The sequence below is a fragment of the Xenopus tropicalis genome, chromosome 4 (genome assembly GCF_000004195.4).
Source record: "Xenopus tropicalis strain Nigerian chromosome 4, UCB_Xtro_10.0, whole genome shotgun sequence".
NCBI lineage: Eukaryota > Metazoa > Chordata > Amphibia > Anura > Pipidae > Xenopus > Xenopus tropicalis.
In genome coordinates, this window is record NC_030680.2 from 32913333 (window position 1) to 32967338 (window position 54006).

Here is a 54006-nt window from a genome sequence, read left to right on the forward strand (position 1 = left end):
TTAACATATATTTCCCAGACTGTGTAGCTGAAAGAACTGACCAGCAGGTGGCGCTGTTGTTACATAAGGTATTATATTACCAGTTTATAAACTGGAACCAAAAACATTCTGTTAATAGTAAAGGTGCTTGTAATTTTACATCCGCACATTTATTACGCTGCCATTCATGCTAGTGGCAGACTTTACTTCACCACACAAAATGTATTTGTATATTTTTGTAACGCCGTTCTTTCTGTATTAAACAGAATACAGAGACTTTTATAGCTCAGCTGAACTCAGCAATTCATGAGAAATTCGCTTTTACTTGGGAGAAGACAATGACAGGCGCCATACCATGCCCTATAAACCCGTTACGGGCCAGAGAGACGGGACCAAAGTCCCGGATAGAGAATTGACCCGTGTGACTCCACCGGCGGGCACGGCTCCATCCTCTCATGCACGCCTCCCAGCAGCGGACGCGCGTCCCCGCCACGCCCAGTAGTGCGCGCCCCCGGTCCCAAGCTCAGTCTCTCGGCCAGCTGTGAGGAGCTCGTCCCGGCTCCGTTATCCCATCCCGTGTAGGTAGGAAACAAGGGTTGCCCCAGCAGTAGCCGCCATGTTCAGCTGGTCGAATAAGGATACTCGGAGGAAGAAAGAACCGGAGCTTTTCCAGACGGTGTCCGAGGGTCTCCGGAAGCTTTACACACACAAGTTGCTGCCTCTGGAGGAGACTTACCGCTTTCATGACTTCCACTCCCCTGCCCTGGAAGATGCCGACTTCCATAACAACCCCATGGTGCTGCTGGTGGGGCAGTACAGTACGGGCAAGACCACCTTCATCCGCCACCTCATAGAGCAGGACTTCCCCGGCATGAGGATCGGGCCCGAACCCACCACCGACTCATTCATCGCCGTCATGCACGGGCCCGTGGAGGGGGTCATGCCCGGGAACGCGCTTGTGGTTGACCCCAAGAAACCCTTCAGGAAGCTGAGCGCCTTCGGCAATGCCTTCCTTAATAGGTAACCCGTGTGTAGGCTTCAGCTTGGGGGGCACTGTAGGGTAAGCAGCCCACAGGTCGCAGCGATTGTCCCTTGGAAGCATGCGACAAAGCATTAGTGAGAGCCAGTCTTGCACCTCCCTGAGCTCAATGGGCACAGTCTGGCTCAATAACATTAGGCCAATGGGCACAGTCTGGCTCAATAACATTAGGCCAATGGGCACAGTCTGGCTCCCTAACATTAGGCCAATGGGCACAGTCTGGCTCAATAACATTAGGCCAATGGGCACAGTCTGGCTCAATAACATTAGGCCAATGGGCACAGTCTGGCTCAATAACATTAGGCCAATGGGCACAGTCTGGCTCAATAACATTAGGCCAATGGGCACAGTCTGGCTCAATAACATTAAGCCAATGGGCACAGTCTGGCTCAATAACATTAGGCCAATGGGCACAGTCTGGCTCAATAACATTATGCCAATGGGCACAGTCTGGCTCCCTAACATTAGGCCAATGGGCACAGTCTGGCTCAATAACATTATGCCAATGGGCACAGTCTGGCTCCCTAACATTAGGCCAATGGGCACAGTCTGGCTCCCTAACATTAGGCCAATGGGCACAGTCTGGCTCCCTAACATTAGGCCAATGGGCACAGTCTGGCTCCCTAACATTATGCCAATGGGCACAGTCTGGCTCCCTAACATTAGGCCAATGGGCACAGTCTGGCTCCCTAACATTAGGCCAATGGGCACAGTCTGGCTCCCTAACATTAGGCCAATGGGCACAGTCTGGCTCAATAACATTAGGCCAATGGGCACAATCTGGCTCCCTAACATTATGCCAATGGGCACAGTCTGGCTCCCTAACATTAGGCCAATGGGCACAGTCTGGCTCCCTAACATTAGGCCAATGGGCACAGTCTGGCTCAATAACATTAGGCCAATGGGCACAGTCTGGCTCAATAACATTAGGCCAATGGGCACAGTCTGGCTCACTAACATTAGGCCAATGGGCACAGTCTGGCTCCCTAACATTAGGCCAATGGGCACAGTCTGGCTCCCTAACATTAGGCCAATGGGCACAGTCTGGCTCCCTAACATTAGGCCAATGGGCACAGTCTGGCTCCCTAACATTAGGCCAATGGGCACAGTCTGGCTCCCTAACATTAGGCCAATGGGCACAGTCTGGCTCCCTAACATTAGGCCAATGGGCACAGTCTGGCTCCCTAACATTAGGCCAATGGGCACAGTCTGGCTCCCTAACATTAGGCCAATGGCACAGTCTGGCTCCCTAACATTAGGCCAATGGCACCTCTGCTGCCCTGTGGGGGGAAAAAGTGGCTGTCAAAACGCCCCTGTCCGCTCTGTATTACTCCGCTTGCATTGAGGTTTTCCCATTCACTGCTCAGCCAGGGCACTTACCATTATATATAACAGTGATCCCCAACTAGTGGCTTATGAGCAACATGTTGCTCCCCAACTCTTTTGATGTTGCTCCCAGTGTCCCCAAAGCAGGTGCTAACTTTTGAATTTCTGGTTAGGAGGCAAGCTTTGATTGCATAAAAACCCAGTGCAGTTGCCAAAGAGAGCCTTCTGTGGTCTCCCAGTCAACATAGGGGCTACCAAATAGCCAATTATAGTTCTTATTGGTACACCCAGAAACTTTTTCCATGCTTGTGTTGCTCTCCAAAACTTTTTCCATTTGAATGTGGCTCACCGGTATAAAAGGTTGGGGATCCCTGATATATAACATAATGAGCAGTGACAGGGGCGTGCCAGGGGCGTTTTGCTAGCTTCTAGTTTCTGCTGGATAACCTACTGGAAGGTAAAGTTCCCCTTAATAGCCACAATATATGGCTGCAGCATGTCATAGGTTTGTGTTGGTTCCATTGCTGTAGAACAGGGATCCCCAACCTTTTATACCCATGAGCCTCATTCAAATGGAAAAATTGTTGGAGAGCAACACAAGCTTGGAAAAAGTTCCTGGGGGTGCAAATAAGAGCTATAATTGGCTACTTAATAGCCCCTATGTGTACTGGCAAGCCTATTGGAGGCTCTGTTTGGCTTTACATTGAGTTTTATGCAACCAAAACTTGCCTCCAAGCCAGAAATTAAAAAATAAGCACCTCTTTTGAGGCCACTGGGAGCAACATGTTGCTCACAAACCACTGGTTGGGGATCACTGCTGTAGAACTACACCCAGGGGTGCTGGGAGATTGAAGTGTATCATGCAGGCAGCTCTGGGTGTGTAAACCCCCCTCCCCACCCTCAGCAGCTGAGTACTGTCCTGGGGGCTAAACTTCCCCAGCTGTTGTGCCGCTCTGGTCAGAGCTGGTCACTGTAATCTAAGAACAGCAAGAGGCTACAGGATGATCATAACATGCTAAAAGTTTTAGCTATATTGCAAATATATTAAAATGTTGTATTGAATCCTAAAATGTAGTAGAAAATGTGTGGAATATAAAAATAAGCTAAAATATATATTTAAGCATGGCAGCCAGGGATTTACAACGCTTTTGATTGCTCAGCAATGATATTGGACATGGGTGGGTGGAGTAACAGACCACTCACGTGAGTTTTAGGATTGGGGCTTTTCAAAGCTGGAGTCATTAATTGACTATAGTTCCCATTGTGAGTTATAAACTACTGCGAGACTTAAAGGAACAGTAACACCAAAAAATTCAAGTGTATAAAAGAAATTCCAATATAGTGTACTGCTGCTCTGCACTGGTACAACTGGTGTGTTTGCCTCAGAAACACTATTGTGGTTTATATAAAGAATGCAGCTGTGTAGCCATGGGGGCAGCCATTCAAAGGAGAAAAGGCACAGGCACATAGCAGATAACAGATAAAACACTATTGTATTCTACAGAGCTTATCTGTTATCTTCTATGTAACCTGTGCCTTTTCTCCTTTTTTCCAGCTTCAATGGCTGCCCCCACGGCTACACAGCAGCTTATTTATATAAACTATAGTAGAGTTACTGTAGCAAACACACAACTTTTGCCAGTGCAAGGCAACAGTACATTATATTTAATTTACTTTAAAACTCTTTAATTTTTTGGTGTTACTGTTCCTTTAAGTGGGTTTTGCTCTTTTAGATGAATTAAGGGTGAGGCCATCAATGCAAAACATAGATAAAACCTGTGTATGTTTAGCATTGGCATTCACTTCTGAGGGTACAAAACCATAAAGCAGATTTATACAGAGGAACCCACCGTGTATGCATGAAAATATACCTGTGTGTTTGTGCTGTTACTCTGCAACTGTTCCAAAGCAATTATTTATGCTTTGTGTGCGGAAGTAATTCTGTCTGGCAGTTTTAAGCCAAACTGATCCAACATCTGTCCCAAAACAAGGCAGCATAGCGTCGGCCTATGTGTGCTGCCATCCATAAAAATGCCTCCCTGAATTCCCTAAGAGAAATGGTTATTTTGTGAGTTGCAGATTGATGGCCTTTCCTGGTCAGTTTGTTGTTCTATACGTGTAGCCAAAGATCATCCCAACGTTCTGTATCCCCATGATTGTGATTCAATAGGAAATGCCTGCTCTTTTGGCGACCTCTCAATGTATGGCAATCTTAAAGGACACCCATGTACCCCACTGGGCCGCCTGCACTAGTGGGGGAAACAATATTTGGGTGATAGGTGCCCTTAAAGACCCAGTAATGTCAAAAAGTGGAAAGATATACTTTAAACAAATACAAACTTTAAACATAACCAGCTCCTACAAATTAACTATTTCTTCTTGTACTATATCAGGGGTGGCGTCGACCGCGATCCACCAGTCGATCCCCCGTGGATTTCTGGTGGACCGCGTCTAAGCCTTGGGATGTGGAAGTGCAGCACGTTTATTGGGTATGTGTACGTACGTGGGGAGGAGTCAAAAGTAGATTGTCTGGGCACCCCTGTACTATATTATACAAGAGATTGGCCCCTGTTTATCTGGATAATAACTTAAACCATTGTATTCTATACAGCTTATCTCTTATCTGTTGTGGCTTTTGCCTTATTCAGCTTGAATGGCTGCCCCCATGGCTACAGCTCTGCTTATTTATACAAACTAGTAGTGTTTTCAAAGCAAACACAGTGATTTCCAGTGCAGGCCTTAAAGAAGTGATCCTCATTCAGTGTCTCATAAGCAACTTGTTGCTCACCAACCCCTTGGATGTTGCTCTCAGTGCCCCCAAACCAGGTAGTTATTTTTGAATTCCTGACTTGGTGGCAAGTTTTGGTTGAATAAAAACAAGATTTGCTACCAAATAAAGCCCCCTGTAAGCTGATAGTGTGCACAGAGGCTGCCTAATAGCCAATCTTAGCCCTTATTTGGCACCTCCATGAACTTTTATGATGCTTGTGTTGCTCTCTAAGTCTTTTTACATTTGACTGTGCCTCACGAGTAAGAAAGGTTGGGGACCCCTGCCTTAAATGAAAAGAAATGCCAAAAAATGAAAGTGGTTTAAAGTAATTAAAATATAATGTACTGTTGCCCTGCACTAGTACAAATGGTGTTTTCTACAGAAACACTACTATAGTTTATATAAAAAAAGCTGATGTGTAGCCATGGGGGCAGCAGGGTTTCTGAAGCAAACACACCAGTTTTAAATTTATAATCCAGTATATTATAATTCCTTTTATACAATTTTTTTGTTGTTACTGTTCCTTTAAGTGTAATGTCCCATGGAAAGATTAGTTGCCCAAGACTTCTACCGCAGGCGACTAAACTCTCCAAAGTGCCTTTCCACCTGCAACAAAGCGAATCGCAGGTGAAAAAGACCTACGCGTTGCTTTGGTTTTCTGAAGTGGATGAAGTTACCAGCTGGAGGAAACTTTGCAAAACCTAAGCGATGCGTAGGCCTTTCTGCCAGCATTTGTTGACGTTGGAAAGGCATTTTGGAGAGTATTAGATTAATCTTTCCCTGGGACACACTAAGCGAGTAGTGCCCCGCAATAAATCTCCTCTACCGTGGGCTACTTATCTCATGCATATGTGGTGTGGCTACTTTTTAAATAGCCCAAAGTTCCCTTGAGAGGCAACTTTAGTTCCTTTTTTCCCCCCACCAAGTAGGTTAATGGGGCTACAGCAGATGACAATAGAAATGGTCTTAAGGCTCTTTGTGTAAAAGATGCAGTTATACTCAATGAACACGGACTGCTCTCTAAAACATCTTTAAGAGGTTAAGTTGCCTTTATTTGTAACAAAATGGAAGTAAAGGCATTTAAATCTCTTAAAGGAACAGTAACACCAAAAAATGAAAGTGTACTGCACTGGTAAAAGTTGTGTATTTACTTCAGAAAGTCTACTATAATTTATATAAATAAGCTGCTATGTAGCCATGGAGGCAGCCATTCAAAGGGGAAAAGGCACAGGCACAGAGCAGATAACAGATAAAACACTATTGTATTCTACAGAACTTATCTGTTATCTGCTATGTAACCTGTGCCTTTTCTCCTTTTTTCCAGCTTGAATGGCTGCCCCCATGGCTACGCAGCAGCTTATTATATAAACTATAGTAGTGTTACTGTAGCAAAAACACCAGTTTTACCAGTGCAAGGCAACAGTGCATTATATTTTTATTACTTTAAAGCTCTTTCATTTTTTGGTGTTACTGTTCCTTTAAATACTTCAGAGTGCTGTCCAAGTTAAAGGAGCTTTTGCTGCCTGTGAAGATGTGCAGTCTGCAGTTCCCTGAAGTGCTACATCATTTCTAGAAAGCCATGCTATTTTTGTATACTAATACTTTTGCTTTCATATTATTAGCAGCATTTGTTTTGAGTCGTGAAAAGATGCCTTTTTCTTGTACAAAGGGTCAGGCATTAGTAAGGCGTGGCACAAATCTCTGGCCTCAAACATTTACAGATGCAACAGACCAAGCACCACCAAGCTACAGAAACTCAAAGCAGAATTGTCTTGCAGATATGAAAGCAATAAAACTGGATAATGTGCATATTTAGATTACAGCTGACCTCAGATCACATACACTGTAGTAAAAATACCAAATTGCTTTTATTTTCACTTTTTAGGACCATCAGACTCAGAATATGCATATCAATTTTGGTTAGTTGAAAATAGTGGGCATGAGTCTGAAAGTGGTGGTGGAGGGTGGGGTGTTGGTAAATGGAACAAACTGAAAATGTCTGGTTTTGTGCATTACACAGGTCCTGGAACTACTTAGTGAGTAAATATCCTTCTGTTATTCAGCATTGTGTCCCTTTGAATACTTTATATCCTTTGCGATCATGGTTTTTGGTTTCTTTTAGTCTATGGTAAACCCAAAAATTAGATATGCTGTAACTTGAAGTTGCCCCTCTTTCCTTGGACTTCATTCCCCAGAATGCGCTACTAAACAAGGACGAGGGAGGGGTTCAATGATTCTGCCAGATGGGGGGGGGGGGTAGAGAAATGGGCCATGCAAGACTGTCATGGTTTGTATGTATGTATGTATATCTTTATTTATAAAGTGCTACTTATGTACGCAGCGCTGTACAGTAGAATACATTAATACAAACAGGGGGTTAATAAGATAATAGATAAATACAAAGTATAACAATAAATACAAATAAATACAAGATACAGTTACAGTTGCAATAAGTTAAGAGTCAAAGACACAAGAGGATGGAGGTCCCTGCCCTGTAGAGCTTACAATCTATATCTATATGGTTTCCTTTCAATCTGAGGAATCTTGTATAACTGGTTTAAAGATTTTTAAATAGGTACAGGTATGTGATCCCTTATCCAGAAATTTTTTTCCAGAATGATGGGAAGGCCGTCTTCCATAGACTCAATTTTAATTAAATAATTCAATCTTTAAAAAATTTCCTTTTTCTCTGTTACAATAACCCAGTGCCTCGCTCTTGATACCAACTAAGATATGATCAATCCTTTTTGGAAGTAAAATGGGTTTAATTAATTTTTACATTTATTTATTTTTTTCTTTAATAGACTTAAGGTATGTAGATCCTAATCCTTTATATGAAGAAACCAAGGTCCCTCCCAAGCATTCTGGATACCAGGTTTCTTACCTGTATTCATTTTTGGCAGTTTGTGCACCTTCCAGGTCAAATGCTTTGTATTCATCAGAAGTGACATGAAAGTCTTGGGCATAGCGAAGGTGCCAAGTTTTTTTAATTTAAATTTAAAAGCAGGTTTTTGATTTATTTTTGTATCTGTTACAGATTTTGTGAAGGATTCAGTATTGGTCTAAATCCAAAATATGTGAATTTGCCTAATGCCTAAATGAGAGAAAGTTTATGATTCTGCACAATGCTTTGTTTTTTTGTTCTTTTCTGTGAACTGTGTTTTTATAAGGTGTGAATTTTGCAGTCAGCAAAAAGCTTCTACAATGCTGGCAGTGGTCTTTTGTGCATGTTTTTTTTTATTCATCTTTCTTTTTTCCTTCCTTTCTTTCTTTCTGGGAAATGGCCTCTGTTACACAAGACGTGTACTTCCTCCTGCCTGTGAATGAGGGATTGTTATTTGGATCAAGTGTCTCACAGGAGCTCTCCTCTGTTTGCCTTCTGAATGCTCAAGGTTATCCTGGAACATTTCAATGGGTTTCTCTGGGTAGAGAGCAGTTGAATGTGGCACTGCTGTAACCCAGGGATCCTTTATTAGGTCAATGGCCTATGGGGAGATTAGTCACCCGTAATAGCCGAGATTAACCTCTGGTAACTAATCTCCCCGAATTACCTTTCCACTTGCAATAAAATGATTAGTCGGTGGGAAAGCACAAGCATTGCTTCATGTTCCGAAGTTGCGCAAAGTTTCTTGCAAGAGGAAACTTCACACAACTTTCTTTTTTTACTTGCATTTTCTATAGTAGTAATATAGTAGTAAACTCTTAAAAACTAATTTCTGATTGGTTGCTGTTGGAACCTGCACTTGTGCAGTTTAGCACCTAGAATTGTAAATCAGCCCAGCATCTGTTTTTGTCCTGCTGAGGGAAAGTGCAGTAACTGCGATTTCTATACACCATATTTTTCACAGGCATGGCAAGGTTGCCATCAAGGGCGAAACTACTAGGGGTGCAGTTGCACGTGGGGAAACACCGCCTTGGGACACCTGCACATATGGCGGTCTGTCTTTCTCTGCCAGTTCTTCTATTGGATCATATCCTATACATTTATGTTGGAAATGATGACAGGCAGACAGACCACATTGACCATCACTATTTTCAGCTTGGTCACAGCTTTTCCCGTGTGTTGTGCTAATACTATTGTTCTTTATTGGTCGTATTGGCTCTGAATGGTGTCCTGCTGTGTCATTCAATAGACTCCAGTTTCAGGGTGTTGGGCAAGAGTTGATAAATTTCTCCCATGTTTGTTTAGTTACAGTTTTGTGTTATCTGTTTAAAATGTGCATTAAGGGCAGTGGCACATGGGGAGATTTGTTGCATGTATAAAAAATTTGCAACTGTAGGCCACAAACCTCCCCAAAAATCTCTCGCCGTTTGCTAACTTTGTAGCCGCAAGTAGATTACATTACCTGCAAGGATTTGGCTTAATTATGTTGAAATGCCTACTTTCGCATTTTCCTGTGATTAAGCCAAATCACTGCTAGTAATATAATCTACTTGTGGCGATAGCAATGTTCGTGAATGGCAAGACATTTTCAGGCAAATTTCTTTACAAATCTTCCTGTTTGTCATTGCCCTTAAGCAGTTTTTGGCGTGTTTCTCTGTATGAAAATGAGTAAAATGGTGCTTGGAAGACCATCAAAGGTTTGGTATTTGTCATTTACAGTGGCCAACTGCATGAGTCAAGCACCATTGTACTTAACTTTAAATTCATTTTCATGTCAAAGCTTGTTACCGCTGGTATTCAGGGGAATACTTTCTATTTAATGTATAGTGGCATGTTTATTTCTAGAGTGCATGGATAGTGTCTAATGACTGTTGTGGTACTGCTTATTTCATTTTCTGTTATTTGCGCTGAGTAATTGGCGCTTCTGGGCTCTGTCAGTACAGGGAGGGGCAGTGTGTGAGCCGCATATCCCTCACCCCTGAAATGTTTTTTTATTCCACCCTGGAGAAGTATGTGTGAATCACTGCTGAGGATTTTGGATATCCCTGTGGGAATGTGGATGTGCTTGTGTAATGCTGTATATCGGTAGTGGCGTTTGCCATAGCTGTCAGATCTTCCCATAACCGAATGCCTCCTTATTCTGCAGAACCTTAGGGGCTGTGGCATTGACTTTTATCTCCATATTCTGAATTTTGTATAGACAACATTTTAAAAGCTGCTTGGGCAATTGGATGCAGACAGGTGATAAGTACTGCCGTAGTGCAGCTGTCTGCATTTCTGTGGCAGCTGAACAAAGTGCAGTACTCAAGTGCTTTATAAATCCTCTTCCCCCAAGGATGAACAGCTGAACTCACTTAAACAAAGGATTACTGACAGTTGGGCTGCATAATGTCAGAGTATTTCAATTTATTTGTGTAAAAAAATCTCTCATTCTGATTTTCTCTGGAAGAATCATGACCCTTTTCCTGCCTTTTTTTTAATTTGGAAACATGAAACTAGCAATGTCAGGTAGGGAATACCTGGGTATACCGCCTGACAGCACCAGCATCTCCTGTAGGCTGTATGCAGCCATATTCTCTATGAAATTACTGTTCATGTGTTGTATTCCATAGCCATTAAAGGGGTGGTTCAAACTCTTTGTAGTTTTCAAATGTCACTGACCCTGGCAGCCAAAAAACTATTGCTCTGCGAGGCTACAGTTTTATTGTTGTTGTTACTTTTTATAACTTTTTTCTATTCAGACCCTCTTCTATTCATATATCAGTCTTTCATTCAAACCAGATATCTATCAGACAGGTTTAAAATCCCATCAGGATAAGGACAGCATTGATTTGTTGATGTGGTCTTTACCATGATGGCCTGCATTACTTTTGATGAGCCAAACTATCAGATCAGTCCATCAAGTAATTTCATGTGATTCCTGTGTAAGGTGTTTATCTCAGGAGTGCTGTGTCACTTGCACAAACATTTAAACTTTAAGTCAAGCCAAAAGCCCACATGAGCCATTATCATTCACGTAGATGCTGGAATTTGTAATTGTATTAAAGGGCTGGGTGTTTTATACCCCTGCTATAGATATGTATTTGGGCTGCTGGGAACCTTGATGGTACCATCAGTGTTCCTTAACACACCCATTTTTTTTTTCATTGCTGTCAGGTTCATGTGCGCTCAGTTACCCAACCCTGTCCTGGAGAGCATCAGCATCATAGATACACCAGGAATCCTGTCTGGAGAGAAGCAGAGGATCAGCAGAGGTAAAGTTTCTTCCCATTGTAAATTGATTTTTCTTTTTAATGTTGAGTAAACATAAGTGATCTTGGCCACTGCCCACTTGGGACTGGCTCTTACACTGTCCAAGTTTTTAACAATATGTTCTAGAGCAAGGGTCCCCAAACCTTTTTACCAGTGAAAAAGTTGGAAAGCAACACAAGGATTAAAAAAAAGTTCCTAGGGTGTGCCCAGTAAGGACTGTGATTGGTTATTTGGTGGCCACATGTGGACCAGCGCACTAGAGGAGGCTCTGTTTGGCAGTACACATGGTTTTAATGCCCTTGGAATTTCAATTGAGGCCACTGGGAGCTACATCAAAGGGGTTGGTGAGCAATATGTTGCCCCTAAGCCACTGGTTTGGCATCACTGTTCTAGAATTTATAGATAAAGAATGTGGGGCACTTTATCTAAATAGCAGCCCCATCCAGTTTCCACAGTGCAACCAAAGTCAGAGAACACACAAAACAATCAATAGATGTCTATACACGGGTTACACCAAAACTGGGGTACTGTTTGATAAGCACCGCACCACCCCAAGTGCATGTGTCCCACCTGAGAGGAAGAAAGAACATGCCAGTGCTCAGCGATTAGTTCCCTGGAGTAGCAGGTACTGACTAGAATCACTGAGGGGGTCTAGCAACTTGGCACCCCTGGTAATTTTATCTTTTTTTCTCCTTTAAATTAAAAAAAAAAATCTAATTTTTGACATTGCTGACCCTGTAAACAAATATTTTTGAGTCATCACGTGCCTTTTAAGTGTGTTGTCAGTAAATACAATCAGCATTTTCAACTATTTCTGTATCTCCTCCACTGAAAAACATCTAGTTCCTGTAACACAATGCTGATTTTTTATAACTTCACAGTTCCTCTCTTATTCCCAGTATTAGATTGTAGTAACACTGTTAAGAACGATGCAGGGTGATCAGTGGACTAGGGTCAAATTCTTTTGTAACGGGGTGTTACATATGAAAAAACCACAAAGTGGCATTTTTAGGCTAAAGCTCCCTTGTTTTGATAATGTATAACCCTGTGATCCTACAGGTCCTCTCTTCTTGCCAAATATAGAAAGAAATGCAAGTGAGAGCTAGCCTGCTAAAGGATTAAGCCAGACGTAGTGCTTTATTCCTAGAGAATAGAGCATTCATAAACTGAAATTGACACTTTCATTTTTCACTTTCACTTTTATGTTTGTTGGTGTCATTTGTTGTTAATACATTTTGTAATTATTAATCCACGAAATGGAGCTTAGGACTTTAATCAAGTATGTGGCAACTGTATATTGCCGTTGAGATTTTATTGCTTACTTTAGACATACAAGGCAACCTTGGCTCTCTACCCAGCAAACTATGACCATCTACTGCTTGGCTTTTCTACTTCAGTTTGTGAAGGTTATCGGTTTCCCTCACACTTCTGTGTAGCAGTCCACTTGACCCACAAAACTAATTCTCTCCTTCCCAAAAAGTAATGAATTATGTAAAGCTGCCAGCTAAGATCCTCTTAAGCAAGTTGGTGGCTTATTGGCTGGCCTCCCAATGGCCTGCTTTATTAATATCTGGACAAAAATCAGCCATGTATTTATCACATAGGTTGGAAGGGCCACAAAAGTGTGCCTCTATAGGCATGCAATATGTGGGCCAGCAATTGGATCAGCCCGATTTTGGCTAGCATGTTGTTGTCCAGGGTGCCAAAACAGGCATATCTCAAGGTGTACGGGAAGCTTACCACAAAAAATAGTGAGCAATAGCGCATAACTTAGCCAGAAAGCGAGTTTCATTACTGATTTCCTTGCATTGTCCCATGTGTTTTACACAAGCCTTTACTTGTTTGTCATTTGGTTACTGTGATGTTCATTGACACATGCCTTTGGGACTGGGAGTGAGACTATTAATTATATATCAGTATTATAGATTTGTCATATCAAATGACTGGAAGAGATGTAATTCTGGAGGTGGATCAACCAGGTAAAGGTAAAAAAATGTGTGATCATTAGGGGCGAGTGGGAAGGATAAAACCCGCTATTTAGCTGGATACCCAGGCAGGGTACCCGCGGACTGCCTGCCTGGTTTGTTAATGGGGAACTTTCTACCCAAAACTTGACCACTTTGCAGGTATTCCATAGGTACCCAACCCCTGCAGGCCTCTAGTATGAAGTAAACCATCTGTAAATGTTTTGAGGCTCGAAGAGGGTGTGGAACTGTCCTAGGAAAATTATATAAAAAAAAAAAAAAGATTAACTGAAAACCCAAGGGCACAACAACCCTGTGACAGCACAACAAATACTCATTGTGCTGTGGGCTGCTGTATTTGCTTTGTGGGCATGCCTGAGTGCTTATACAAGGCAGGTAACCAGCAGTGGCTGCACATAGTGCAAAAGCAACATTTTCTGTAATAATTTGCCTGCTAAAATAAATGACACCAAAAGTAAGTGGAAACCATGGATAGTGGCAGTTGTGACTGAATTGTTTATTTGCTTTCTATGACATTATCTCAATGCCCCTAGAGACTGTCCACTCCTTTAGTCTCCCTCTTATGTATTCTCCCTACTGTCTTAGGCTTTTCTATTCTGTGTTTTGGTTGTATTGGTTTATTTATATGCAGCCACCCTTTGCTATCTGATGTGGTTTTGTTTAATCCTAGGAAGAAATTGTCTCTAGAGTATTCTGAGAGATCTTTCCAACTCTGTTCTATTTATGCTTAGTACATTAAGTAAACACATAAAATGTCTCCCTTCTCCTGCTCTCTCTTCATTTTTTCCATGGCATGCTGCTACACTTTTTTGGACAAAATATTCATTTTGGCTTTGGATCGTAGTTAGACACAGAATAACATTTGCTCTGCTTTGGAGGGGGTTCACCAGGCCCGGCGGTGGTCGGGCAGGAAGCCAAGATACAAAGACAGCTAATGAATCACTGGGGATTTCTTCCCAAGATGGAATCCCTGCCCCCCAGCATGCCTGAGATTATTGTCTTGTGCTTGGCACTACCCTGTCACAGACTGTATTTGCCGTGCTTACAGTAACCATTATGGGGAGGGTTTATGCAGTATAAACGAGCTGCCTTAGAATTCTGAGCAGAATAAATGCAGGTTCTGGATGTTTTACATATAAGTAAAGCTAGCCACACATGTAAATATCCACTTGTTTGGTGAAGATTTTACCTATCTGCCTACCTTGAGGGAAGGTATTATTGGCCTCATCTGAAGCGCCAAAGATCAGATCATAGTGTAGTACAAGCAGGCCATCAGGGGCGACAACTGTCAACAATTCGATATTCACCCTGACGGGATTTTTTTAAACTTGCCTGATACAACATATGGCCTAAAATCTGTCTTGGTGGCCCTCTGAGGGCCCTATACATGGGCCAATAAGCTGCCATTACGGTCTGTCATCAGCTTCTACAGAGCTAATAAAGGTTGTTATTGGGAGATCCAGCCACATGAAGTGTGGCACTGCAAATTTGCAACTAAAGTTCTATCAGAGTTGTGAGCACCTGCTGCAATAGATTCTTCCTTTACTTTTCTATGTGGCCAACTTTGAAGTAGATTTTGCTCAGACCAGCCTTTATTCAAATGTAAATCCTTACTAAAGGTGGCCATACACGGAAAGATCTTGTGACCTCAACCAGCGAGCCGATCTTCTCCTGATATCCCCACCAACGGGTGGGTGATATAGGGTTAATTCAGTCGTTTGCTCCTGGGGCCAAACAATTGAATTAGAACAACGGGTATAGGCGTCCGTCAGTTCGGGGACCGCATCAACGAGCCAATGCGGTCCCTGTTCCGACTAATTAATTTTCAAACCTGCCCGATCGAGATCTGGCTGGTTTCAGGCCAAATGTTGGGCAGGCCCATCGTTAGTGCCCATACACAGACCAATAAGCTGTCGAATCAGTCTAAGGGACCGATATCGGCAGCTAGGATCTGCCTGTGAATGGCCACCTTAAAGAAACAGTAACATCAAAAAATTAAAGTGTTTTAAAGTAATTCAAATATAATGTGCTGTTGCTCTGCAAAAAACTGGTGTTTTTGCTACAGAAAAGCTACTATATAAATAAGCTGCTGTATAGCCATGGGGGCAGCCATTCAAGCTGGAAAAAAGGAGAAAAGGCACAGGTTACATAGCAGATAACTAGTAGATAAGCCCCATATAATGGGGGTTTATCTGTTATCTGCTAAGTAACCTGCGCCTTTTCTCCTTTGAATGGCTGCCCCCATGGCTACACAGCAGCTTACTTATATAAACTATAGTAGTCTTTCTGAGGCAAACACGCCAGTTGTACTATTGCCCTGCATTGCTACATTATATTGTTATTACTTTTATACACTTTCATTTTTTGGTGTTACTGTTCCTTTAAGGTCAACAGATCCAAATCCAATGGTAACAGTTAGGAAATATTTATGTGAATGTCTGGTGGATCTATAGCAAGGGTGGGCAAACTATGGCCTGCAGGCCACATCCGGCCCTCCGAGGATTGGTGTGTCTCTCTTTGTTCTGAATTCGCAAGTCTAATCACGCGAGACTTGGCGTCAAGTAAGCGCTGGCCCAGCCAGTGTACAACTTGCACACATTTTTAAATCGGTAAATTACTTCTGGTAACTTATTTTTGTACTGATGGGCTCTGAAGTTTTAAAGGGGCAATTTTGAGTTGTCTGTCCAGTTTGACAGTGGCAAATGTTATCCAAAATAGATATATTATTAATACAAACAACTCCAGCGAAATGTGGTTTTTGCCTGCCTTTGCTGCACACCATTCGAGTACTGGATTTTGACAACAATTTTCACGGCTTTTCAGAAAAACTCGAGTACAGGTATGGGATTCATTATCCAGAAAGCTTGAATTCAAGAAAGGCCATCTCCCATATATTCCATTTTAATCAAATCAATTTTATAAAAAATATATATATTACTGCTATAGTAATAAAACAGTAGCTTCTACTTGATTCCGAGATGCATGAATTCATATTGGAGGCAAAATAATCCTTTTGGGTTTATATAATTGTTTTAATGATTTTTTTAGTAGACTTAAGGTATAAAAATCTAAAATTTTGGAAAGATCTTGTACCCAGAAACCCCAGGTCCCAAGTATTCTGAATAGCAGGCCCAATACCTGTATTTCAATAAGTGATAGTGTTGTTTAGTACCACATATGACACATTTAATTAGCATATTCATAATAATGTATAAGCTTTAATCAAAACAATGATCACTAGTAAGTATGTGTATAGAAGCCCTATGTCTAGCCAAACAGTCCTCATTTAGGTGTTATTTGCTCATTAACATATGCTACAATGAGTTTCAATGCACTCTATTAACTAGATGACAGTAACTTTGTCAATTAGCCCTTAGTGAGTTTCAGCTAAAGGTGGCCATACACGGACCGATTTTTTTACTTACAAACGACCGATTCCCGAACGATCCGATGCTATCGTTAAGTTATCGTATAGTTGGTGGTGTACGAACGATCGTCGGCCCACTAAACGAGCCGACATTATCGTCCCCAAAATCGATCGGCCAGGTTTAAAAATTTTGGTCGTTTAACGATAAAATCTGCCAGTTGGTGTGAGTGTCAGACATTTGTCTTTCAACGATTGTTCTCTGCGCATGTCACGATTGCCAGCAGCGGAAGTCAACGACATTCGATCGTACGTAGATGTACGATCGTAGGTATTTTACGATAATGATGCGACGAAATCTTTCCCGAATTATCGTTGCCCGTGGATGGCATATCGTATGGGAACTCGATCGCCATACGATCGTTTGTCGATGTAATCGTTCATCGCACAACGAGCGAAATTGCCTCGTGTATGGCCACCTTTACACTTGCTTGGATAAGATCACTGGAACAATTGTCATTGTGATTGATATTGTGATCTTGGCGATTGGTTTAAATGCTAGGGGAATTCCCTTTTTACACATTATTACGAATTGGTATAATTGTAATCGTTTTTGTGGCTGGTTACCATCCAAGCAATAGCCACAGTTTTCCATACATGTTCTGAATGTTGTTCCTGTATTTGTTCACTGTTCCCTAATGGCTCAGCAATTCCTATATGCAGGAAGAACTGTGTCAGCAGTGATAAGACCCCTGTACAACTCCATCCAGTAAGCCAGGATGTGTCTCAGAACAAAGATGTGACATCTCATGGAAGGAATGAGAGGCTTAACTTGTTTTTCACCTGTACATGCATTCTGGCAAGGAAGATAAAACACTTCTCAGCTAAAACTGGCCTTTAGATTTGTTTGGTATGCCTAAATCTAAGTTGTCACATGGATTTGATTCTTACAGCAGATATTACTTAAAGGTTCTGCACATTTGTTTAGAAATCATACACATTCGCAGTATTCAGCAAAGATACAAGAATAATATCTAGAGGCCTGCATTCCCTCCAAGGGATTTATATGGCACACTGTCAGTTTAGAGGCCCCAATAGAATTCCATGTTTTATCATCATTTTTATATAATAGGACTCTCAAACAAGAATTATGGCATACATGTAAAAAGTTGCACAGCACTGTGTTAGGGAAGACATCCAATGGCTCAACTAAAGCTTAATAATGATGCACCCACACATCGATCCCTTAGACCAATTCGGCAGCTAACCGGCCCGTGTATGTGCACTACCGCTGGGCCTGCCCGACCGATATCTGGCCTGAAATCGGGCAGATATCAATCGGTCAGGTTAAAAAATCTAGTCGGTTCGGGGACCGCATCAGCTCGTTGATACGGTCCCCGGACCGACTTTGCCTATACCCGTTGTTATAATTCGATCGTTAAGCAGTAAATTGCCAGTGGGATGGCATATGCGGCGAGAAGTTTCCTCTCTACATTCAAGCTGGTGGGATGGCATATCAGGGAGATTAGTCGCCTGTGACAAGGAAGATTTGTTGCGGGCAACTAATCTCCCCGTCTGCCACGACCCTTACGAGGAAGCTCTGGGGCTTTGTTTGCAGCACTAACCAACCTTTGTGCATTTCTTCAATAAGTATACCCCTGCTGCCCTTGGAACCATGGAAATTGATGATAGAAAAAAAACAAAGTGCCCCCAGGATATGTGTTATGTCCCTTTGCTGTATGACATTAAAGGGGCTGTTCACCTTCGCAAAACTTGTGACGCTGGGAAAGCGTGGGCCTTTGGCATGTGGCAGTGACCAGCAGACCTCCACTTTTGGAATGATTGGGGATGCTGCCACGTTTTGGAGTAAATGAAGACAGGTGGCGAGCAATCTGTAGCTCTTTCAGTACTCTCCAGTAGGAAGCAGTCTATTGCATATAGCCTAATTTGATCACTGCCACTGGCGGCATGTACAATGGCCCTAACGGAAATTTTATATAACCTAGTAGCAATAAATTCATGAGTAGTCCGGATGGGTTTGGGAGGGAGTAAGTGTGATAATTGATTTTATGACTGCACATCAGAATACTGTAGCTATGCAGGAAGCAGAAGTCAGTAGGGGATTTTCTAGCTATTGTGTTACGTGTACCCTGGGATATCTCTGTAAGAAACATAACTTATTCCATTGTACACAATGGAACGAAATACAGAGCAGGCATAATGCTTCCTGAATGTCAGCTATGAAGTGCAGAGTCTCTTTGGGTCACTTCTGTACATTATAATACCACCCCTCTTTGTATTGCAATGAGGGGATTAGCATCAGTGTTGTCCCCGAACAAGATAAGGGATGTGATGCAGGGGGGGGGGTGGGATGGGGGGAGCATACGGATAGCCAACAGCACAGACAGTTTTTCATTTGTGGAATCAAATATGTCTATATATAATGTTTTATATATATATATATATAGTCCCAGAGAGGGTAGCACACCACAAAATGGGGGTCGAAGCCTGGGTGCTAATGCAAAGAAAAATCAAAATATAAAATATAACAAAAGCCAGCACTCACAGGACTTTATGATTCCTAAATGCAATATATTAGTTTTCAGGCCCTTCCCACCCAGGCCAAATAGGGCTGCATCTGTCATGTCCTCCCCCTGTCTTGGGTTAGCATGGGGATAAGTTAGTGTGCATCTCTTTATTCATCAGTGATTGTGATTCTTTGAAGAGGTGGAAGGAAGTGCTTGAGTATTTGGAGGAAGCAATCCCAGAACGTGCTATTGTGCGCCAAATGTAGCCCTGCCAATGACTCTGTGGCAGTGAAGAGAGGTTTAAGGGAAAAGGAGATTTAAGAACTAGCTAAATGCCTCAATAACCTTTAGGTCAATGCATTTTCAGGCTGAAATACATACCAGTGTGCACACTGAAAGACTGAAACCATTGATATTGTTACACTAAGGCATAGGGCAGTATTGAAGGACACCTGCATTTTTTCACAGCCATAGGAGAAATGCAGCATGTACCATTAGCCTTAAGTAGGTATAACAATGCACATTCATGTTTTATGTATGTGACCTACTTTGAGGCCACCAGGAGCAACATCCAAGGAGTTGGGGAGCAATATGTTGCTCACGAGCCAATGGTTGGGGATCACTATTCCAGATGGTAGTGTGTTGGGGGTTTCCTTAATTTAGAGGGATCTGGGGATTTATGTGGATAACAAGCTGTGTAACTCTAGGCAGCATCACTCAGTAACTACTAAAGCAAATAAAGTACTGTCTTACATAAGAAGAGAAAAGAGATGGAAGATTTAAACTATAAGGGTAGACTGTCATGGTTGGGGTTGTTTTCTCTAGAAAAAAAGGCACTTGTGAGGGGACAGGATTACTCTTTACAAGTACATTAGAAGATGTTATAAACAGGCAGTGGGGGGTCTTTTTCCATAAAAACAATCAGAGAACCAGAGGTCACCCCTTTAGATTAGAGCAGGGGTCCCCAACCTTTCTCGTGAGCCACAGTCAAATGTAAAAAGACTTGGAGAGCAACACAAGTATCATAAAAGCTCCAAATAAGGGCTAAGATTGGCTATTAGGCAGTCTGTAGTCAGCTTACAGGAGTCTTTATTTGGTAGTAAATCTTACTCAACTAAAGCTTGCCACCAAGTCAGGTGGCAAGCCATTGGTTGGGGAACACTGGATTAGAGGAACAGAACTTTTATTTGAAGCAGCGTAGGGGGTTCTTCACGGCGAGGGCAGTGAGGTTGAGGAATGCCCTGCCAGGTGTTGATGTGATGGCAGGTTATATTAATGCCTTAGAACCTTTTTTACCTGTGAGCTTCACTCCAATGTAAAAAGAGTTGGAGAGCAACACAAACAAAAACAAAATCCTTTGGTGCCAAATAAGGGCCATTATTGGTTGTTTCCTATATGGACTGGCAGCCTACAGAAGGCTCTGTTTGACAGTACACCTGTTGTTTTATGCAACTAAAACTTGCTTGAATCACTGCCTTAGAGAGTTGCTTGGATAATTTTTTGAGCAAACAAAGTATCGAGAACTATAGTAACCTTAATATCTGCAGTTAAGGTGGCTTACGTAACAAGATCCACTCGTATAGGGGGTCTTTTATGGATACGCCCACCTCGAGGTGGGCAATATCCAATTGTTTGACTCTAGGGCCAGAGGGATCATAATAGGCAGGCTGTTGGAGAGGACCACATTAACAAGCTGACAGGATTGTTAGACCTGTCTAAAAGATATCTGGCTGATTTTCAGCAATTTATGTATCGAATTTGCTGTCTGACATGGCCCATACATAGGCAGATAAGCTGCCAGCTCAGTCCAAAGGGGCCAAATCAGCAGCTTATATCTGCCTGTGTATGAGCAGCTTTAGTTAAGTCTAGGTATGGGTACATAGAGTTTTATATAGGTGAGTGAATTTCTGGCACTGTATAGGTATGTGTGTCTGTACCTGTAACAGTGTAACGTTTTGTGTTTTTTTTTTTTTTAATAAAGGAATGAAAAGTTTTACTGTAGACAATTTATTATGAGCAAGAATGGGTCTGATAGTGACACCAACGAGTTCAACAAAAAGCTCAGAAGTTTCAGCATATTGGTTGAAGTTCTTTTTTTGTTACCAGATATTGCTAGAGTTAAATGACTTCATTTTTAGTTGTATAATATTTCTCAGAGTGCAGACGTCGGTGAAACGTCATTGGAAATATACTTCGTAAATAAACTGGTGGTTGGCATGAATCACTGTTTGTTTTTCTTCTCATTTTAAACACATGGTGTTAACACATCGCCTACAATACCAAGTAACTTTAAAGGGTTTCTGTAATGATTTTTATGATGTACAGGTATGGGACCTGTTATCCAGAATGCTCGGGACCTGGGGTTTTCCAGATAAGGGATCTTTCCGTAATTTTTATCTCCATAGCTTAAGTCTGCTCAACATCATTTAAATATAAATAAACCCAATAGGATTGTTTTGCCTACAATAAGGGGTAATTATATCTTAGTTGGGATCAAGTACAATATACCGTTTTATTAATACAGAGAAAAAGGAAATCATTTTTAAAAATTAGAATTATTTGCTTATAATGGAGCCTATGGGAGATGGCCTTTCCGTAATTCGGAAATTTCTGAAAAACTGGTTTCCGGATAAGGGATCACATACCTGTACTTTTAATTATAAATTACACTGTTTGCAAAGCAAATAATTCACTCTAACATTTAAAATTTTATTCTTGAACCAACAAATGGATTTTTCAGCTTCTTAGCTGTAATACTGGTGTGTAGGCACCATCTCAGTGCATTGTGCCTGAGTCTGAGCTTTCAGAAGGAGCCGGCGCTACACATTAAAACTGCTTTCAGGTAACCTATTGTTTCTCCTACTCCCGTGTAACTGGAGGAGTCCCAAGCCAGACTTGGATTTCTTACTATTGGGTGCTATTCTGATACCTACTGGGAGCTGCTATCTTGCACCCTTCCTAATGGTTTGCTGATTGGCTGCTGGGGGGGGTGGATATCACTCTAACTTGCAGCTCAGCAGTAAAGTGTGACTGAAGTTTATCAGAGCACAGGTCACATGGCTGTGGCACCATGGGAAAAGAAGGATATGGCTAGCCCCATGTGAAATTTCAAAATTTAAATATAAAAAAAATTAAATAAGCTTAGGACTTAAATAAGTCCTGTTGTGCCAGTATTTTTGAACTTAGGGGACGGTGCCGAACCCTTTAAATATTGTACACCAGGCGGGAGCATACGTGGAAAGACCAGGGTGGGTGTACTGGTGAGTGTGGATTGGCATATCTGGTTCTGACTACATGTATCTTTAAAGCAATCTCTCATTAGTCTGTTCTCTTTTAGCCAAGACATAATTTCCCTCAATATATTGCACACTTCTATGAGAGCCGTCTTCTAAAGGAAAAAAAAAACACTGTTTCTTGATTATTTGGGGTGTAAAATGAAAGCAATGATAAATAATAGTTCTTCTCGGATAATAACCTTTTTTCCAGGGCATAGCATCGGCACCCTTATTGGTATAGTCCCAAGATTTAAAAGAGTGAAAATAGTGACACCTACAGGGAGAAAGGACTAGAAAAATATGTTTGGATTCCCATACAGCAGTGATATTGACGTATAACAGTGGGTCAAATGTCTGATGGGACATATTGTTTTTGTCCCTAAAGGGCCATATTGTAACAAAATGAAAATATGACTTAGAAAAGTCTGCCGATCCTTTATAGAGCTACAGCTGACTTTAATGCAACATGCTTTAGTGCAAATAAACTTTACATTGATCTTCGCCATTCAACCAGGACTTAATAGGCCCATGTGCCCCTCACTGTTAAAGACATTGTAAAATTTGGTGTCATTCTTGCTGTAACATTAACCCCAACCTCAAGTGCTCTCTTGGCTTTGTTTATTATTCTTTTCACTATAGCACAGTGTTTTAGTTTGGCATAATAAATAGCCCCATCTTTTTTTCCCTTATAAGGCATAGTAGAATATGACTCATGAAGTGACTCTATTTTTCCATTTCTAGGGGCTTAAAATCACAGAAATATATCTTTTTTTCCATTTAGTTTATACAGAACAAGGTTAGTTTTAATGCAGAAAAAAACAGCTATATCCTTTTTTATTCACTTCCCTTTGTGATCTCTGATCCCCATTGAGTAAGTGTTGGAACAACAGACCACAAAAGTTCCAGGATGCGTAAATTTTCAAGGAAAACTGTCTATATGATAAACTGTCTTTTGGTTAAGTATTCATTCTCTGGGTATTATATTCCTTTAAGGAAATAAAATAATATATTTCCAGTCGATACATTGCTTTTGTGTTGTACCATTATGTATTAATGCCGCCTTCTTTTTTAGGGTATGACTTTGCTGCAGTCCTAGAATGGTTTGCTGAACGAGTGGATCGCATTATCCTTCTCTTTGATGCTCACAAGCTGGACATCTCTGATGAATTTTCTGAAGTCATCAAAGCCTTGAAAAACCACGAGGACAAGATCCGCGTAGTGCTTAACAAGGCAGACCAGATTGAGACTCAGCAGTTAATGAGAGTTTATGGGGCCCTCATGTGGTCCTTGGGTAAAATCATTAACACTCCTGAAGTAGTTAGGGTCTACATTGGCTCTTTCTGGTCCCACCCTCTGCTCATCCCTGACAACCGCAAACTGTTTGAGGCAGAAGAACAGGACCTGTTCAAGGACATCCAGTCTCTTCCAAGAAATGCTGCTCTTCGTAAGCTAAATGACCTTATCAAGAGAGCCAGATTAGCCAAGGTGAGTTTAATGAAGGTTGGACTTGTTCTCATTCGTTCATGAAAGGTTTTCTTTTCATTCTTAAAAGTATTTCTTACAGTATGTATGGGCCAGTGCTACTACTTATGGCCAGCTTTGCTTCTTAGAACCTGTGCTTTATTGGACCTAAATCTCCCTTAAGGCCTTTCCAGAGAAGAAGTGTTAATATAATGTTTTTAAATCTCAAGGTTCATGCTTACATAATTGGCGCCTTAAAGAAAGAGATGCCTAATGTATTTGGAAAAGAAAATAAAAAGAAAGAGCTGATCAACAACCTGCACGAGATTTACATGAAAATTGAGAAAGAGCACCAGATTTCTCCTGGAGACTTCCCCAACATCAAGAAAATGCAGGTAAGCCTGCTTGCTTTAATACAATAAATAAGCAGAACTAACTCTCCACCTATATGTAATTAAGTAGAAACTAGTATGAGACATGGTGTATGGTATGTTTGAAATTGTTCTATACTGTGTTTTTTTAGGGATCCATAGAATCCACATTTTTGGATTCGTCCGAACCCTTTGTAAAGGACCTGGCCAAATACCGAATCCGAATCCTAATTGGAAGGATTAAAAATTTAGGATTTGGTTCGACCAGGAACATGGATTCGGCCGAATCCAAATCCTGCCGAAAAAAGCCAAATCCCAAACTGAACCCTGGATATGTTGCATATGAGACAATTTCAGAGCTAATTTAGATGGCACTTATATGCTGCCATTACTTTTGTCATAGAGGCTTGGTGCATAAGGTAGGCTAAAGAGCTAGTGCCACATAAAGGGCATTATTCTGTTGTGTATGTATGCATATCTTTATTTATAAAGTGCTACTTATGCTGTACTGTAGAAAATATTAATATTTCCCTATTTTAATATTATTAAAATAATAGATAAACACAAATAAACACAAGATACAGTTGCAATAAGTTAAGACACAAGAGGATGGAGGTCCCTCCCCCGTAGAGCTTACAATCTAGATGGGAGGGTAACTTGCAGACACAATAGGAGAATAGGTGTGTGAGTGCTCCAAGAGGTAGTCTTTAAGTTTAGTTTTAAAAAGACCAAGGGAGGATTCTCTCCAGAGGAAAAGGGACAGCATTCCAAATGTAAGGGGCAGAAAGGCTTAAGTCGGGAAACTGCAGTAGTAGTGGGGGGCGCAACCAAGCGGTTGCTCTGCGGAGAAGCAGAAAGGTCGGCCAGGAATGTATGGGGACACAAGGGAAGAGATGTAGTGAGGGGCAGAGGAATGGAGGGCTTTGAAGGTGAAGAGAAGGAGTTTGTAAGATATTCTTTGTTTAATGGGAAGCCATTATGTATCTTATTAGGGTAACTGTAGCTGTATTTTTAACCCTGCTTGACACATTTGATTTTTTTTTTTTTTGCAGGAAATTTTGATGACCCAGGATTTTGCCAAGTTCCAGGCTGTAAAGCCCAAATTGCTGGACACCGTAGATGATATGTTGGCCAGTGACATTGCCAAGCTGATGGTCATGGTGCGACAGGAGGAGTCTCAGATGACAAATCAAGTGGTGAAGGGTGGTGCCTTTGAAGGAACTATGAATGGGCCTTTTGGACATGGCTATGGAGAAGGAGCTGGAGAGGGAATCGATGATTTTGAGTGGGTAGTTGGTAAAGACAAACCGACATATGATGAGATATTCTTCACTCTTTCACCTGTCAATGGAAAAATTACAGGGGCAAGTGCCAAGAAGGAGATGGTGAAGTCCAAGCTTCCCAACACAGTGCTGGGCAAGATCTGGAAACTGGCTGATGTAGACAGAGATGGCCTTCTTGATGATGAGGAGTTCGCACTCGCTAATCACCTTATTAAAATAAAATTGGAAGGGCACGAGCTACCCGCTGACCTGCCTTCTCACCTAATACCACCATCCAAACGAAGAGGGGAATAAAGTCTGTCATGCAATCTTCTAACGAGTCTTCCACTTTTTTTTCCAAAAACTTCTCCCTTTGTAAGATCTCTACATGGGATATGTAACATTTTAAAACAATTTGAATACAAGTGTTTTGTGCAGGTATGCTATACCACAGCTTTAAATCAAACAAGCACAAAACTGCTTAAACATGCAATAGGGGATAACAAGGAAGAAGAATGTTATATATGATGTGCCAGGAGGGACTTGGGAGAAAAAGCCCTCAACTTTTATCTGCTGAAGTTCCATATAATAAACAGTTTGAAATCACTTGGATAGAAGATCTTCGATGCCACAAAATACAGGAAACTCTTGGTTTGAGCCATTCTACTGTATCCAGTTGGCTTTTTCTAATCGCTATGGTTGATTTGCTAATTATGAAATACCTTTGCCTTACAAGCTCATTAGATCTTATATTGTTATTCAGTCTTCCAGGGAGTCACTGCTGTATTGAGTGCATAGCTGGAAGCAAGAAACTACCTGCACATAACCAAGATGTGTTCAGTGAAATCTTCCCAAGCCACATATTTACCCTGCACAATTCACCACTCCATATGGCTGCTGACTTTCAGCTGTCAAATCATTTTTATTGATATACCCCTACAAAGCACAAAGTTAACCCACTGCCTTATTCTTATTAATCTTAACTTCCCATATTAACTAAAGAGTCAAGGCTGCATTGCCTCTCCAGAATTCCTGCGCTGCTAACAGTATAAACTTACCATTCTGAAAATTTCTTTCTATAAATTTTATTTCTCAGTTAATAGTATTAAAATGAAATGGGTCCCCTCCTTTGTTAGTGTTTTATGTTATGTTCTGGCTGACGTATAAAGACTCATAAACCAAATTCAGGCTTGCAGAACATGTATAAAACACTAATTACTGTATAATGAAACACCGTAATTAAACACACATTTAAAATGCAGGTTAACACTGTAGTCTTTCTTGGTGCTGAGTATTTTTACCACCAATATACTGTTTTTCAAAATGTAACCCTGTGGCTCATGGTTGCCATATTGCCTTTATAAACAACAAATATGAAATCCCCTGGTGGATGGAATCTCATATAATTCACTTGTTCAATGCGTTGCTCTATTATTAAAGGAACAGCAACACCAAAACATGTAAGTGTTTTAGAGTAATTAAAATAACGTGCTGCTGCCCTGCACTGGTAAAAACTCTTGTATTTATAGACTATTATAGTTTATATAAACAAAGCTGTTCTGTAGCCATGGGGGAAACAATCAAAGCTGAAAATGTAGAGAAGGCACAAGTTGCATAGCAGATAACAGATAAGCTGTGTAGGACCCCATTGTATTCTACAGAGCTAATTTGTTGTCTACTACATAACCTGTGCCTATTTCAGCTTGAATGACTGCCTCCAGGGTAACACAGCAGCTTTGCTTATATAAATTAAAATAGTCTTTCTGAAACAAACACACTTTAATTACTTTAATGTTTGCAAACACTTTTTTTGGTGTTACTGTTTCTTAAACATTTCACTTGTTCTTTTATCTTAATTGAGTCTTTACTAGGGTCTTAACTGTTATGTTCCAAATATACAATTTTTTTTCCTAATCTGGCTAAAAACAGGAGATTTTCCCAAATTCCTAAACCAAACTCCAAGTATATACAATGTTTTAATAAAGCAGGCGTGCAGTTGTTTCCATGTAAATTATTTGGGCGCCTTAAATGTTTCAGTATTAATAGTGTTCAAAGCTTATAATTCTAGATTTTCGTGACAAGGATGATGTTCTTCACTCACATTGCCTCTTAAAAGGGCTTTTGCAAATTTGTTTAGGGGAGATAGGGTTTTTTTTTTTTTGAGGGGGTGGGGCGGAGAAGGTTCCTGTTTTATTTAATAGAACAATATATTGAAGGTGCGTTTTTGCAAAAAAATGCATATGTTATGCCTTTTACTTTCAGTGTCATTAAACATGTCATCACTTTTCAATTTCACTATGTGTTGGATCATCATATCTTAATTCTGCTAAAAATCATTCAAAGACTAAATAAACCCAGTGGGATTTGTTTGCCTTCAATATGGATTCATGCAGCTTAGTTATTATCAAGTACAATCCACTGTTTTATTATTACAGAGAAAAAGGAAATCTGGACTTCCGATAATTCAGAGCTTTATGTATAACAGGTTTCCCGATAGGGGATTCCTATACCTGAACCACTGCTTTACAAGGACCATAAAAGTATTTGCTCTCAGTGTTAAGAAAATACACATGTGTTCAAAATAAGTATTAAACACATCAACGTTTCTCTGTAAATATATTTCTAATGGGGCTATTGACATGGAATTTACACCAGATGTCTGTAACGGCCTAAGTAATCCAAAGAAATCAAAACAAATAAGTCTTTTAATTATGTGGAATAAAGTGGAATGACACAGAATAAGTATTCAACACATGAAGAAAAGAAGAATGACGTGGAAAGCCAAGAAACCTGCTGAAATCTGTCTGTATTTAGAAAGCAGTCCTGCGCCCTATTAGTGCACATTAATATCAGCTGATTTAGTCCTAAATGATGGCTTATTAAAAGGTTTCTCATTACCAAGGTATTACACAAGAAGCTCTATAACCTGCAAATAACATTTGTTCTAGGAATAGGATTGCCACCTAACAACAGCTCTAATGGGTGTGGCGACAGCCTCCCGAAATGTGCGGTAAAAATGATTTTACCATTACAGCCACATTTGTATGTTTCCCTTCTGATGTGCTTGTGCCTTTAAGATGTGGGAGCAAGTACTAGTCTGCTGAGTTCTGATTGGACAGTGTGAAGCAGTGTGATATCACCGGAAGAGGAGTAGCTGAATAGAGAAGTTAAATTTTTTATCTCAGCATTTATGGATGAAGTTTTTTTTTTGTCTGCTACAGACTCCTCATTTGACTGCCCCAGAAAGGGTTCAGTCCCACACTGGTACTGCTAAGATAAAGCAAGGAGACTTTTAAAGTCAGTGGCTCAAGAGAATCGAGAAATCTGGTTGACATTTTGGGTAGTCAGGCCTTATATACAAGTATTATGGCTCAGTTTCTTCCAACCATTTAGTTCAAAGTGGCCAGTGCTATTATTGGTCCATCGCAGCTGTTAAAGTGGAACAAGAAGGCCTAGATAAATTCTTGCCTTGAACTTCTTTTATTGCTTCCTAATTGGCTCTGGATCTCTAGATAGCAGCTCTATTTTTGGCCAAACATTTCACTGTGAGCAGCTTAAGAGGGTCTCTCCACAGCTACACTGGCTGACTTATCCTTCTAATCTACACCAGTGTTACTTCCTTCTACTTATTTGGTCTTATTTTAAAGGACAAAGAAAGGCTACGTCACTTGGGGGTGCCAAAATGTTAGGCACCCCCAAGTGACTTTAATCACCTACCTTGTACCCCGGGCTGGTGCCCCTGTTAGGAGAAAACAGCACCAGCCTGGGGTACCTGTAGCGCTTCCTTCTTCCTGCTTCGTTTTGCCGGCAAATTCCCGGGACTGGCGCATGCACAGTAGAGTGAAAAGCTGACTTCTCTACGCGTGCGCGCACGGCGAGATAGGAAGGAGGAAGCGCAGCTACCCCAGGCTGGTGCTGTTCTCGCCTAACAGGGGCACCAGCCCGGGGTAAAAGGTAGGCTATTAAAGTCACTTGGGGGTGCCTAACATTTTGGCACCCCCAAGTGACTTTGCCTTTCCTTCTCCTTTAAAAGCACTTCAGTAAATATGGATGTTTTCTAAACAGCACATACTAAACAGGACTACTACATCTGCTTACCCAAAAAACACCTTTCCTGCCATTGCCACCTTCTCTACTAATCAGGGAAGTTTATGCATTGGTTAAAGGGAATATGTCATGGTTTTTTCAGTTCTTTTTAACTTCTAAATTACACTCTTTACATTGTAGATTATTCACTCTATCATTTAAAATTTTATTCTTGAACCAATGAATCATTGTTTTTTAAATATTGGTGTGTAGGCGCCATCTCCGTGCATTGTGCTTGATTCTGAGCTTTCAGAAGGAGCCAGCACTAAACAATAGAACTGCTTTCAAGAAGCTATTCAAACAAGCTTTTGTTTTTCCTGCTCAGGAGAGACGGACTTGGATCTTTAACATTGAGCCAATCAGCAGAACAATGGGAAGGTAGCAAGATAGCAGCTACCTGACATGAGTATTGCTTAAAATGCTCCCATGCTTCACCTAGTGGTAGATATGATAACAGCAGGGAGGGGGGGTGATATCACTCCAACTTGCAGTAAAACAGTAAAGTGTGACTGAATTTTATCAGAGCACAAGTCACATGGCTTTGGCACCTGGGAAACTAGCAACATGTCTAGACCCATGTCAAATTTAAAAATGAAATATAAAAAAAATATTTTTTGCTCTTTTAAAAAATAGATTTTATTGCAGATTTCTGCTGAAGCAGCACCATTAACTGATGCATTTCCTGTACATCTAACTACATACCTCCCAACTGTCCCAATTTTCGTGGGGACAGCTTAACCTGCAGTCCTGGATTCTTCCTGAAAAGTCCCTCATTTCCCTTTGATCTCCTGCACTGAAGCTAAAAAGATACAAATTTAATCAAAAGTAGCTTTTGGCAGAGAGCCCAGAAATCTTACTGAGCGTCACCTGCACTTAGAAACATTGTTAAAAAAGTGGGCTTTGGCAGAGAGCCCAGAAAGGTAAAAAGCCCCCCCCCCTGCACTGAGATACAATTGTAACTAATAAGCTAAACAGGTCTCCTGGGGGAACTGAGACTTGCAGCTTAAAGAAGAAGGAAAGGCTAAGTCACTTGGGGGTGCCAAAATGTTAAGCACCCCCAAGTGACTTAGATCGCTTACCTTCTACCCCGGGCTGGTGCCCCTGTATGGAGAGAACAGCACCAGCCTGGGGTAGCAGCGATCGCTTCCTCCTTCCTCTCTCGCTGCGCGCGCATGCGCAGTAGAGTGAAAAGCCGAACTTTAACAGAGAAGTTGGCTTTTTCACTCTACTGCGCATGCGCCAGACTCGGAGTCTAGGGGAAAGGAAGCGAATCGCCCCAGGTGCCCCGGGCTGGTGCGGTTTTCTCCTAATGGGGGCACCAGCCCGGGGTACGAGGTAAGCGATTCAAGTCACTTGGGGGTGCTTAACATTTTAGCACCCCCAAGTGACTTAGCCTTTCCTTCCCCTTTAAAGGACAATTTCACCTTTTCAGCAAAACTGTAATAACACATAAAACAGGACCCCAAAACCCCTAGAAATGTGTTCAAACTTTAAATAACCTGCCAAATTTTGTCAAATGGGAGTGGTGTTTAGGGGGTGTGGCCAATGCACAGCATTTATTTTTGTCCCTCTTTCTGTTTTCAAAATGTTGGGAGGTATGTAACTGTATCACATCCCTCTCAAGACTAGACAACATCTTACTAAATGCTTTCAAGAGAGGGAAGATCTCCATTCCTTTAGGGTTGCCATACACGTCGCAATTACATGACCAAGAATGATGAATGATGAAATCAATAGTGAATCACCTACACCACAGGAAATGTCTTGTTTGTGTAACTTCAATGATGTCTCAGTATTAGATGACACCAAATGGGTCTATAACTAGAATATCACACTTGCAGTGACGTGTTTTGCCCCAGTGTGCACAACCCTTCAATAATTCTGTGGTGGGTCCTGACAGTCCAACCCTGCTGTATATAACCCTGTGCTGTATATAACCCTGCATGTATGCCGCCAGTCCCTGGACAGCCCAGACCTATATAACTACCATCAGCACCCACTGTGACAAGGCATTAAGGGACAATGCACTACAGCGCTGTGGTGCAAATACTTGAGGAGCAATTGGTCCAACACTACTGGGGCCCAGAAGACAGTACTGTGGTAGGAAGCCCAACAGTCCCCCCCAGTGCTGAGGGGGAAAACCTTGCATTCCTGTAAAGGCCTGTAACCCTCCCACTTACACTGCAGTACAGCATAGGAAAGGAAAGAGAATGGGCCAATCACAGGTGACCAAATGTTGAGAAATTAGTTACAGGTAGGGTTGCCACATGGCCAGGATTTTACTGCCCTGGCTGATAAATATGATGCTTGATGCCAATATTATTAATAGAAAAACACATAAAAATATGGCAACCCTAAATAGGGCTTGTTGCACATAGGGGTCAGTGCTACCCTTTAGATTTACGTTTAGATTTAGTTTCTCATATAAACTGACTTCCATGATTAATATGCAAAAATATGACGCTTCTCTGGAGTAAATACTATTAATGTTTCTATAGCCAACCAAGTCTGCACATGAGCAGTATTACTGCGCGCAGCAGTGTAGCTTAAGCTGCGCATGCGTGAAATGTATTCCCTTTGCGCATGCTCCGTTAGTGGGCTGGTGTTTACGCTACGGATCAGCTGTTTCCGGGTTTGGGCGCATTACTGTGTTGTTTCCTGCGGAGATCAATGAACATGGCGACCGTCAGCGGCACAGAGGAGGAGGAAAATGCGAAGAAGAGGAAAGCCCACGGAATGCTGAAACTTTACTACGGCATGACGGAAGAGGGGAAGGCCTGCGAGAGGCACCTGGAACCTACTGATGTTGACGGGGTTCATTTCAACCCAGAGCTCTACCTCACCAAGGTGACGCGGCACAGTGACAGCCCTTATTCTCCCCTTATACTCCCCTTATACTGATATACATTTGTGTGACTGGAGGAGTCTGCAGGAAACTGTAGGCACAAATGAGACCCGCCATATAGTCTCTCCTCAGGTCTGCGAATATTGCAGGGGAGTAGGCTGGGTGCAGTGCCCGGGAAAGGCAGGTGAATGGGCTGGCATGGGAGGGTTAAGTAGGCATGGGTCTAGGGGGTTTGGAAAGAAAACAGGTGGGTACTTATGGGGGGGGAATAAAGTTGGTTGGTATTAATGTAGGGAAAAGGACAGGAGGGGCAGGGCTTGGGGCACTGGGCGAATAGGTATGTATGTATATCTTTATTTATAAAGCGCTACTTATGTACGCAGCAATGTGCAGTAGAATAGGTGCATGGGGGGCATAGACAGGAGGGGCAGTGCTTGGGGCGCTGGGTGAATAGGTGCATAGGGGGCATAGACAGGAGGGGCAGTGCTTGGGGCGCTGGGTGAATAGGTGCATGGGGGGCATAGACAGGAGGGGCAGTGCTTGGGTTGCTGGGTGAATAGGTGCATGGGGGGCATAGACAGGAGGGGCAGTGCTTGGGGCGCTGGGTGAATAGGTGCATGGGGGCATAGACAGGAGGGGCAGTGCTTGGGGCGCTGGGTGAATAGGTGCATGGGGGGCATAGACAGGAGGGGCAGTGCTTGGGGCGCTGGGTGAATAGGTGCATGGGGGGCATAGACAGGAGGGGCAGTGCTTGGGGGCTGGGTGAATAGGTGCATGGGGGGCATAGACAGGAGGGGCAGTGCTTGGGGGCTGGGTGAATAGGTGCATGGGGGGCATAGACAGGAGGGGCAGTGCTTGGGGCGCTGGGTGAATAGGTGCATGGGGGGCATAGACAGGAGGGGCAGTGCTTGGGGGCTGGGTGAATAGGTGCATGGGGGGCATAGACAGGAGGGGCAGTGCTTGGGGCGCTGGGTGAATAGGTGCATGGGGGGCATAGACAGGAGGGGCAGTGCTTGGGGCGCTGGGTGAATAGGTGCATGGGGGGCATAGACAGGAGGGGCAGTGCTTGGGGGCTGGGTGAATAGGTGCATGGGGGGCATAGACAGGAGGGGCAGTGCTTGGGTTGCTGGGTGAATAGGTGCATGGGGGGCATAGACAGGAGGGGCAGTGCTTGGGGCGCTGGGTGAATAGGTGCATGGGGGGCATAGACAGGAGGGGCAGTGCTTGGGTTGCTGGGTGAATAGGTGCATGGGGGGCATAGACAGGAGGGGCAGTGCTTGGGGTGCTGGGTGAATAGGTGCATGGGGGGCATAGACAGGAGGGGCAGTGCTTGGGGCGCTGGGTGAATAGGTGCATGGGGGGCATAGACAGGAGGGGCAGTGCTTGGGTTGCTGGGTGAATAGGTGCATGGGGGGCATAGACAGGAGGGGCAGTGCTTGGGTTGCTGGGTGAATAGGTACATGGGGGGCATAGACAGGAGGGGCAGTGCTTGGGGCGCTGGGTGAATAGGTGCATGGGGAGCATAGACAGGAGGGGCAGTGCTTGGGGGCTGGGTGAATAGGTGCATGGGGGGCATAGACAGGAGGGGCAGTGCTTGGGGGCTGGGTGAATAGGTGCATGGGGGGCATAGACAGGAGGGGCAGTGCTTAGGTTGCTGGGTGAATAGGTGCATGGGGGGCATAGACAGGAGGGGCAGTGCTTGGGGCGCTGGGTGAATAGGTGCATGGGGGGCATAGACAGGAGGGGCAGTGCTTGGGTTGCTGCGTGAATAGGTGCATGGGGGGCATAGACAGGAGGGGCAGTGCTTGGGGCGCTGGGTGAATAGGTTCATGGGGAGCATAGACAGGAGGGGCAGTGCTTGGGTTGCTGGGTGAATAGGTGCATGGGGGGCATAGACAGGAGGGGCAGTGCTTGGGTTGCTGGGTGAATAGGTGCATGGGGGGCATAGACAGGAGGGGCAGTGCTTGGGGCGCTGGGTGAATAGGTGCATGGGGGGCATAGACAGGAGGGGCAGTGCTTGGGGCGCTGGGTGAATAGGTGCATGGGGGGCATAGACAGGAGGGGCAGTGCTTGGGGCGCTGGGTGAATAGGTGCATGGGGGGCATAGACAGGAGGGGCAGTGCTTGGGTTGCTGGGTGAATAGGTGCATGGGGGGCATAGACAGGAGGGGCAGTGCTTGGGGCGCTGGGTGAATAGGTGCATGGGGAGCATAGACAGGAGGGGCAGTGCTTGGGGCGCTGGGTGAATAGGTGCATGGGGGGCATAGACAGGAGGGGCAGTGCTTGGGTTGCTGGGTGAATAGGTGCATGGGGAGCATAGACAGGAGGGGCAGTGCTTGGGTTGCTGGGTGAATAGGTGCATGGGGGGCATAGACAGGAGGGGCAGAGCTTGGGGCGCTGGTTGAATAGGTGCATGGGGGGCATAGACAGGAGGGGCAGTGCTTGGGTTGCTGGGTGAATAGGTGCATGGGGGGCATAGACAGGAGGGGCAGTGCTTGGGTTGCTGGGTGAATAGGTGCATGGGGGCATAGACAGGAGGGGCAGTGCTTGGGGCGCTGGGTGAATAGGTGCATGGGGGCATAGACAGGAGGGGCAGTGCTTGGGTTGCTGGGTGAATAGGTGCATGGGGGGCATAGACAGGAGGGGCAGTGCTTGGGGCGCTGGGTGAATAGGTGCATGGGGGGCATAGACAGGAGGGGCAGTGCTTGGGGCGCTGGGTGAATAGGTGCATGGGGGGCATAGACAGGAGGGGCAGTGCTTGGGTTGCTGGGTGAATAGGTGCATGGGGGGCATAGACAGGAGGGGCAGTGCTTGGGGCGCTGGGTGAATAGGTGCATGGGGGGCATAGACAGGAGGGGCAGTGCTTGGGGCGCTGGGTGAATAGGTGCATGGGGGGCATAGATAGGAGGGGCAGTGCTTGGGTTGCTGGGTGAATAGGTGCATGGGGGGCATAGACAGGAGGGGCAGGGCTTGGGGCGCTGGGTGAATAGGTGCATGGGGAGCATAGACAGGAGGGGCAATGCTTGGGGCGCTGGGTGAATAGGTGCATGGGGGGCATAGATAGGAGGGGCAGTGCTTGCAGTGCTGCATGTCATAATTTTTTCTGTACTATCTATGTGCAGCTAAGGAAGGAGAGCTCATTATCCCAGCTGATGGATGTGGAGGCTGATATGGTTCGCCAGATCCGATCTCTTGACAGTGAAATGCAGACTTTGGTGTATGAGAATTATAATAAATTCATATCAGCAACAGGTAAGTGGGTATCCTCCACCCCACAGACAGAGCATTGCCCTCTTTCTGTATCTTGTTTCCATAAAATGCATGACATGAAATGACAGATGTCTATTTCTGTGTAGAAGGCCACTACACTTCCATTTTGTTCTGCTTTGTGTTGGTCAGATGTACAGAGGAAGAGGATTATACATATATTCATACTGCTTCTATATTAGTACTGACAGCTTGCAGTTTTGAGAGTGTACAGAGTGCACTCGGTGATAATTGAGTGGTTAGCAAAAGTATTCTGCATACATAATATTTTCCAAGTTAGCAATTATTGTTATTCAAGAGAAGGGGCAGAATCCTAGTAACTGTTTCTTCCTTGCAATCTGACAGACACAATTCGTAAAATGAAAAATGACTTCAAGAAGATGGAAGATGAAATGGATGGCCTGGCAACAAACATGGCAGTTATCACTGAATTCAGTGCACGAATCAGCAGTACACTACAGGAGAGGCATCAGCAGATCACTAAGCTGAGTGGTAAGGAAAAGTTCAGAACTTAGTGTGGTACCAAATGGAGGAGCTTTAAATGTTTTACTGTGCTAATCTATAGCTGTGCTTACTTTTCTTGAAATATATATTTTTTGTTGCATATGAGGATATTAATTCAGTCACTTTGCCTAACTATTCAGGACTAGCCAGATACTTTTTTTTTAATGGATATTGGCGAGGAGATCCCTAAGCCAATGTATAATAAATTAGTTATTTTTTAAAGAGAAAGAAATGGGTAGACTGGTTATTCTGCATTCTGTTTAACTTGCTTGCCTTCTCTATCCCCTATTCAGGCACATATATGACCTTACTCATTTTTATTTACATATTTATGATCTGTAATTTTTTCCCTCAAGGTGTTCACACATTGCTGCGTAAACTGCAGTTTCTTTTCGAACTCCCTGCCCGCTTGAAGAAATGCATAGAGTTGGGAGCATATGCCCAGGCTGTGTCCTACCATTCGAAAGCCCGGAGTGTCCTTCATCAGTACCAGCATATGCCTTCATTTCATGGAATCCAGACAGACTGTCAAGCTATTATGGCAGGCCTTGCAGACACACTTCGGCAGAGATTCAGGTGCCAACACTTGATGTGTATTAAAAAGTATCAATGCTACTAGAAGCTCTATTTTATATTTCAGGCATACCGAATCCTTTAGTGACTTGAAACAGGAGCCTTCAGTTATATGATTTCACATCTTTATTCTCAGTCACTGTATGGGGGAACATCTATTATTAGGAAAATGAGAATTTCGTTACTGCTCCTTCTACTACTTTCTTAGCACCTCTAAGCAATGTAGAATTTAATATGATTTAAGAATCCTTGATTCTACCCCTCTTTCCTATACTTTTTGTACACATTCTCTTGCAGGAGAGGGTTTTTACACCTAGCTTTACCATAGCTAGCTCAATGTCTCTTGAGTGACGTTCCTTATCTTACTTTTTGTCCACAGGGATCCAGCTTCATCCCCACAGGATCTATCTGAATGTGTTGAAATGCTCCTAAATCTAGAGGAACCAGCCCATCTTCTTTGTGATGAGTTCCTGGCTCATGGGCGTGGGAGACTGGCTTCCCACCTTTCTGATCTGCAAGAATCAGGTGATATACTGGAGTTCGTTGACAGAGGGTGTGGTGGTTTCATCAGTGATGCCTGTTTGTTGGCAGCTTCCTATCAAAGCTTGTTTTCTAAAGAGGCTGGCAGTACAGCACAGATGGCCGAAGCAAAGTTGACTTCTTTCTTGGAAGAGCTTAGCACAGGTTATTTTGAGCTGGTGGAGAAGAGACTGCGACAGGAGAAAAGTCTGGGAGATAACTCACTGTTGGTCCGGGCACTGGACAGGTTCCATAGGCGACTGCAGGCTCCATCCAAGCTAGTTCCTGGCTGTGGCTTTAATCGACGTGGCACAGAGATTGTTGTGAGGGCAGCCCAAGAGCGACTTGCTCAGTACCTGCAAGCACTTAAAGACTTTTTCCAAGGTTGCCTAACAGATGTGCGACAGGCATTAGCAGCACCTCGGCTGCCTGGGAAGGAAATGCCAGCACTTGGGGATCTACTGGCAGGACTATCGGCATCTGTTCTGAATCAGATTAAAACCGTTTTAGCTGCTGTGCATCTCTTCACCGCTAAAGATGTAGCATTTTCAGATAAACCCTATTTTAAGGTAAACATTTTTCAAGGGGAAAGTACCTTGTTATATCTATAGCAATATTGTTTTTAAGCAATTCCCTGCCTTTTTTTGTCTTCCAGGGTGAATTCTGCAGTCAAGGTGTTCGTGAGGGTCTGATTGTTGCGTTCATTAAGTCTGTGTGTCAGACAGCCCGGCAGTTCTGTGAAATACCTGGAGAAAAAGGAACCAGCACACCCCCAGCTCTGCTTCTGCTTCTTTCTCGGCTTTGCCTGGATTATGAAACCTCTACAATCAGCTACATTCTAACCCTGACTGATGAGCAGTTTCTTGGACAGGTTCTTGCCCATTATTATTTTTTTATGTCTCTTCCTCTTTCTTTCTCATCTCTTGTCTTAAATGCTTAATTGCTCCTCAATTTTGATGGTGTTTGTTTTCCTTTAGGACCATTCTCCTGTTACCCCTGTGAGTTCACTCTGCTCCTTGGCTCGTTCCACTGCACAGACCCTTCTCAACCAGTATGTCAAGTCTCAGGGTCTGGTCGTATCCCAGATGCTTCGTAAAAGTGTAGAGACTCGAGACTGGGTTACAACAATTGAGCCGCGGAATGTCCGTGCTGTCATGAAGAGGGTTGTAGAGGACATCACTGGAGTAGACGTTCAGGTTATAAAAAATAAAAGTTACTTTTGGGTTGTCATTATCTGGTGCAACCTAGGTGGCCTTTATATGTTTCTTACCTTTATATTGCTTCCTTAGGTTGGCCTGTTGTATGAGGAGGGTGTCCGTAAAGCACATAGCAGTGATTCCAGTAAACGCACCTTTTCAGTATACAGTAGTTCTCGCTTGCAGGGCAGATACGCACAGAGCTACACTCCAAGGTATGCTTGAGCTGTTAAGAGGTTAGACTACTATAATGACATAACATGTATAACCTTTTGTAAAGTCTAATATTATACTGCTTACTAACAGATGTTGCAGGGGCCAGGGACAATAGATTTAAAAACACTAAAACATAAATATTACAGATCATCTGCAAAGTTGCTAGGAATAGGATATTCTATAATATACTAAACGTTAACTACTACTTTTAATCTGTTTTAATCATCCATTACTAAAAAAAATAGCATTTGAATTCACTATTGAGGTGCCTCAACGTATTGGGTCCCTCCAATGAATCTGATTTGCCTTTAGGGTCCATTAGTGCTATTGCCTGGAGGCTTTGTGTGTTTTTTCTTGAACTTAATATTTATAGAAGGCTTTTTGCCTTATTTATGTACACATAAAATTAGGTTATATTGCTGTCCCTAACTACCCCCCCCCCCCCCACACACACATATCCCATTACTTCTAACTGGAAGGGAAGGAAGATTTCTTGGTGCTCCCAGTTGTACATTGTGTCAGGTTACTTTCAGCATGTATATGATTTTGCAGGAATTCTAAGGGATTGTTTTGCTAGTACTTATACACAGAATTAAAAGAATGACATAATATCAGTATTTTGGCGATTGACACCTTAAATCCTTGCCATCCCACAATACCACACAAAATCCTGTAAAACTATATTTGTTTGTAATGATACTTACAACCACTAGGTGGTACAACTGAGCTTTTTAACAAGTGAAATTAATCAGAACTTTTTTCCTGCCTGAAAAGTTACACTATGCCTTTTTATATTATTATATTTCTTTTAAGTATTTAGAATTCATTTTATTTATTCATTTATATATCTGTATGCCACCCTTAACTTTAATATTAGAGCTTTCACATCATGATCCTGCTTGGATTTGCTTTTATGATGTTTTATTCCTCTGTGACATTCTATCTAAATGACAGTAGGGGATACACTACACATATGTGTATATTGGCACCCCTGGCCAAGCGACAGTTTTGTAAGTAAAAAATGTAGGAAGCATCTACTGCAAGACTAAAACAGCATATGTGCAAATGTTAATGCACAGTTACATTCTATTTCACAACCTTTAAACACAGAAGCAAAGAAAAAAGTATTTGTGGCATGTGCAAACATTTACAGATAAATATTCTATGGTATCACCATTTCCTTATGGGCCAAACTGTATCTTTATAAATGTCCTTATAAATGTCAGATTCCGATGTCAGAACATACTGTTTCTAACTTTAAGAGACATGCATACTCCCATCACCCGTACTTGGCTTAGCTTTAAATGCATTCATATGAAATTTACAATCAAGTTTCTTTATGTTTTTACAGTATAACTTTTTAAGTATACAAATAGTACAAAAGTGTCACTTTTATAATACAGGCCAACCTGCTTCTGCTTGTAATACCCCAGAATGTATCTGTTCTAAAAGTTATAAATTGCAAAGTAGTATTTTCATCCTTATATTCTTTCTGCTTCTGCTAGACTGGACCAGAGACAGTGTTTCTGGGTTATGAGGGAGCAGTCTCAGTCGATATATTTAGAGATATTTCTCTGTATATCTAAGCTATTGTAATGTCGCCTCCTTCGATTGCAAGGGTTGATTTCGGGTCCTGTTACCATCTTCACAGAAAGGTTGATATTAGCACTTTTTTGGTTTTAGAAATTCTAAAATTGCCAGAGCCTTAAAGCACCTCTTTTTTTATTAGAGGGGATTGGTATACCGTGGTTCTGTCGATTCTTTGTGTGTGGTCATCAGCAGTTCTCCCATTTCTAGTTAACTTTTGGTTCAGGTTAAAACAGTGATCCCCAACCAGTGGCTCGGGGGCAACATGTTTCTCACCAACTCCTTGGATGTTGTGCTCAGTGCCCCCAAAGCAGGTAGTTATTTTTGAATTTTTGACTTGGTGGTTTTGGTTGGATAAAAACAAGATTTACTACCAAATAAAGCCCCTGTATGCCGATAGTGTGTATAGAGACTCCCTAATAGTCAATCTTAGCCCTTATTTGGCTCCTCCATTAACTTTTATGATGCTTGTGTTGCTCTCCAAGTCTTTTTACATTTGACTGTAGCTCATGAGTAAGAAAGGTTGGGGACCCCTGGGTTAAAAACAGGCTGGTTTCTGATGTAATGAATAGAATCTTTTGAGAGTTTTTTTTAAATGTCTTTCCCACTCAGTGCTCCCATGGACACCAACCTTTTGAGTAACATCCAGAAATTGTTCTCAGAAAGAATAGACATCTTCAGCACCGTCCAGTTCAACAAGGTAACTAAAAGCTTGTTTGTATAATAACTTGTGATCTGTTCTTCTGCTTTCATACATATCCTGGAAATTGTCACTGTTCTTGCACTGTTTCCCACCATATAAATATCTTCCACTCAAAATTAAATGGTTAAACGCTTTTTGTTTACTCTCCACCCCATATTTAGATTTTTTTTCTTAGTATCCCCTGATTTCGTTTTTGGACACTTCCTACAAATTATAAATTTTTTCATTACTCTCCCTATTCCCTCAGGTTTCCATACTAACTGGCATTATTAAGATCAGCCTGAAGACATTCCTGGAATGCGTCCGGCTGCGCACATTTGGTCGTTACGGTTTGCAGCAGATTCAGGTAGACTGTCATTACCTGCAACTATATCTGTGGCGTTTTGTCAGTGATGAGAATCTTGTCCACTGTCTGTTGGATGAAGTGGTAGGAAGTGCTGCCCATCGCTGCCTGGATCCAGCACCCATGGAACAGAGTGTTATTGAAGTGATCTGTGAGAGGGGTTAATGCCCACCACTTTGCCAGTGTAAATATTTAACAAATTGGTAATATGTGAGTAGTAAATAAAATATGGCAGTGTACACCTAAAGCTACTATGTATAGTAACAGCTTTGCTGAAATCAACACAATAAAGAGGACTTTAAATGTAGTCAGTCGTTCTTTAATTTAAAAAAAATATATATTTTTTACTATTATAAAGCACTAATAGGAATGTTTTTTTTAATTAAACTTATGCCCCCTATAAACAGGGTAACATTCAGTCTTTGAGATGAGGCGGCTTCTTGGTGGACTGGTATTTTATCAGCTTCTCCTCCCTAGTTTTTTTTTTTTTTTTTTTTAAATTAAAAGAAAAAAAAGGATTTTGTCTTGCTGAAAAATCCTTCTTCCAAAAGCCTGGACTGTCTGTTTAGATTCAAGGTTTATCTTCCAGAGTTTTAGAGACAACAGGGTACTACCTCTAAAATGCAATCACTACAGATCACATCTTTTTGTGGGTATCTAGTGAATATGCACATAGTATTGGGCTTTTTGGTGGCACTCTGCTTTTTATGTTCACCAGGCAAACAGATCTTTTATAATTTAAGGCACTGTGCCCTCTTACTAATGGAAGTATAGACTGCAAGTTGTCAGAGGAAAGGTTGTCACAGGGGGTGCCAAATGTCTGGTACCCCCAGTAACTGCATCACTTACCTGATACCTTGGTACATCAATAGTGAAGACATCCAGTAACTGCTTTAGTAATGCAATAATGCTAGTCATATGCACCCACACAGCCTTGCTTACCTTCCCATTCACCCTAGTGGGACAGGAATTAGGGATGCCAGATTGTGGCAGCCACTACAGTTACAGCATTGATATGGAACTAGAAAGGAGTGAGGGTTGCCAGCATGTTACATCAATTCAGTAAGGGAGCTGTATCCTTAGCAATATAATAATTGAAGATGCAGAAAGCTAGAATTATGTTCTTCAGCCAGATGGGAAGTAGTATGGTAGGAATAATTCCCATCAGTTTGCTTCATTTACTAGGGGAGGGCAGATTCAAACCAGAAAGATTAGCAAAAAATAAATTGTTGCCCAATGCCTGACAAAAAAAAAAAAAAAAAAAAAAAACACAAAACCATCCTACTGGAGGTGGATTGCAAAAAAAAAAAAAAAAACCCTGTCTTCAGAGGGCATGGCGTTTACCCACAGCATCTGCACTAATAGGAAGGGCAGATTTAAAGAAACATTCAGCACATGGCTTATTTATCGAGCTCATGCTATAGAAGGATTATATGGTCACTTTAAGCAGCAGCATTTTCAGTGTGGCTTGTATGTATATAATTTATGTAATAAAAAATCATCCAAACCTAGAAAACACACTTTCACAGGATAAGGCCTCTGTTGGCTATTTGATAAAGGGCCATTATATGCATTGAGAATAATTGTTACTCAATTCCTATAGCAAATATACAGTAAGCTGTGATTGTTCTGGCTTTGCTGCTCTGCTACAGTGCAAGCAGTGGTGGCTAGGAATTACAGCAAAAGGCAGCACATGCCTGCAGAGAAGCACTAGTTTAATTTGTAAGCCTTTTTAGAACCTCTTTAGAATTTCCAAACAAGCTTCGTAAAAAGAGTTTAACCTATAAAGTCACTATTGCTAGACAGGCACAACCAACTGTAATGGTGTATGCTGGCTTGAATGGACTAAAGTTTTGGGGTCCCCTTGTTACTTTATACACAGCATACATTTAGGGAGACTATCTCCCCACTCCCATCTCATTTTAAATATGTCTTAACATTAAGTCTTGAAATGCAAATATTCTAGGCAAAGCTACACAGTACTGATTGAGGCATTTGAATGAAAGTGCAGGTATTACATGAACTTCCACGCCAAGCCAGTTTCAGGCATAATTTATTTGCATTCATACATTAAACAGGAACTGTTACAACCAATCTTTTTGCAAAATGACAGCAAACCAAGCTAGTCTGATCTGCAGAATATTTTTGTGCAAACTATTTCCAAGAACGTGCAATTAAGCAAAGCGGTACAGTGATGACTAGCTTACTATTGAGGAGAGCTGCATTAGATTTCTACAACCATTTACATTGAGTGCAGTATGTACCAATATTGAATTACACGTGAAAGTGATTATACCTGATCTTTATTAGTGACCAGCACAGAGCATAGTTATATACTTATTTACAAGGCAACTGAAAGGACAATAGCAACAGTTTAAACAGACCCAAACACTTCACGGTAGTATCCTTCATTTTGTAGAAATGTTCACCTCTATTTAATACATCAGTCTAAAAAGACATTGAAAAGTGCTAAGAGGCTTAAGTGCTTTTTGAGCCCATGTAATTGGAGGAAGAATGAAGCAGTGAAGAGGGTACTAAAGGTGGTGCCATTCCAAGGCTGTCCCATCTGACTCTAATCCAACCAATGGTTCCTGGAGAACTACAGATAAAAGAAAATCTATTAAAAAACTGCATTGTAAAAAGTCAGTATTAAATAACCAGTAACATTAATGTCCTATCTGCTTTTAAATACTATGTGCTGTGGTCTTCAGAGGTCAGTAGAGATAGAGGCCCTTTCCTTCCCTGCTCCAATATGGTACAACCTTATCACTGCTGTTTAACTGAAGCAGAGGTCAGAGCAAAAGTAGTCTATGCACAGACTACCTAATCAGCTCCCTGCATGGAAAGATGAGGGGCACTGAATTCAACCCAGGGCTTGGGCAGGACAGGCTAAAGCTGCACCCTAAGTGCCAAGCAGCTGAAAGTTGTGTGGGAGCCCAGGATACCAAATGAACTGTATAGCATTGCTTTGCTAAATGCCCTTTAGGCCTGGGGGATAAGCCCCTTAGAGCAGAATTATAGGTACACTACAGGTCAAAGTTCTACTCCAGCTCAAATAATTCATATTACTATGTCATAATGTTGGGACTGCATCTTTATGGAAACTTGGAAGTTCAAAGTTTACAAATGGTTTACCAGTTCAACTGTTCACAGTAACATACATTTACTTGAATACTATCCCAGTCATGGTGTGCTTTATTGGTGTATAGTATCTACTCACAGCACCTGATGTGACAGAATCCTAGAGACAAGACACACTTACGGTGGATGTCATAGGTCGATTCAGGATCCAGTAGCAGTTCAGGTGGCAAGATGAGAAGTTCCTGGGACCACTCCCCATTTGTGTAGTGAAAAATCTCCTGTTCTGGAGAGGAGTTGTTGGCGATGCCACCAGAGTCGCAGACTCCTGCTTTATGGCAAAGTGCACAGCTGGCTGGTGTAAGGCCTGGACCCCGGGGGAAAAAATCATCCTCATTCCTGAGGTACCCACGTAAGGCCCCACTGTGATGAACAGGACGGTTTCTGAGCCAGGCCCAATGAGTGGGATCTTTTGACATTACCTGGAAATCCATACACAATCCATGTTAAAATTTCCCTCTAATGTGCAATAGCACAAAACAGTCACTAACTCTCACCTCATCACAGCATTTTCGGCTAACAACGGCTCGGTAGTTCATTTTAGCCCAGAAGTTGTCCCTGAGACGCAGAAATTGAGGGAAAATCTCACGCCATGAGTCTCCTAGTGCCCATGGGAAGATTTCATATTTAAAGTCCTCTTCATCTTCCTCCATGTCATTAGCTAAATACCTAGGACATTAAAGCCAGTTAGCAATCTGGATTATAAAGGAAACTGATAGGGAGGATCAGAAGTTGCACTTCAACATTTCCTTCATTAAGCATTAACACAACTTATGTAGTACTTTCACGGATATATTTGAGCAATCTGTGTAAACTTACAATCTAAGGCCCCTATCACATCCAAGCAGCACACACAGGTCAATTTAATCAGGAGCCAGACATATTTATGACATTTTGAGCAGTTAAGATAACCAGTTAGCAAGATAAGGGGGGGGATAATAACAGCGAAACAGATGCAGTCTTCATTAGTCAGCAGCCAACTGAGGATATGGCACATTCCCAACTAGTATTAGTTGTCATTGCTAGCAGCTGTGCCACCCATGGTTGTTTGAACAGCCATACTGTTACATAAAAAGCCATACTGCCTTAACAGATCTTTTAATATCCTAGATTATGTTCTCTTAGATGGGATTTTGTAAAATTACGATACCAAGAAATAGATTATATAATAAAAAAAATAGGTGGTAAAACATTTTGAAGTAAACATTTCCCCACCCCCAAATTTAGCAGAATGCAAAATTTTCTTGAAATATACTTACAGGGCAACAAAGAAATTCATAGCTGTGTACTCGCTGGTGTAGAGGCCTGCCCGCTTAAAATATGCTAGAACCATTGCTATAAGATACTGCAAGAGAGAAATTTGAGTTTACAAATAATCATATTACAGGGTTTGCTGAAAAAAAAGTTTAACTTTTAGTATAATATATCAGTGATTGAGATTTGCATTTGATAATTCTCATACATCTGCAGACAGGCATTTATCAGCCTGAGCAGAGAATATTCTAGCACACAGGTAAGATGCAAGAGGGGATAACCCCAGGTTGAAATGTGTATCTGTAAAACAGTATGGGGGCAGGATTAAGAGATGAGCATGTCAACACTGATTAGCTGTCGACAAGGCCAGATTTCTTTTCTGGCCACCCTGAGACTGGCATCCTTCAGTACCCATAACCCCCCCCAGGATCACACGCAAGCACATCCTTTGTTCTTACATTGGGATGTGCCTAGAGCACAGTGCTCTGGTGCAAGTTCTAGCACAACTGGGCAGCATGCCACCCCTTGATTTGTGCCACCCTAGGCCCAGACAGAAATCCAGGCCTGGCTGCATTGCCCAACAGGCCACCTAACCTAACATGCATCCAGCCTCAGTCTCGGGTCAGACCACTCTGTGGGGCTCATTTATTAACGCTGGGCAAATTTAGTTGCTAAGGGCTACTGCCCAGGTGCAGTGATTAGCTTTTTTGAACAAGCTGCAAGAACAATGAAATCAAACATCTGACTGGTTGCCATGGGTAACTGCCCACGTGCAAATTTGCCCAGTGTTTACAAATGGTCCCTGTGTACAACATACATGTATTGTATTACATTTGTTATACATTCTACACTTTCCCTGCTTATTCATTAAAAAAAAAAATATAATATTGACTGCTGTGTATTCATGGGTGTCTGTGTGCTCTTTGACTACATTTCCCAGTACTCATTGAGAGATGTGGGTGGGAAGATGTAGGCACATTTGACCAACAGCAAGGAAGGGGTTGGGCACCTCAGTACCAATAGTCGTGTGTTGAGGCTTGCTACTTAGATAATGCCCTGCATTTAGCACTATGCTCTAGTACAGTGCTGTCCAACTTCTGTTGTACCGAGGGCCGGAATTTTTCCGACCTACATGGTGGAGGGCCGATAATGGAAGCCAGTTTTGACCACTCCCCTTTTTGAAACCGCACCCACTTGAAACCACACCCATGTTATCACATGACCATACCCATATTAATGGTTGTAGTACAGCAAAAACCTGCCATACTCTGCCTGCCCTACCCTGCCTGTGTGCCATACTCTGCTTACCCTACCCTGCCTTTGTGTGTGCCATACTCTGCCTTCCCTACCCTGCCTGTGTGTGCCATACTCTGCCTGCCCTACCCTGCCTGCGTGCCATACTTTCACTGTGTGTGCCATTCTTGGCTGGTTTGTGCCATACTTGGCCTGTGTGTGCCATACTCTGCCTGCCCTACCCTGCCTGTGTGTGCCATACTCTGCCTTCCCTACCCTGCCTGTGTGCCATACTCTGCCTTCCCTACCCTGCCTGTGTGTGCCATACTGTATGGCACACACAGGCAGCCTACAGTGACACAATGCTGGCACTGCTCCTACAGTCTGCACAATAACTATATATTAAAAAACTTTTTAATTGCAGTACCACCTCAGTATATGTTCTTTTTGTAGTATGCAGGGATTATTTGTGGGTTTCTACTGCTCCTGAGGTGTGAACAGGGGAACAACGGGGGTGATTACAGCCTGAGCCTGAGGTGTGAACACTGCAGGGGGTGAACAATGCAAAGATTAAAAGGTGTGAACAACACAGGGGATTACATATTTAAACAATACAGCCTGATTACAGCCTGAATCTGAGGTGAGAACCATGCAGGGGGGGGCAGTTAATCACAGTACTGATACCATTTAAAGCTTACACAAGAGTAAGTCATCAAAGCAGCCAGACAGGTGGGGGGCCACACAGAGGGGGGTCCGCCAGTTGGACAGCACTGCTCTAGTAAATCTGTGTATGTTTTAAAAGGTCAATGGAAAGGCCAGGAGTTAAGGATAATCTCTGCCCAGGGTCCATCAAAACCATAAAGGGGTTCACTTGTATGTTAACTTTTAGTATGATGTAAAGTGATTCAGGGACAATTTGCAATTGGTTTTTATTAGCCATTTCTGAAGTTAATTTTGTTCAGCAGCTCTCTAGTTTGAAGTTTGTTATCTAGTTGCTAGGACGCAATTTAACCTAGCAACCAGGCAGTGGTTTGAAAGACAGGAATATGAGAAGAGGAGAGCCTAAATTGAAAGAAAAACGTAATACAATTGTAGCTTTAGAGGAATATTTGGCTGCTGGGTGGCCCCCTTTTCAAAGCTGTAAGGAGTCAAAAGAGGAAGACAAGCTATAATAAAGACCAATTGAAAAGTTGCTAGGAATATGCCAAACATACCAAAAGTTAGCCTAAAGGCAAACCACCCCTTTGAAGCAACCCTGTGTGGCTATGAACCAATATACCCTAGGAACCAGGTTGACAAAGATAAATAGCAGGCTGCCAGGGTCAGTGATCCTATTCTGAAAAAAATATAAAGGAGGAAGGCAAAAGGACTTTAAATTTACATGCCGCCTTCAGTTTATGGAATTCAGAGTTTTTCCCTCCAAAACTGAACACCCACCTGTCACAGGTGGTGTATTTTCTTCCCCCTGAGAGAGGCAGACTGGCCATATTATGCAAAAAATAAGCTGCATTGCTCTAGTCAGGGGTAGCAAATGTTGACTACACATAAGGCTACCAGCTAATTAGCAAGTCATTTGTATGCATGCTGCAGACTGAACCAATTTATGTGCAGCCATGAAGCATGCATCTAAATTAATTGCTAACTAGCCAAGTGGGATGTGGAATTAGTATGTTGCCAGTATTTAGGGTTGAGGTGGCAACACACCATGACTTGCAATATGTATTCTAACCTCAGTGGCAAGAACTAATGACAGAACTAAAGTCTTGAAACACTCACCTTGTCTGAAATCTTTAGGCATGAGTCCATAGAAAGAAATTCCTGAATCAGCTCATTTTCTGTCACAAATACAGCTTGTTAGAATGCAGTCTATTAGTATAATATATAATCTATATAAGCAAGTATTTAAGCAATCAAGCCCCACAAACATACCTAGGAGCCTGTAAAAGGCCTGGCGCTCCTGGGGCTGCAGATTTAGATGGGTAATGCGCACCATCTTGGGTTTGGCTGCTGGCACCTCTCTCTCAGGGATTCGCGCCTTGCGCGCTCCAACAACCCGGGTATGCGGATGTCCCTTGGCAATGATCTGCTTTACCCCGCTGCCACAAACTGAGGTGGCCCGGGTTGCACACTGCATATGCCTCATTGTAGAAAGGGGGACACCGGATCGAGGGTTGATCTGAAAGGAAAGTCACTCCTTATTTATAAATTGGACATTTTCAAAGTGTAGAACTTGTAGTTACCACAAACCAATTGTTCTTTTATATCCTTTACATTGAGCCACCATTTTGTGATGTTAGGTCTGTCATTTTGATCACCTGACAGGAAATAAAGCAGGTTCTAATCTGTATCTTAACACCCTGTTTGTATTAACGCATTCTACTGTACAGCGCTGCGTACATAAGTAGCGCTTTATAAAGATATACATACATACATACAAGAGGAAGTGGAGTGGGAGTAAAAGCTGATGTAACCTAGCATATATGTGCCCTTTTGTATCTGTAAACAGTACCTCATGTGCACAGAAATTAGTACTTTTAATTAGTTTTGGGACAGTATTATCCAAGCATACTATTAAAAATTTCTAGTGGAAATCTGGGCTTGTTTATCGGATATTTCCTTAGAGACCTGCAGTGTTGAAATGGTCTAAAAACATATTAAACAAAATATCACCAATATTTGCCATTACAGCACTGTCTAGCCAAGCAACAGACCAAACCACAGCACTAGTTTTAAACAATGGGGCTGTAACTGGTGTTTGGTATTGTGACCATTTTACAATAATTCAACCTCTCCCAGAGATATATAAACTACAAAATTTACAAAAATGCATTATACATAGGCTCTACAGTTATTTGTAGCAATTGAAAATAGTTTGCCCTTCCCTATTCTGCTTGCCTGACCACAGAAACATTGAAGCACTTTTTTGCATTTACAATAGCATGCTTTGTGTTTCCCACAATGCCGGGCTTACTTCTGAGGGGGGGGGGGGCATTTTAGATCTGACATAAAGAGGCCATTAAAAGCTGCCCCCCTTTCTGACCAAGTTGGCAGCTTATTGGTCTGTATATACAAGGCCTTTCTGACTGCCTGCCCTACCAATATCCGGCCCAAAATCATCCAGACTGGTTAGAAAATACCAACAGATAAGGACCACACTGGTGCTTGGCACAGTCCTTTAACACCAGGTCTCTATAGGCTTACAGTTTAATACAAAAGCTGTGATACCAAAGACAATTTCTCCAGCACCCCCTAAATTGTTCCCAAAACTTGCTAAAATCATGAACAAAAATGAAAACCCCACATACTGTTACAAGCAAGATGTCACAAAAGTTATTTTAGTGTGAACAGCCCTATAGCCATCAGTCTGTTGTAACTAGAAATTGCTAATAAAACAATTTGATTTCCAATCCAGAAATTTAAATTAAGAGGGTACCTGATAAGATGTTTGTGTTCCTTTAACATCACCATGGTTACCCTTGCAGCATGGATTATAGATAGTACAAGTGCACCTTTTTATTTTTTGTTTATTTGAACCAACTGTGGCCTTCCTACATACGCCCTGCTTTACTCTCGGAGTAGGCAATGCATTACAGGAACTGGAGAAGAGCAGACACATTTTGAGTTACATTGGAATAAAATGGTTATTTTGGAATTATACATCAAATGCAGTCAGTTGAACACTATTTACTGTAATCAAAATATTGCATCACAGCATTTTTGCATTTGATATCAAAAGGTCATATCTCAAATCTTAAACTTCAGTCTTTTGAAAATGGTGTGGGGAAATTTAGCAGACAAAAATGCAAACACTAAAGTGTGCAAATGATTGTATTCACAGAACAGGAATAAGGCTTGTTAATTGAAAGTTCTTAACTCCAATTTAACCCCCAATGTGCCTTACTTCAGTTTGCACCACTTTTATCAGAACTTATTGGTTATGGCTTACTGCACCTCAGCAAACCATGCCTTTTATTAGAGCTTCATTTACTAGAGACCCCAATAAGCCAATTCTGGAGTCTCAGTTCTGAAATACAATTAAGGATACATTTCATATTAACCAATACTTTCTTTGAAGGACATGCATTCACTGGGAGGGAGGTGCTAAGAGAACCCACCACACTAACTGGGGGAAAAGGAACAGCACCACCATTTTAATTACCTTTCCTAGGTATCCCTAGAGCCAGCTTATCCCTAGAGCAGGATTAGTAGACAGTTTAAGAGAAGACACACCTGGGAAAGGTAAGCAAGATGGCAGCATAGCACTAATGGGAAAGGCAATTCAGTGCCTTGCCTATTAATAATAAAGCACCCACACAATTTACCAGCGCTAATTGATTCACCATTATGAATTGCAGACAGTTGCTCCATAACAATTTGCCAGCTGACACCACTCACTATACAGGTACCATACTAGTGCAATACAACAGGCATTGACTCCCAACACAGCTGCCACTTCTTCACACCACTAGGCACGGCCATCCAAAAGCACACTGACCTGAGCAAAGGGAGCAGCCACCTTCAGGCGCTTAGCCACCACTGGCCAAAGAATGGTGATGAACAGGAACTCCACCCACCTCTCCTCTCTGGTGTCTTTATAGCCTCCTGGAAGAATGCAAACTGCAGCATTAGGGTGGGGCTTGGGCAAAACTGCATACCTGGGGCTCCCAGCCTCCTCCTCCTGCTGCTGCTGTTATTGATTTAGCCCCACCTATTATCCTTCTTCACCAATCTTTTTGAACAGAGTAAATGAGGCCTCTGGCCTTGAATACTACCACCTGCCCATTCAAGGATGGCTACACCCTATACTTTCATTAACTAATGAATGGTATTTATGCCTCTCAGTGATTGCCTTCTTGCCTGCCACAGCTATTGCTAATGACAACAACAAATTCTGTGCTAAATGTATACATACAGGCATTTCTAGCTGCGTTCCCACTTGATGAATTTTTTCTGAATTTTGCTAATTCAATTCCATCTTTCTTAAATTAGACAAAATGTTGTTACTAACACCAACAATTATACAGCAAATTCAATTTGTTATAAGTTGTTCTGTTATATTTCTGTGAATAATAAATGGTATTCTGGATTCATAAAAATAGTCCCTGGAACAAGTTATAGCCAAAGTGCACAATATTGTCATTTACAAAAAAAGGAGTAAGGCTTTCATGGATCTGCCATTCCTATAATTACAATTTAATTCCAAAACAATTCTTACTCCAAGGAAAGCATTTCCTAGGGAGCCTCTCTCAGAAATGGCTTCCAGTGCTCATGTTTCAGATCAGTGGCAGCGGCCAGGAAACCCAGGCACCAGATTCTGTGCTGTTTTGTAATTACAAAGCTGGTATTGGGGAACAGGGTAGCCAATGAAGTGGGGTTTATGCTGTTGGAGAGGGGTAAGGGGGGCCAGTGTTTCAAAAGGACAAGAAGAGCTTTTGTTGCTCTTTCAAGCTGCTCAAATTGCTCATCTAACCTCAAATTTCTGAACTTCTCAGAGGAGCAATTTGTGCATATTTATTTTACATTTTAAAGAGCTTTTCATCCCATTTAAGATATAGTTTAGGAGTATAAATCTGCTGCATGCCAAATGCTTGTGAATAGGTATATATCCAGGTAGTTACTAGTTACGTAGTACATGGTGATCAGAGCGCCTTAAAATTCAGTGACACATCTACAAATCCAGGTAGCAGGGCTGAACAGATTGCAGTTGATTTTAAATGCAATCAGTGCTGCTCTGCTAAAGTAGCAAAGCAAAATGTCCAAGTTACTACTAAGGCCACATGGGCATCTTTTTGAAGTGACATTAGCTCTGGTACAGCAAGCAGACTGGTTAGCTGTAAATTCACACATCCAGAAACCTGTCATATCAAGCACTTTACCAGCTGTTGATGCAAAAGAGGCAGGGTTATACCTCAATGGGGCATGGTAATCATGTAGCAAAGGTGGCGTGGGACAGATTGGGCTAATGCAGCAGAAACTTAGTGAGTTGGGCAGGGGGGGGAGAGGACAGGGCTGACATGGGAGCAAGGATTAGGGACAGGCCGAAACAACAGATAACTACATTTGCTGGTAAATATGTATTACCGGCCCCAAACTTAGCTGGTATTTTACTGACTAGGCCAGTGAAATACTGGCAACCCTATTAGTATCAGCATTTTACCACAATGGTGACTAACACGTCCCAACTGTCCGTGCAGTTCTTTATAGATTGGACTTGAACACATGAAGAGACATACATTAAAGGGGTTGTTCACCTTTAAATTAACTTTTAATATTATATATTATTGTATGTAACACTGATATTCTAATTTTCAGTTATTTTTGGTGGTTTTTCGGTTGTTTAATTTTTTGTTAAGCAGCTCTCCAGTTTGAAATTTCTGTAGCTATCTGGTTGCTAGGATCTTGCTTACCTTAGCAACCAGGCAGTGGGTTGAATAAAAAGACTGAAATATGAATAGGAGAGGGGCTAAATAGTAAGATAAGTAATAAAAAGTAACAATATTAATACATTTGTAAGTGCACAGAGCATTTGACCCCCTTTGAAAGCTGGAAAAATTTGATGTGGAAGGCAAATAGTTTAAAAAAAAAAAAAATAATGAAGACCAATTGCAAAGTAGCTAGTAGCTTCTTAAAGTTAATGTAAAGGTGAACCACCCTTTAAATTCTGTTGCAGTTACTGAGTATACCGTGGTTATAGTTACTGCTTCCCCAGCTTGTGATCTTTGTGTTGAGAGAGAACCTGCAGCAGTGGGCTACCCACCAGCCAGATCTTTCTGCAGTCAATGTGGTCTGGTGTCTGGCTGTTATCTTACACAATAAGGGCTCTGGCACATGGGGAGACTAGTCGCCGGCGACAAATCTCCCTTGTCACGGGCGACTAATCTCCCTGAAATGCCATCCCTCCAACGAGAATGTAAATGGCCGGTGGGATGGCATACGTGGCGCCGCGATTTCCCCGAAATCGCAGAAGTTGCCTTGAGAGGAAACTTTCCCGAAATCGCAGCGCCGCATATGCCATCCCACTGGCGATTTACATTCTCGCCGGTGGGA

General features: G+C 42.3%; 3 protein-coding genes across 5 annotated transcripts; 2 read left to right on the plus strand and 1 right to left on the minus strand.

Annotated features, from left to right (window-relative positions):
* The first annotated feature begins 520 nt into the window (after positions 1-520).
* On the plus strand, positions 521-25829 carry ehd1 (EH domain containing 1). Its single transcript, NM_001006733.1, has 5 exons — positions 521-999; positions 11155-11252; positions 23475-23887; positions 24094-24258; positions 25287-25829. Exons 1-5 carry the CDS (start codon positions 596-598, stop codon positions 25809-25811), a joined length of 1605 nt encoding a protein of 534 aa, NP_001006734.1. The 5' UTR covers positions 521-595; the 3' UTR covers positions 25812-25829.
* A 6413-nt stretch (positions 25830-32242) lies between these two features.
* Positions 32243-41641, plus strand: vps51 (VPS51 GARP complex subunit). Its single transcript, NM_001032350.1, has 10 exons — positions 32243-32429; positions 35549-35678; positions 36039-36185; positions 36554-36773; positions 37150-37858; positions 37945-38160; positions 38267-38485; positions 38579-38700; positions 40901-40988; positions 41239-41641. The coding sequence occupies exons 1-10, from the start codon at positions 32259-32261 to the stop codon at positions 41497-41499; spliced, it is 2283 nt and encodes a 760-aa protein (NP_001027521.1). The 5' UTR covers positions 32243-32258; the 3' UTR covers positions 41500-41641.
* Positions 41642-43370: 1729 nt separating this feature from the next.
* Positions 43371-52206, minus strand: spdyc (speedy/RINGO cell cycle regulator family member C). 3 transcript variants are annotated; one of them, XM_004913653.1, is made up of 8 exons: positions 52175-52206; positions 51455-51561; positions 48889-49135; positions 48736-48794; positions 45732-45817; positions 44970-45141; positions 44597-44894; positions 43371-43933 (listed from the first exon to the last, which is right to left on the minus strand). In XM_004913653.1, exons 3-8 carry the CDS (start codon positions 49100-49102, stop codon positions 43869-43871), a joined length of 894 nt encoding a protein of 297 aa, XP_004913710.1. In that variant the 5' UTR covers positions 49103-49135; positions 51455-51561; positions 52175-52206; the 3' UTR covers positions 43371-43868. The 3 variants fall into 3 exon arrangements, with proteins under 3 accessions (XP_004913710.1, XP_004913711.1, XP_031756489.1); XM_004913654.4 differs by lacking the exon at positions 52175-52206 and having other exon boundaries at positions 51455-51599; XM_031900629.1 differs by lacking the exons at positions 51455-51561; positions 52175-52206 and adding an exon at positions 50393-50590.
* Positions 52207-54006: the final 1800 nt, after the last annotated feature.

Bases quoted from the DNA above. Each gene is read 5' to 3' on its own strand.
- ehd1 (NM_001006733.1), top strand. From the start codon at position 596: ATGTTCAGCTGGTCGAATAAGGATACTCGGAGGAAGAAAGAACCGGAG. The intron at 1,000-11,154 runs GTAACCCGTGTG...CATTGCTGTCAG, and splicing joins GGCAATGCCTTCCTTAATAG to GTTCATGTGCGCTCAGTTAC. The intron at 24,259-25,286 runs GTAAGCCTGCTT...TTTTTTTTGCAG, and splicing joins CCAACATCAAGAAAATGCAG to GAAATTTTGATGACCCAGGA.
- vps51 (NM_001032350.1), top strand. From the start codon at position 32,259: ATGGCGACCGTCAGCGGCACAGAGGAGGAGGAAAATGCGAAGAAGAGG. The intron at 32,430-35,548 runs GTGACGCGGCAC...ATCTATGTGCAG, and splicing joins CAGAGCTCTACCTCACCAAG to CTAAGGAAGGAGAGCTCATT. The intron at 40,989-41,238 runs GTAACTAAAAGC...CTATTCCCTCAG, and splicing joins GCACCGTCCAGTTCAACAAG to GTTTCCATACTAACTGGCAT.
- spdyc (XM_031900629.1), bottom strand. From the start codon at position 50,575: ATGTGTCTGCTCTTCTCCAGTTCCTGTAATGCATTGCCTACTCCGAGA. The intron at 45,818-48,735 runs GTGAGTGTTTCA...TCTCTCTTGCAG, and splicing joins GCCTAAAGATTTCAGACAAG to TATCTTATAGCAATGGTTCT. The intron at 45,142-45,731 runs GTAAGTATATTT...TTAATGTCCTAG, and splicing joins ATGAATTTCTTTGTTGCCCT to GTATTTAGCTAATGACATGG.